Source organism: Nomia melanderi, chromosome 1 (assembly GCF_051020985.1).
Source record: "Nomia melanderi isolate GNS246 chromosome 1, iyNomMela1, whole genome shotgun sequence".
NCBI lineage: Eukaryota > Metazoa > Arthropoda > Insecta > Hymenoptera > Halictidae > Nomia > Nomia melanderi.
Genome location: NC_134999.1, coordinates 2,369,695 through 2,427,234, shown reverse-complemented (window position 1 = coordinate 2,427,234; position 57,540 = coordinate 2,369,695). Strand labels below are relative to the sequence as shown.

Below are 57,540 nucleotides of genomic sequence, written 5' to 3'. Positions count from 1 at the left end.
GGCCAAGGCGAATAAAAAAAAATAAGAATATTGGCTATATTCGTTACGTTGTTATAGAAATGAGCATATTGACCGTCCATATTCCTTCATACACTTTCTCTACACCTAATCCAATACATTTTCAATTGTTTCAAACCGTTGTAGCATTAAAATGGAAAGCTAAGCTGGGAATTCAAAGGTGTTTATTATTATTAGTCTCTGAGGTGTCTAAATTCAGTATCTAATGTACTTTAGATTAATATATTGTATTTTGTTTATGATTTATGATTATAAAGATCATGATTCTTTATATATAACGTACAAAAGAAGACAAATCAGGGATCACGGAGCCTAGAAAAATAAAACATACAATAATAAGAGTAAACCCCAAAGAACTAATTATACGTCAAGCTCCAGAAATGTATCGTATACCTTGTACAACCCTACAAAGAAAACTTACTTATTAAATAATTAAAAATGCAATTTTACACTTTACAAGACTAGGCCAAAGAAGGACATTATTAAAAGAAGGATGAAGACTAATAAGAACGAATGAATTAATAGCATAAATACAGGATCTTTCAGAGAATAATATTGCATTTATTGCAATGAAAAATTTATTACCTACCACCCACTATCAAAAGATTGGCTTCAGTACAATCTTTGCGAAGAGTCATGCCACGAAAATTGTGCTAATAGATGTAGTGCTAAAAGGTAATATATTTGCGACAAGTGTGTCAGTAATTGATTTTATTATCATTAAATTGTACAACTTTGGATCAAGCAAAAAATGTTTATAAAAAATTGAATTTCTTTTTAAATACCAGACTGATTAAAAAACTAATAATTAAAACTTAGAAACATGCTCCCAAATACCGGGGCGAATCGAATATTTCTCACTTTTCAGTTTTTTGCTTATAAAACCAAGATTTTTACGTTTCAAAATTTTTTTGCTGATATTGATTCTGAATGTTTATTAATAATGACACGAAGAAAATGTTGATTCTAAGTTTTAACTATTAGTTTTTCCTTGTTAAATCTAAACTGATCCGATTCATCTCGGTCTACCCTATATTAAATTAGGTAATTCCATATACAAACTTAAAAATGTCTGTGTTAAGGACTCGAAGTCTCTAAAAATATACTAGAGGAACCTAAAAAAGAAAAACCCTAAACTCTTTCTAAATCAACTCTGTTTGAATATGCTGACATTCTGAATAGAAGTGCTTTTAATCGTTGATTATTGACATCGTTATTGAGAGTGAAAATAGAACTGACTGTTTTATAATATCACGTATCCAAAAATTAAGAAATTTTTCTAATGCAAAAGCTGCAAATACAAAGAAAAAAATTAAGAAATTACAGTTGGGAAAATATTAAAATTAAAAACGTTCGATGAGATATGATAAGATATACCAATTTACTTTTCCTAGTAATTAAGTCCTAGTATATATAATAGGCATATTATTCACTGTAAATATGAAATGATGTAAAACATCGTCAGGGGTAATTAGCTATGGGCATTAAAGTGAGTCACATGGAAAAACTGGAAGCATTATAATCGATAATATAATCTATCGAATGATAGCAGTGTGGCCAATAAGAAACTAATTGTAAGTTATAAAGAAAGATTTAGATTTATCATCGGTTTAAGATAAATTAACCAGATTCACGATCAAATTTATAAATAGAATGACAACCCGTCTGAATCAAGTAGCCGAAGAAACACCAGTTATCGTATTCTTAAGCAATTCGCAGAAAATTCATTTCAATGGCCTACAATAAAACCGCCAGTATATAATTTTTTTGGTGAATAGGATTCCTCGATCAGTGGGAATTGCTGGTACACCGACTACCTATTTTTGTGAATAAATAGTGAGCAATAAAGAAATAATGGAAAAAAACGTACGCGGGAATTACGCTCGGCGTTACCGATAGTAACAGGTTAGAAAGCAGGAAACCTTTTTCTCGAAATGATATTCACGAAGAATTTAGCGGGCATGTTCGAATGACAAGCGGCGTGGCGATTAATGCTTATCATATTTTAATCAACCTACGCGTTTTGCCAGCAGGTTACGGTAGACGCGGCTAATTGCCTACCCCAGTGACTAAGCAATCAGCCATCATATCAATTGGTAGATTACTTTTTCGTTTATTTTTTTCTTCCACTTGGGTATGTTTCAAAGCGGTCAGTTGCGCCAGCAATGCAGTAAAGTATCGGCCAAGTAACGGAAGAACGAGGAAGCAATCGGCGATCGAACAAAATGAGCAATTATCTATCATTAGATAATTAACCACGTCATTTTATGATGAAACCTCTTCGTTCGATTATCCCAGAAGGTCGGACCATTGATCTCGCATTTCGATCGAGTCATGGCTGCTTCGATACACCTTCGAAACCGATTCTGCATTCTCACTGTCTGTTGCGAAGCTATCAACACTTTCCAATCGGTCGTCTTTGAACGTTAGCTAGAAATGTGCTCTGTTCACGGTGGACATTCTTGATTGGTGAAAACACTAGTGAACGTTTTTTATTATCAACGCAAATATCAGGTGATACAATCAATATCCCGTGTTCTTCTATGGAATGTTCATAGTTTTATGTAGCAATGCTGTTGTTATTATGCAGTAATATAATATTGAAGTACACTCAAGTACACATTGATAAGCAGTATGTAGAAAAAGGTGAATGCTATAATAAAAGCAAAGGGCGGAAACAGAAATTGTTAATAGTTATTTATGTAATATACAGGGTGAGACACTTAAAATCGGCCACCTGAATAACTTGGCTGCTATTGGTGATAGGAAAGAATGCATCAGCCCAAAATTATTTATTTAAATCGAGGGGCTGATCAACCGATGTTAGTAGTTTTGAAAAAATTTTATTCTCTTTTTTGACTCATTTTTACATGTAGAATGTCCTCCTAATCGGTTGACCATGAGTCACCATGAGTCAGTTAGAAGCGTAATCAAGTAAATTATAAATGTTCCAAGAAGCCATAAATGATACTCTTTTGTTTGTTCTTAATGTGATAAAAATAACATTCGAAGCCTGAAGGCGATCGTTAAATATTATCGATTATAATATTTAAGAATGATACTGTTCAATTATACTATATTCTAAGTATGTTATGGTATGTCTTTTCTTCAGCCACTGTGCATATTTTAATATAAAATTTAATCAATTTTTTTCGTAATTTTATGTTCATCCATTTTCCCTTTGATTTAATCTTATTAACACTAGGTTTACGGGCATTTATTGTACACTTCATTATATTATTCCTAAAAGAATTAATGCTCGTTTATTTAGACTGTGGAAACTGGAGATTTGATAGTAGGTAATTGGGGTACATGTCAGTGTAATCGTATCAATCAAAATCGGCGTAAACGTTTACAGAATAATATTTCTAAAATCCAATGTGCGTCAATTTGACGCGTTCCGTAAACCTAGTGTTAATATATTTAGCATTACAGTAGTTATCCAAAGAAAACATTAATATGTTATTCTATCAAAAAAAAAAGGATGGAAACACCCCTTGCTTTCTTAATTATCGAAAAATCAAGACAGCAAATATTACTGAGAATATTGAATGAATATTGATGAAAACAACCTGTAATGATTTATTCAGTCTACCCTGCATGTTATACATATTCCTACAAACTGGCGATTTCAAATTATTCAAAAGATATGAAAAATTATTTTTATTACACCACATACGATTTTTCATTTTATATTCTTGGTCTTACAGTTCCTTTTTAGTTTTAAACTTCTGAACACTAATCTCGAGCCATCAGACTTACGGCTTGCTTTGACGAGGAAAAGCATGTTTATTTTAAGGAGGCATCTTTAGTCAACCTATTTCTATAATATGTTCGTTATAATATTTTGAACCCTAATAAGCTTTTCTCTTTTATATCCTTTTACATCACATACCTTAAAAATAACGTTATAGGTGGATTCATCTTATTTGTCTAACCATAATAAATCTCAAAGACACAATGCCCAGACTGTGAATGGTTCAAGTAAAATAATATTTACCCACAATGTTCCACGGACTTGGTATCTGAAAAATGGCGGAGGGCATCGATAAGCAGGAAAATGCAGCGTCATCGCGTGCGACACCAACGCGAATGTTTCATACACGGCAATTTCCTCATTCCAAGAACTGCAGGAATCCTGTGTGAGTCGGGCCGTGAACAGCGATCCAATATTTCATCGCATCGGTAAATAAAAGCGGCACGTCCGCTTTCGCATGCCAACAACGCATTACGAACGCACTATTAATTGCTCTCGCTTCTCGTAGCGGTCCCCGCGCGAAGAATCCTTGATTTACACGGCCTGCTCGGAATAAGACACGCCGCTGTGTCCGTTAAATCATCGCTGTCCTTTTCTAGTCACACGGGTTTTTCGAGAGGCTGCTATTTTCTCCCAGGACCTGATACATATTTTGCATTTCAATGACTGTCCCGATGCTCGCGTTCGCGGCACGCCGAGAATCTCGCCGAGGATGGTATTTATGGGACGCTTAACTTTTGCGCACCGTTTTGGTCAATTTGATATTGAAACGCTGGTTTTGTCTTTAATCGTGTTGTTCGTTGTGAATCTGTGTTCGTTAATTTAATCGCGACTGCTTACACGCAATAGGTGTATTTACGTATATACTAATTATTATTACACAGGTACATATCATTACAATATACGTACAATCTGTTTGGCTAAATTAAACTGCATCGTCCCTACTCTTTTCTTTCTACTCACTCTCTCAAGCTCAATATAACGTTTTTAAATTTTTATTTGAATGAAAATCCGTTGTCTACATATTATACCCGTATAAGTACAAAAGCTCATCTTACATGAAAAATGTTATTCTTCGGACTCAAAATTGATAGTTTTTTTTATAATTTCTGACTTTTATAATTTCATACTTTCTTATATTTTTCTTCATCATCTCGTACAATTGTCGTATGAATCTCCAAATATAACAGAACGATTTTAACAGATTTTAACAGATCACAGGAAGTCTTATTAACAAGACCTAATATAGATAATACAAAATTGCCATGCAATTCATTAATAAAAAACTCACGTCTACGAAAATACGAAAAAATATACTATTTCAATAATGTATACTTGAAACATACAGTTATATGATTATCGGATTAGTAAAGACACGAATGAACAGATTCTAAGAACTTCAAGAAGATAATTGAGTTTTTTAAGAACATAAACTTATTAAATAAACTTCATCGTATAAAATAAGTAGCTAATTATCATTAGCAGTTTATACAACCATAAATACATACATAGGTGAGTCGTGAGTCGATTGCAACGATAATGGAGCCGGTTCTTACAGTTTGACAAAAAAATCTTTCAAATAAAGTCGTTGGAATGAAGTGAAAAGTTGAGGGTTTCATAATGAAAACGAGCCATGCCAATTTATATATAGATTACTTAGATTGAAAAACAGCCTCGAAATAGAATTAATTCATAAACATATAGTAGGCATGGCAAAGTGTATGCTCTGACCATAAACAAAAATTCTTCTCAAAAGACATTATCCTAAATATTCATGACTTTATCATTATAAAAATATTTTTAAAATAATAAAGTACTTGCGTACCATTATATATTAATAATTATTCCAATGTTTTCGGATTCCTCTGCTGGTCAGAAGAAAACATTTACATTGCTAGACAATTCTGAACAACACTGAGGCCCATAATTAACATAAATGCATTTTAGTACTTAATAAGTGAAATCTATAAAATGATTTTCTCACCATTGCAGTGAATGGTTATTAAGCTATGCTGGTTACGTTCTTGTTAGGCAAACCGTAATTGGAACCTCGTAAAACACTTTTTACCTGAATCACTTCTCGAGCCATTATTTCCGTTCAATCTATCAAGCTCGCGGAGCGCGACCTCTTTCTGCAGGTCGGATGATTCCAGCGTACAGCTAGATTCGACCGAAGATCCGTCAATCCGTGGCGATAACCATCCACTTTCCGGTTCTAAGTCATCGCGATTATCGCGACTAATAATCACCGCAACTGCCACACGTCACCGGTCGCATAAATCAAAACTGGCACAGGAGTAAACGTGCCGGCATGGATGGCCTGTTTCTCGGTAGAGAACGAGAGAAAAGGGCAGGAAAGGCAGAAGGTCGTAGAAGAGTTCGTAGCACGGTTCGTGCGAAGGTGTACGGATCGTGTCAACGATACCATGGATTTACGACGGTCACTGAGCGAATCCATTTGTTTCATCTGCATCTGCTTAGCACGCTAATGCTGGCTTCACTGTACGACTGCTCGTTCCCTGTTGTTCGACTGGGAATAGCTTCAAGATTAAGGTGGACCGTCCTCGAACTAAGAAAAGGCATTGCTAACGGAAAGGGCGACCGGTAATTTTGTAGTCGATGTCCTGTTACTACAAACTAAGTCCTAGACACAAGGGGTTTAATTACTTGACCGTAATCTTTGCAACTGGGTACCTGGGTAGCCATTCGTGCGTGCGCGCGCGCGTGCGTGTGTACAGAGAGATATGGGAGTGACATCTATTGAATGCGTGAATAGCTTTTTGTTTTGACGAAAGAGAACGCATACGAGAATTGGTGTGTGCGGCAGTATGAAAGTCCGGAATGCATCATGAATGCATATTTTAATTAAAGCCTAAAACAAAATGAAGAATTACATGTTCATTTGGAAAAATAAATAATTCATCGTGGAAAGAGTTAGTATTACTTCGAGTTACAAAGTGACTGTATACTCGTCAAACGCAATTAACTTGTTAAGTGACATGGAATGATGCTACAATACGTGGATACACCACAACTGCGTACCAGCCTTAAACCTTATTTATTCGCATTTTATAGCAAATAAGGTATCTCAATAGATTATGCACATGATAACAATAAAACAGTTCATTTAAAAATACGTCATATTCAACTTTGAATCCAATCGTGAAAGATACTAGCAAAATGATTTTACAAAATAGAAGCACAAGATTTTTGCGACAAATATTGAGATCTATCAGTAAATAGATGAAAATGGTTCGTCTGTTACAATAACATAAAATTCGCTATAACTTGAAAACAAGTTCGAATAAGATATACATTTGTATAAATCTTTTTCATGGTTTTCATGTGTAAAGTCCACTGCCACGATAAACTGCGACACTTTGTATAAGATAATTTTTTCGAATTATGGCCCCAGAGCATTTGTGATTTGTTATCGCTCGTGTTTATATTTTTTGCCTTCATAGAAGATGATGTAATAGAGCCTAACTTAGATATAAATCAAAATACTCAAATTTTCGTATGTCGTTCTATATTTGTAAGAAATCAGTAGAACGTTTCTCAACGTTCCTTTATTTTTATCTTTCATTCTTTCAACTCATTTGGAAATTGTTCCATGATTCAGAACAAATCGGACAATCGCATTCTTCTCAAACACAATTTTTGCTTTTCCAACTGATTAATGTACACTGGAACATCATGTATACTAATTTCAATTATCCGATTTTCCATTATGCAAATAAACTACGTATCTACGAATGTTTACTTTTTAAAAGATGCACCTTTTCTGCTTCAACTGTCTCATTTCAGTATCTTGTCCGAAGTTAATATTTACAATAAGATTTCATTCGCATTACAAGTACTAAAAGAAAAATAGTAACGGCGAAGTTGAAATATAAATGAAATATTACTGAACGTGCACAAAATGGCTGAAAATGCATCTAAAAACTGTTTTAGGTCTGACTGATTTATGGCATGTTCACAAATCTGGTCCTTCTGTATCGATGATCCAAAAAATCGTTAATCCGAACGAACTTGTCTCCTAATTAATTGGGATGATCGTGATTCTACTGCACTGATTCCCTCTTTCGGTAGGTAACACCTTTCTCACGTGCCGTGGATTGGTGAGTTGGCCAAGGGCAACGGGTAGAACAGCAAATGTATAAAATAAAGATAGAAAAGCATGGTATTTTCTTGGGAGTCGGTGTTCTAATACCCATGGACGGGTGTGCAATTTATAAGTGTTCTCCAATTTCTTTGCAAGCCGTGTACCCGGGCAACGTGCCGGGTCAAGGTGGAGTCCGCCGGTAACAAAGTCACGCCGTGGGGAACTAGGAAGAGCATCTGGCAGGACGGCAGCGAGAGTAACGTGATTGCACGTTCATTCGTACGTTATGGCCGCTATAAACAACACTGTTAATTTTCAGTCGCGTTCAGTCGAGACGTTAGACCCTTGCTACGGGGCCGATATGATATCTCAATGACGGCTGTTGAATTTGCATTGCATTAGGCTTGCCGCAGAAACTACGCGTACACAGCGACGTTAACAAGAGAGAGTGTTAACGAGAGGGTGTTAACGAGAAAATGACGCAGCAAACCGGGGAAAAGTGGGAGCAGTAACAGTAACACTCCTCGTAATTCAGCCGTTTCGCCCGCTTGTTAGACTTTTTACGCCGCCCTGCTCCGGGAAACGACGGCCAACAAAGGTTCATTCGGTTTGCTACGGCCTTTCTAGACCGCGATTGTTGCTGCTAAAGGTACCGTCCAGCTGACTCGAACTGCTCAGTATCGGACCAATTAGAAAGATTACGCCGGAGGCTTTCATTTCGGTCGTTGCGCGAATTCGTGATTGGTAGCAAGAGGTGTCGGCGGTTCGACCGTGGAGAATCGATTTTCTGTATTCCTACGTGTATCATTCTCAGGAGGTACTTGGAGATATTTGATATCTGGATATTTTCGCACAATGAGACTGAACGGAGTTGGTCGGCTTGAAAATGTTCTTCCTGGAACAGCTGCTAGGTTACATGCTTGCCTAAGTGAAAATGTAGAGGTTTGTTTAACACCATGTTTCCGTGAACAAGTTTATTCTAACTGAAAGTTACGTCGGCGAAATTCAGTTTTGATTCTTTGAAATCGAAAGATTCGAAAATCAAAATAGTCAAATTACTTTGATGCGATGGAATATTTATGGGTGACAATTTATCAATCAACGTGTGAAAAATCATTCGAAAAATTGAATCAACTCGAAGCGTATAGAGAAAACCTCAATGTCAGCACAAACAAGGACTCAATTTTTTCCACGATTGTATTTTCCGTCCCCTAACAAATAACAGGAAACGTCCTGGATGCAGGATAAATTCCATTCGTCGTTCCCCACGATTTGACAAGGATCCTCGTACACGGAAAGTGTCCTTAGTCACAGTGATCAACCGTGTAAGTTCTGCAGAAAATCGCCGATACTTGGAAACGTTGGAATCATAACTTTTTGCCGCACGACGATTACCTTAGCATCTTGCGATAAAGCCAGGTCCATTCTGGTGTATATACTCACCTTTCTCTTTTACGCTCTCAATCCTCCTCATTCGTTTCTTCCTGTCTCTTCGTCTTCTCTTTCTCTCTCTCTCTTTCTCCCTCTCTTCCTCTCCATCTCTTTCTCTACCTATCCTTTTCTTCCTGTCTCTTCGTCTTCTCTCTCACTCTTTTTCCCTCTCTTCTTCTCCATCTCTTTCTCTACCTATCCTTTTCTTCCTACCTTTCTCTCCCTTTCGCTGTGACCCTTCCTATGATCTCGTTCTTTTTCCACCATCGCTTTTCCTTTTTCGCTTTTTTCACTCCTTCCTTCTTCTTGTCGTCGTTGTTATCGTCCGAAGTAAAATCTCTTTGGACTAGCAAGCGGAGAAGGAGGTGGGCAACGTTCCGCCGATAACGAACTGGTTAACACGCGTTCATCACCCGCAGCCACGTAGGTATATTAACCAGGCTATCCCTCTTGAATTCTCTACCTACCAGCAGTCGCCCCGTAATCATTTCTTCTCGTTTCTCTTGTTACTGCTACACAGACAATTGGTCGCGCCGTGAATTATCAAATTCCTGTGAAATATCGGATGTAAGATCTGTAGCGATTCGGGCAATTAACCGGTTAATAGAATGATCTTCCGACAGAGAATACTTGAACACATACAAATAACGTGGAATTACGAAGATTCCAAGTGATTTACTTTGTAGTCATTGCAGTTTTAATTTAATTTATAGTTTTACATATGTTGTAACTAAAGAGCAGATCTTTATGCAGATTTAAATTTTTAACGCATTCGCGAACGCTGACGTGAATTCACGTTTTTGCAAATATTTTCGTTCAAAGTATTTTATTCTTCTGCTCTTTTCTACAAACAATAGATCGTCACAAGACTAATATTTCAAAAGAAATTTTCTAATTTTTATTCTTGTTTTAATGTCCAAAATTCGCGGCAATTAACTTAAAACTTCCTTCATTTTTACCAACAATCAGTATTAGAAAAGCGAAAAATTTGCCAGTCACGAATGTGTTAAGAAAGTAATTCTAAAAATAAAATTACGATGGAAAATAGTGTTTTTTAACAAATATTATAAAAAGCATTACACTTTGTATATTTTATATATTTTTTGGATTGTCTGCAATCCATGCACTGAATTTGCTTCTGAATTTTTTAATTATCCATAAACGCATAAAAATGCGTAGTCTAGCCGTAACAGTACAATAGAAGTATCCCTAAGTAAATGAACAAGAAAACTAAAAGTCAGTTAAACATAAGGAGGAATGAAAATGCCAAGTAGAAAAAAAGGTTTATATGAATACCTGGAGAACTAAGTAAATGCTCGTAATGCCCATGCATTAACCATGAAACTGATATTTGACAAAAACAAATGTTGCTATAGTATACATTTGGAAAATATATGTATTCGCTGTTATGCATAAATTAATTTGTGTGTTATTATAAATAAATTTATGTTCAGTTTAAACAGTACTCTGCTCATAACATGACAGCCATTCTTTCTATGGCACTAAAAGTAAAACAAACTTGGTTGTTACCAAGTCTTCACAATGTTTATGAACGTGAATATGAAGTGATCCTTTAATATGCTAAAATGTTACAATTTTATACATTTGGAAAAGTTATATTATATTTTATTATATTATATCAAGTTATAAGTTATATTAAATTTTAGATTTTAGAAATCCAGCTTTCTCTTAATTCATGCACATATTTATTCAAATGTAATACGATAATTCGTAGATCAGATCACAAGATCTGAAATATCCATTATGAATAATTCAGTGTAACTTCATACAATCTTAGCTTTCCATGTTGCTGTTACATGGCCAAAGGTTAATGTATGTACTTCATCGCTGTCACAAATAAAACTCTGTCGTTGATTAGAAATGAAAATTCTTTCAGCTACGGGTGCAACTTCAGTCTACCAAATTCACAAGTGTATCGTAACCTTCGAAAGAAAAGAAATTGTAACAGAAAGAAATAGGACGCTGTCATGTATGGTTTTTACGTTTTCGACGTTTATGTGTCACAATTAACGTTGAACAAAGAAATGTACGCTGACACCGGTGGGGCAACGCTCGTGGTAAAAGTAGTTTTCATTAATTTGCCAACTGCAGAAGTTACGGAGCGCAGCCGATCTCGGAAAAATGACATCTACGCGTACGAGTTTAAAGGTGGCCAGTCCTGCCACTTTTCAGCGTTATCTGAGGAATTAGTCAAAATGATGAAAAAAGCGCCGTTACACATCGGCGTTTTTAGAGTGGATGATAATTTTCCTGTTTGCGGCGTTCGCACTTACCTCACTGGTTGTGCTTGTGACTTGGTGAGATACAATTTCTTTCGATAATCCAATGTATTGCACAGGATGTTTCTAGATGCGTGGGCATAACTTCATTTATATATACGACACATTAAAATACAAAAATGTTTATATAAACATACATGTGCTCGATACGATCTTGTTTCCGAATTACAATTGTTTTTTAACACGTTGAATGCCGCACGATTTTATACAGTAAAATACACAGAATATTAGAAATATAATATTAAATCATTTGTACATAACAGTAAATACATATATTTTCCAAATGTATACTACAGCAACATTTGTTTTTGTCAGATAACAGTTTCATGGTTAATGTATGGGCATTACGAATATTTACTTAGTTCTCTAGGTATTCATATAAACCTTTTTTTCTACTTGCCATTTGATCGAATTGTATTTTTATTATTGCATGTTCATCTAGCCGAATGTTACCGTATTAGATAGCATTATTTATAATACAGAAATATTGGGGGTCATCGGTGATTCCCATGGCATTCAACGTGTTAATTGTACCGATTGTATACACCTGTCCACCGATTTGCGCGAGTTCGCTTTTACATGGTTTTCAAAATAACAGATTTAAAGAAAAATAAGCATTTCTATAGTAAATTTTTTATTTCATTCGATTAGTAACACTAGCATTTAAATAAAAAAAAGCGGATTCCCCTTTTTGTGAACACACAAGAACCATTCAGGTGAATTAGTGCAATAAAGCTTAGTAAATCTTAGAAAGGTGTGTGTCGTTATGGTTTTTCTAATCGAAATTTTTTAAAACGTCATATTTACTGGTTAATGATAAACAATTATTGTTTTTTGAGTACTTTTATAATTTACTTAAAATTGTATAGATTTGGTTTCTTCGTTCAACTTTTGGTTCCACTTATTATGTGTTGGATATTTTTCGTTTCTATAAAAAGAATTATGTAATTATAGCTTTATATATTTGTCATTTCATGAATAAACTGATATTATGTTTTTCATGGTATTTTTCTCATATTTTACGTTGAAATAAATGAATTTAATTCAATACGTAACTGATTAAATTATGCACGTTTTGGTTTGCTTTCGATTTACACGGTTTTATGTACAAAAATCCACGATTTCGAGGTACACGGTATTTTATTAAAGAATTCATGATATTGTTTTCTGTACAGAAGTTGATATAGTAACGGTCTACAATGAAATATGCAACGTTAATCACCAATTAGATGCATGCGTGCCAAATTGATTTTTAATGTCGAAAGTTGTCAATTTAAATTGTTTTTTTATATCTTTTCTGTTTACCTCTTGTGTTTGTGTTTTACGTGTGTAACTTCCTCTCTCTTGAATTAAAAATTATAGTAATTTATCGTTTATATTGAATAATATCTTAAATATTCGTTCATGATTCTGGAAAATTCTTCAACTCTTTTAATAATAAAATGAATTTCTTACTTGCAGAATACATTACTGGTACAAAATCCAGAATCTTTCATATTTAGGGGACCGTTTGATCTGGTAGATTCTGGTAATAGTTTTGCTGGTCAGTTAGGTGCTACGATTACCGTGACTAATATGGGAAGGTACTATAGATTGTGTTACATGTTTACTTATTAACCATAGGAAGACTATTAAATACTTTAGATATATTACGAACGAGAAAAGTAATGCAATTTTAATACTCTCTGGCCGTTAAGCTCGAGATATTTTCTACTAATTGTAAGTCTTTCTACAATTAATTTAAAATTATTAATCATTTTAACGAATTATTTGTTCTTATTCTTAACTGATTTATGATATCAGTTTTCTTAATTATTAATATTATTAATATTATTATATGAAATGTAGGTATCTTACACAGACTTAAACATTGATTCCTTATAATAAATTTTATGTTCGTTACTGATATAAATTGTAGTTGAGTATTAATTATTTTAACATCCCTTTATATTTATAATATTAATAATTTTAACATCAGATATACTATTTTCAATAGTATTAGTAAAAACGAATTGTTTGCACTGTTTTTCATCAACTAACTACCTTTCGAAATACATTTCAATTAAAACACTCAAAGTAGTATAAAATTGTCGAAAAGAAAATATAATGAATAAATCTTCGGATTTTAATATTTGACACTCGATAGCGAAAAAGCGTGTGTTTTATTAAATGCAGTATGAAAAAATATGGAAAATTGTTTGTCCTTTTTGCAGATGCATAATGCGACATTACGCTCTTGTGCCCAACTCCTTCCTTTTCAAAACCGAATCCGAGGAAAACGAGTATAAATGTAGTTTTAAGGAAAAGTCGAAATCGTCTGGCAGTCATCGTACGATGAATTTAGATGTCGATTCACCAGGTAGCTTACTCAGAGATATTATTGGAATATCTCCAATAGCTGGATATCTTGCTCATGGATGTCCACCACCTCAATTGTCACGAGAACCTTTAGTGGATCCAAGAGCGCCGCAGAGCAAGAAAGCGAAACGAAAGAGAGGCAAGAAGAAATAGGCGAATCCGACTGTTTCGCTTACACAATAATTTCATTGCTAGATTGCGAATGTATACAGCTGTAGTATTCGCCAAACTGTAAATTACAATAAAATAAATACGTCCACTGAAATTTGACATACTGTTTATATTACTATATAATTGTAACAACAAAATTTACCAGAAATTATATTTTCTTTTCTATATCACCTTCTCTAAATAAGTATACAAAAATATATATTTACATATTAATTCGTAGTCCGATTATTATTTGAATATTAATTGGCTCTCGAAATTCAGTAATACAGGAATAATTTGTTTGATTATGGAAAAACAAGATACACACTCGATAAAATGAATAATATTAAATATAATTAAATATTCTTCATTTGCAACAATTATTTTCCAACTCATGTATATATGTCTCCACAAATTCGTGTTAAAGCAAATAACATTTCTTTAAAAACGAAGAAACGAGTAAATCCTTTAATAACTAAGAAGAATATTATTGACTCGATTAAAATTTACAAAAAGTAGAAAATATCACAACAACGGACTTAACCGCATTGGCTTCTGAGCGGTTCATATTACTTTCCGCGCCTCGTGTGAGATATCGAAGATGAGAATAAGTATTGATCGGTTGAAACGCGTCGACTTAAGATGAAAAGCAGTTAACGGCGTATCATGAGAAGAGAGAGCGATTCAGCGTCGTGGAGGATCTTTCTCACGGAGCTCTATGCTGTAGGGCAAAGATGTCTGCATACGTCCGACGACACGATTATGATTTATGCCGAATCGAATCGAGGCTGATTTATGAGAACGTAATGTTCTTAACTCCGGGATATGTCTGGAAGGCGGCACGCGGAACGATTTCCGAAACGCATTCTATTCGTTCGGATTCAGCGAAAGGTTCAGTTGTCGCTGAGAGCGATAAAGACGTATTTACTTTAAAAAGACCAACAGAAACTAATAACAGGTATATAAGTGTAACGTCGTGGAACGTTTAACTAAGACGCTGGGAAAATTCTATTCTTCGCTGTTCAGATTTTCACCGACAATTTCTACATTATTTACTCACCTCTTTGCCGAGTACTAAAGAGATTGTTATTAGAGGTTTAGTGGATTTTACTCATTTAATCCTTCGCGATCGGTGCCGCCACAGTGGCGACATTTAATATTTGTTTTCGAAATCGGTGTCGCTAATATGGCGGCATGTTCTTTTTTTGTGAGTACAGTGTTATTTTACAATCGAGAGGTATTGTATTTATTACTCTTTACAGTATTTATATTCAACAAAACACATTAATTTCAACAAATTTTTAATATCCATATATTTATTATAAACTACCTATAGAAAAATAACTTTGAAAATATACATATTTGCTTTGACTAGTTGATACTGTCACCAGAAAAATGTGCCGATCGTAAAGAAAGTTGTACAGTAATTTAGGAAAAGGTTCGTATTTATGAACCAGTACTTACAGAATTTGTTGAAAAAATAGTATTTAAGGAGGATTTGTACTATAAAATGCTACTCTCTGCTTTGTAGTTTGAAGCAGGTACATAGATAAGAAGCTGCAGTACACTTGGTATTTTTTGGAGTTTTATTTTTGGCAAGAAAGTAACGTAATTTACACGGCACTTGCATTTTACTTTAACACTAAAACTACCGAGCAGTTAAATTGAGTTTTTGAAATTTCTATATAGAAACTCCAAGAGTGCATCTGTTGAGATTTTAATTGGTTTACATTTCAGTTTGCGTGGTGCTGAATCAATTTCTTTAATAATTTCTCAGAGAAACATTTATTATGTTTGTAATTATTGCGGGAAGAAGACACCAGGAATGGGTGATTTTGACCCATGGCAGTTATAGTGTCAACACGGCCAGCTCAGACAAATATAAAAAGTACATTAATTTTTGTTCGTTTCGTGAATTATATGTGCAATCTTGCTGGATTAATGAAATTTTATTTAAATGTATGTATATGATTTTTTATTTTACAAAAAGTAAATAATACTGTTTCCTATGGATTGGTTAAATTTATTCTGTGTATTTCATTTGAATGTGAATTGTGTACTCAGATTACACGATTTCAATTTGCGCGACATTTTCGGGGAACAATCTTTGTTTCCATTTATTTGATTGGTTTATAGACTCTATTTTTATTTTGACTATAAATTTTTACAATTTCTTCGTTTATTATACTTATTGGTAATGAATTAGATTTTTTATCGAAATTTTCCCATCCTGCGTTGGGAAAACATTCTTTTCGCTTAACCGTTTGAGTGTGAGACAGTTTTCCTTAATGTGTGAAAAGTGCAGAGCATATAACTTTATATACATATATACCTTACTTGTTATAAGTATTACTTACAACTTTGTAATGTTATAAGCGTAAACATTTTTTATTATTCAGTACAAGCATGTGTTGCAAAAGTTATTCCGATAACAGCGTGATGTCCGTACTGCCGACACAGTACGATCGCGCTCTTGCGCACTCGAACGGTTAAGAAAAGTGTCAGTACAAGTGCACGGAGGAAATTCAACGAAATAACAAATATTTTGAGATTGCAAGCAAAAAATGCAGCTTTCCTAATGAAATGGTAAAAATATACGATACATTTTTCTTGTAGTTTGTGGAATATGTAACATATTAACAAAGAAATGGTCGTTTGACACTAGAACTACCAAACATTCAATGCGATTGATATATAATCCTTGTGAAAATAGTAACAACGGATTTTTTTTCGGTTTCTTCAGATGTTCGTCATAGTATTCAAATAAAACTATTTATTTTCCAAATCATTTGGGATATTTAATATTTTTAAGATACCAATAATTGCGAAATAAGAAAACTGAAACCAGTCATCCTGACTGACGCGGTAGTTCAAGTGTTAATTGAAAAGGTGTGACCTCTTGGAAACTTTTGGAGGGTAATGTACTTATTTATGTTTGAATTGCTCACTATTGCGGATGATAATGATAATGAGAAAGAATGAATAAAAAGTCGAGGAACAACAGACATTATAGCTTGTAAAAAAGTTTAATGAATGTAATACTGCGAATTGCAAAAGTATTTCATATTTTATGACGCATTTCATAATACCATATAATCAATTGCACTAATTGTACCACTTAATTACCTTCACGCGTCATTAGGTGCCCAGCAGGTTTATAATTTGCAACTGTTGCTGGCTTATGCAATTTCAGATTCTCCCGTTAGAAAATAACTAGAATAAAACAATTAAAACAAAACTGAACCTGATTTCCTGTAATTTTCCTGCAGTGCAGGGTGACAAATGCTTAACAACGCCAGAAAACACTGCGAGAGATATGTAAAGTTTAATTAACATTACCTTATTCTCTAGGGTGATATGGAAAACATTTTGCAGCTAATGTTGACAACATGTTTAAAATTCTTCTTCACTTTTTAGAATAGAATTTGTCTGTTTACAACGACAAATTATTCTCTAAAGTTGGTGACATTACTTTAAACAAACGAAAAAAAAAATAAAATCGATTTAATATAATATTAAAATAATAATAAACCAAAATACTAAAAATTACAATCAAGAAGTATATAAACATAATTAATATAATTTGTCGAAGTTTAATTCTAACTTGTCTGAAAACAATAATTTTATTTTTTCTTACATCACTTTCTTCGTTTTTTAAGAAGTCACCAACAAAAGTAAAAATTTATAACATTACATGAATATTACTATGTAAAATCTTTATAGGAGTTATGACACATTGTATTATACAGTATAATATACAACTTAACAATACTTTATGTAAGTATAATATATACAGGGTGTTTTATAATTGGCGATTCAGCCAGAAAGGTGGAACGTATGGGATATTTGAATTGCAAAAATTTTGTTATATATTGTTCGTTTTTTGTAATTAAACAACCGTCGTGTCGGCACCATAGAATCCCTTATATAAATAAAATTTAATATATAAGACATACAATGATATAAATAAAATTATTCGACAGAAGAAGTTTATTGTTTCAGATATTGAATTAAAAATTTATATGATGTAGCACAATAATAGTAAACGATGTAAATTTATTTATCAAAATCTATAGAGAATATTATTGAAACTTTCATACGAAGAACACTCAACGTCAGGCACTTTCCTAAATATTCCCAGAAACCTTCTAAATATTTAAATTATCATAAACCATTATAACATCGCCATAGACCACTGTATGTATACTTAGCGAATTTTCCTCAAGCTTTAATATCATGACGTCTTACGTATTTACAGGAGCCTCAGAAATAACGGGGCAAATATATAGTGTGGAGAGTAAGGGTCAACAAAAATGAAATATTAGGATCATAAATAAAACGGTTTATTAGATAATAAAATTCAAAGAATTCGACTCCCACAACTCGCACCCCCAATCCTCTGGTTCTCGTTTTTCTGTAATCAATCTTCATTCGTAACAGTTTCTTGTATTGACACACACACACACACACACACACACACACACACACACACACACACACACACACACACACACACACAATACCTATGCTTATTAGCTATGCTTTATATTACAGGTTTAAAACCTTTGTCACAATTTTCAAAATAATATGATATTTTGAAAATACCATAATGTATAATATCAAAATAAAATACTTAAAAAAGATTTATTGCTGCAATTGACGTGGTGGCAGTATAAGGAGCATGTAAATAACTATTAAATATTAATGCAATTGTTAGCGCAACAGTTTCTTATTACTAATTTGATTCTGTGCGATTAATTAGCAATCCTTTATATTCAAACGTTTTTTCGCGTATATACGTATAGTTATGGGTTATAATATATATAATACCCATTGTTTTCTAATAAAATATTGATTAAAGTATTGATTATGTTAAACAGAAATGATAGAAGAATCAATGGATGGGAGAATTTAATTTCAATTTTATAGATATAAGATATCAGTTTAAAAAATTCGTCACATACATAATATTAAATTTGATATTATTAATTATCTGTAACATAAATGATAATGTCAGAAGATAGATAGATAACTTTTAATAGAATATTAAATATCATCTTTGTCTGATATATTTTCCAAATCTCATGTAAATATAGGGGAAAGTAAGGTAAAATGGGAAGCTTTTTTTGAACAGCAAAATAAAAGATTTTTTTAATACAAATGTTTAATTACGAAAAATAAAATATAATTTTTTAAAGTATTGAAATATCCGCTGCGCAAAAATGGTAGGGTAAAACGGAACACTCATGTAAACTTATATAAAAATACAAAATTATTATTTTTACTAAATCAAAATTGCTAGTTGAATATATGTAATTGCTAGCTGATATAAATAAACTATAAACATGATTGTATGAACAAAAATCACAAATAAATTTATCATCTTCTTTTTCTCCACTGGCGCAATCTAATTGATCAGTTTTTATCTTATCTTCAGATCAGTGCGAACCAAATCTCAGTTTGAGATCAACTGCAGACCACCGCAAACGACATCGATGATTTTATTAGAACCAGTCCATGCGACATTAACTCGAGATGAGCTCTTTATCTATTAAAAGATTACTGTTCCGTTTCGTTTGAGCTTTTCATTTTACGCTACTTTCCCCTATATAGGTATAAATCGCATAATGGATATGTTAATACTACGGCTCAACGTATATGTAGGCGTTCAACATGTACCTACTTGCATGTACAGCTTAAAAGATGGAAATTATAAGGGAACAGGTTATTATTTTTTAAACTGCGTTTGAAAATTATTTGTAACACTAGCAATTACTGATAATACGCTGCATTAATGTTTATTCGTCTGCAGTTGTAAAAAACCTTGCGTATTGTAGAAAAATCAAAATCTGTGAAGTAAGTTTTGAAAACGATTTAATTGTTTTTATTCTATAGCGTAGACGACCGTTCTTTACAATTTGTTTGAAAGCTATCCCTTTCACTGTTGATGTCAGAATCTGAAGAATTAAATGTCAATTCTAACCAGTATGACCATCATCACTTGTTGTTTTACTTCAACAAAGAACTCCTCACGTATCATTCAATTACCTTCATGGATTATTGACAATTATAACCTTAGATTAAGTAGTAAAATTATAGATGTTTACACAAGGCTATACATATTACATATGTACCATATAATGTATAAAATATTTCATCTAAAGGACATAGCCTATTCCCACATTAATCGTCGCAAATATCTAAATAGCACACATTACGGAAATCACCTGTACTCGTGAATTGCCGAAGATATTTTGTAAACAATTTTCACATTCTAGATTCACCATACTCGGCAGGATAAAAAGCGGATGAGTTAAAGTTATCTCCATATTACCAACTAGCGTCTTATTCACGTACAGTTTATGCCAGAAAAAGAGAATACCTGACTTCTCTGCCGCTAGAAGTTTCATAAACCAAGAAACTTTAAAAGTCTCGTAAAACTTTTTACCAAACGCGTACAACAGCACATAAATATCTAATAAAGCGGCGGTGCCTCGAACAATGACGCATCCTCACTTTCCTCACTGTTTTTACGTGAGAATGCACGAACATGGTAAGAATTACCCAGAAATGTTAATAAGAATGGAATGATACATTTATTCGGACGAGGTCGGGTTTTTCATTCGCGTTCGTGGTCGGTATGATGTCGTCGGTACGTTTCATTTTCTTTTAGATCTCACGTGTCGTGGCCGCGGCACGCAGCGCTGTTGTGCGAGCGCGTGGCATTAAAGGTTCACTGGCAATTCTCTTTGGTTTATGGTGTATTTAGTACTATGGCTACGATCGTTTCATAGGCCATACGTTGAAGTGACCGCTCGTCGAGGAAGCCGTAAACCAAGGAACACGATAGGCCATGCCAAGATTTCGCTCCGTTTTTAAGTGTAACAGGTACAGACCGTAAAAAAATCAATGGCCGTGGCCTCGGGGGGTGAATTTACATCATTGGACCGGCAGGTTCTGTGAAAAAGATTTGCGGCGAGCTTGTTTATAACATTGACGACTGATGTTACACTTTCTTCTTAGATACATTTTTTTCCTTCAGTCGACGAGAAGAGACATTTTTAACCTCTTAACTGCGGAATGTAGTTTGGAAAATCTCTCGTTTTGCGCTCAGTAAAAACAAACATGAAGTGTGCATTTGTCAAACGCAGTTAACCGGTTAAGCAACTATTTGCTTTGTAATTATAAAGAAGTAGTTTTTTAGATACAATTTCACAAAATTTTAGCAATTGTTTGTGTAGAGTGACCGATACATTGGATAATGGCGTGCGTAGTGTTGTGTGAAATATTATGCAAATGACGTTTAAAGAGACTTGGAAAAAGTTTGTAATATAAGTTCACAATTGCTAAAGATAGTGGGACTCAAAAATCTGCTTATAATATTTCTTATAATGATACAAATAACGATTATTTTGATATTGTATATAAGGAAAGTATAGTTAGTCGGTAATATGTATTCAGGTAGTATAATTTCTCGTACATTTTCAATTTACAGAATTTTCATTCATTTATACCACAGTTCTTGTATAATATTGATTGTTATATAATTTAGTATTGCTATATTATTTACATATAAATTAATAATAATTTCAATGTTCCTAGTGTTGGAATATATGTAATAACAATGTAATAATGATATCACATCTAACCAATTAACTGCGTTCGACGAGTATACACGTCCTAAAGCTCAAAATGGTATTAATTTGTTCAACGATGAATTATTTATTTTTTCAGTTACATATGTAATTTTCCGTTTTGTTTTAGTTTTCCGTTAGAATATATTATAGATATATTTTCCCTGTATTTTACGAGTGTATACATATTTCACTCTTTGATTTTATTGTGCGCACAATAAGTGATTTTTTAGTAACTCTTTTTATTAATTCCAGCAGGTAACAGGTTAATAACGATAAATGACAATTCTGAATCGTATTTTGAAAAATCTTGAAATAAGTTGTATCGAACAGTTTCAATCTTTAAAACATTACATATTTAAAAGTATACAAAGTTGTACCTTAAAAACAAATTTATATGTTTAAAAGTATACGAACTTATATTGTAAAAACAATTTCATATTTTTATTAACAAATTTATAGATATATTTAAAAGTGCCCGAAATTCGATTTATGGATTTGTTTAATGCGAGTTTGATGTTCAGTGTGAATTTGATTTCAGTGTGAAGTTTCGGTGTGATTGTGTGTTATGTTTTTATTATATGCCGGTACGACTTAATATTATGTTAAACGTTGATGTTTGTACTTTTAAATTAATTCTGTTCACGTATATTCCCCAATTAATTAATCCGACAAAAAGTTTACGAAATTACATTCTAATAACAATTTTATATTTTCGTTAGCAACAAGTATGTATATATACTTAAAAATATCTAAAGAAGCATGACTCCAAACAGTTATTGAAACAACCTGCACCTTTCTTATCCGGCCATTACCGTTCATGACGTAATGAATATCGACCGTTAAAACCTCTAACCTCATAGCCCATAATTTCCCAATGACGCGCATCGATTTTCATTTACCGACTTTCCGAATAAAGATGAGGGACCGAAGCTTTCAGCGCGAAGAAATATCGTTACGGACACAACGCATCTGCGTGGGACACCGGATAAAAAGAATTCTCCCGCTGTGAATGCGACTCAACACGTAGGCGTGGCCGTATGCTAATTGTGGCAAATCACAGCAGGCAATGATTTGTTCGTCTACGATCGTGTAAACGGAAGTTTTTCGCGTAGAAAGCAGGGGTAAGAAGCCAAACTAACTTGCGACAGCGGTCTGCCGAGTAACGGTGCTCGGACACGCAATCAATAGTACAGTGGATTAGGCACTGGGAGGAGAACACCTAAATATCTCTGTTAGGATTGCTGACAGTACAAAATGTCCAAGAGGAAAATTACACTGTTTAATGGGGCAAATATGGCAATACGAACGAATTTTCTTCTTTATGTTATTTTCAAAGTTATTTGAAGACCAATGGGGTTTTTCGCAAATAGCGGCACGCATTTTTCATTTCGCCAAGTTGTAGATGATGCTGAAATGAGTTTAACGACCTGACAGTTTATAGCTTTGAAATAACCTTGGTTCTTAAATCTCGTCACGAACGGCCTTGCGGGGGACGTTTCCCCGGGCCATTGCTCGCCTCGTGAATGCAGTTCGTCGCTGATGATCCCCCACGCGCTGCCTTTTGACGGAAAGCTGGTCAAAATTCATAATTCATAGGATTTTCATGGCAATTGGTATACTTATGTTTCTAAGGTTGCTAAATCCAAATATTTGATGAAAAATGCAAAAAACATAATCTTTAGGGACATTTTTTAAAGAGTCCATTATTTTTCGATATTTGACAAAAGTTATGTAATTAAAACATCGAATCTAATAGGATAATGTTAATTTCAAAACGTTCCCGAACGAGTTTTTTTACTTTTAAAACATTACTGAACTGACCGCTCTAAACTGTAGCTTGGTCAAATTATAATTCCTGGAAAAACTGTTAAACAAAATGCTATCAACGTTTTAGATAAATTTCTTTATTTTATATTAAACTTTTACTAATATATTAACCCTACTAATGTTGATTGTCTGTCGTGTGGTCTTTATCATCTTGCGACTGTGTGTTGTCGGTGTGTTTGCCAAACAGGGTGACTGTGTTTCAAAAATCTTGAGTGACTGAAGAAGTGCGAAAGAGGGGTGTTTGGGACTTAGCAACTGGACCGTGAGAATGAAGCGTGAAAATGCAGTGTGAACCGTCGGGAGATCATTCGACGACTAGACTGAAGAATGCGGGCTGTGTGGCCGAGGAGGACTGTCTTCATGCACTTTCGGCTCTAGCGTACGACTGGTCGACACGGTCGCACATACTTATAGTTCGCCTCTCACGTTAACTCCATCGGCCTTAGGTTTAATCCTCTGCACTCGTATGTCACGCTGGAAATGACAATGCAAATTTGTCACGGAACGTTGGAAATTGTTTTAAAAAGTACCATACTTTAGAAGATTATAAAAATTACACCTTACTATAATAATAACAAATAAAATAAATATAAAACGTTGAATTCTACTGCTGTAAATGACTTTAATTCATTTCCCTAAAAATAAATACAAGTGTACACCCATCAACATTGAAAATAAATCATAAAATGGATAGTCCTTTACGATCGACAGATTTTTCTGGCGGCAGTACCAACTAGTCGAAGTAAATATATATTTTTAAAGTAGTTCATAATAAATGTATGGATATTAAAAATATGGATTATTTTGTTAAGTTAATGTATTTTGTTGCATATTTATACTGTAGAGAATAATAAGTACTTATAATAGGTCCCGATCGTAAAATAACACTATACCCAGTAAAAAAGATAATGTCACCATACTGGCGACACCGGTTTGAAGACAAATGTTGAATGTCGCCACTGTGACGGCACCGATCGCAAAGGGTTAAAAGTGAACAGAGGCAAAGGGACTCTTTGACTTACGACGCTCGGCTTTCGACACATGGTCATTATTGGTGCACACTGAGGTCCGAGCATCGTTAGTGGAAGAGTTCCCGTGCCCCTGTGCACTTTTAAACCTGAGGCGGATGAAACTAACGTGAGAGGCGTATAGTACTAGCACAAGTCCGTCGCGTCACGCAACGCACATAGGCGACAAACCCCTCTGGCCCCTGTGCCGTTCCGCTAGACATCAAGTCATCTCCCAAGTACAGTGAACACTGGATAATTGCAACACTCAACGAGAACGGAAGGTTGCAATTATGCAGACGTAGAATCGAATCTACCCCGAGGAACGAAAATTTTAGCATGTTGGATGGAGAAAAGAACAACACGCGTGAAGGAAAAAGAAAGATTGAGAGTTGAAGCTTTCGGTAACATTAAAGATTCGCGATGAGCTTGACACCTTTAATTCAAAAATCATAGGAATACTATTTTATTTTTTACTTTTGAAGAATGCAACCTCCACCGTCATGTTTATTATGTTTTTCCGATTAAAATGACACCAAACACGATAGAATTACGACCATAAGGGTTTGTGTAATAAGAGATTGAAATTTCGGATATAGAAAAGGATCGCAAATAGAAAAGAGACGTTGAAATCATCGAGTTCGACAATAGTTGGATCACATTGCACTATTCTACTGCGGCTGGTCGTCGAGCGTTGATCCTTTGCGCTCCTATGTCGAGCGTGACTCAGCATCAGTTTTATTTACAGGTGTGCTTCTTCCTCAAGATATATTTAAAATAGATTATATTATTGTCTTAGTTTCAATATCATTAGTAAGAAGAATCGTTTACACTGCTCTCCACAAACTATCTATTTTCTTTTGTAATGCATTTCAAATATAATATCGTAATAACACAGAGTTATCGAGGAAAAAATACAAAAGAAATTCGGAATACAAAGGGTTAATATGGTTTATCGGGCAGACTATGTATATAATAGCGGTGCCCCGACGGGATGGCAGACTATCACCGAGCGGAAAAAGCGATTTGATCTCTATCGTTACATCTCACTCTGTAACATTCGGTCTTGTTTCCGCCTTTTGTTACTTCTGCGCGCTAGCAATGACCATTCCTCCTCTACGATCTGCCTTTTGAATTTTGTGTTTTTATCGTAAGTTGTGTATGCATGCGATTCTTGCACTTGTTACCAGAATAATTAAGGTAAATAGAAAATTGTGCAAGTTGTTATAACAGTAACACTTTTTGTGTTAGTTAGTGGTTGCAAAATTTTGTCAATTCAATTATGAAAATAGCAGTGGCACACATCAGGTTTTTTAATGAAATGGTCGGTCAACAGTATGTTATAAAGTGTACTTGCGTGTCACGATCACGTGCTGCATTAATAATTCATTTCCGTATGCTGTATGTTTCACGTATCACGCGACTAATCAATTAACCACCGTGGAAATAGATTTCAGCGCAGTGCCTCGTAAAATCCGACAACGCTTTGTAATTACACATTGCTCGCATGTGTTCCTTCTGTTTTAGTGCAGGTTCACTTGCCTAACAGAGACTTCCTTTTTTAAACTATTGCCATGCGGCTCATACAAGGAGTCTCTTGCCATTATGTATTTCATATGAACTCGAAAATAAAATTTTCAACTAGTTTTTTTACCATCCATAAGTTTGCACGAGACCTGTACGAAAATGTGGTACAAGGTTTCCTTTTACTATTCTGTAATTCTTCGGAATTGAAACGGTTCTTTGAAGACAGAATTTTTGCTGATATTGATACGGATGTTATGTTTTACCAATTATTCTAAAATACTACCACGATCGCTGATAGTTGTATTGTATTTTCATACAGAATCATTACTAATGTATTTACATTAAAATGGAGAATATTATATTAGTTGTGTTTGGCCTCTAGTACAATAGGATATGCACGTACTAATAATACCAGTGAACTGATATTTTAAAGTTATTAACATTGCGGGTATATAATTTATTGTATGAAAGGCCCTTGTTACTATTCATTGATTTCCGACACTATTCATTGATTTTAATAGACTGTGTTTTATTATACTCATATGTAAGAATTTCTTTTAGCGATTTACATTTTATTACTCTAAGGACTACTATTTGCTAAATAATAGTTGAAAGTGTTCAGCACCTTCATAGTTTTAATAAAAATTAATATCTTTTTAAAATTGTATGTATGTAGTACATTATATCAAACCGATGTATCAAATTTCAAGCGACTAGTGAAGTTGCAAATAATACCTAGGGAGACGTGTGTCGGGTACAAGGATCTTCGAAATCATATCTGAAACAGGAACATCTTAATTCAATCTTTCTGTTTTTCGTAAGAAACTAATTTCTTTTGGAAATTGTTTATAAACAACGTTAAAAGGTATCACGAAATTCGAAAATAGCTCCATTACATAACTAAGTCATTGATAACTTTGCTACACCATGTATACTTGAAAAGAAAGCTTTTCAAATGAACATTAGTAATTGTATATGTTTGTGAGCTAATGGAATCAGATTTTATTGATATTTATTATATTATGATATTATGATATTATTTGCCATACAAAAACATGTGATTTGAACATATGTTGATCCAATACGAACAAATATTTGATAAAATGTTAAAAGAATCTAAAATGAATTTCATGGGCACTTACTTTGACAATGGGGGTTCATAAATCTTATGAATGACTATAACAATATTTAATTTGACAGTTTATATCTTTTAATAATTTAAAATCAACTACGGAATATTATGTTACTACACGCGTTGATTAATTCAGAAATTAATTGCATAAAACTGATTAATCATATTAAAATTAACAGTGCCATTAGATTACCAAGTAGTTTCAAAATATTTCAAGTATTTTTTGACGTACATTTTAGTATGATGTAAAAATAGATTATGTCATAAAGAATTAATTTATTTCTCTAATAACGTAACATAAATAAAAAGGAATAGAAATTATATAGTAACGATAAGATTTATTATTATTCTTTTTCTTTGTATTTAAGTGTATTTGTGATTATTACTAAAGAATGTATTCCTTTAAAATTTTAATTTTCATTAAAATTTTCAATACGAAAAAAATGTGCGTATATAAATGATGGAACTGAGGACACGTGTATTCATAATTTTTACTGAAGCGTATAAGTTTTCTATTACATTTTGATACAATATGAATTCACTGTCAATTATTATTACAGTCAGCGGATATAATTATTGTTTATTAATTATGTATACATGTAATTATGCTATTAATTAAGAAGAGATTAATGGTACAATTTTAATTAACTCGTAATTATATATACAAAGTAAAAACAGCAAGTGATACAGAGAATTGAATTCAATATGCTTAATATGCTTTTTGATTGCACCCCACAAATGAACTATCACTCGCGTTGTTTTCTTAGAATTTTGTTTTTTTTTAAATCATGTTATGATCGCATTCCTTATTTTGGTTGTGTCTTCCAACATTTTTGTGTGTAGAATCACCCCCAGAATGACCAATTATAAAGGAAGTTACCTACAAATAAACTGCTCGATTAATAATATATGATTTTTATAAACCAATATACCATATGAATCATATAAATCAATTATAATACAAATTTCAAACAAACAGTCCAATAAATTGCACAATATTGTCCACGCTTATATAACAGTAACATTCGATATAATTGTCCACTAAGAGAACAATTTTTCTGCAGCAAGACATGAATTAGGAAGAAAACATGGAAGTCAGGTGACCAGATACTATCGAATAAATTGCTCGATTAGTTAAATGTACCTGACTACGTGTTTTCTCGAATTGTATATACATATGATCCTGACACTCAGTAGAACATCGGCAGTCAGATACGTTTGTGGTTATTCTATCGTAAATAGAGACCTATCACACCCATGAATTTCATTAAAATCGGCAAGAATCAGATCTGAAGCTCCCTTTGTGAATCATAGACAGCTGAGGAGTGGCTTTCCGTACATAGCAAGACGCTAGCGTACAGGTGGTTGTGGTTAGAAACTAGCAGTGGTTATGACAGGAAGTCGTTACAGGATACCGGTATCCGTACAGGCAAGTTAAATCGATGCACGCGAGGTGCTTTCGAAACTCACTCGCTCCTCCCACTACGGAGAATAAATAATAACGCGAAAGTAATGGTAGTTGTTCGCAGAGCCATAGGAAGGCAATTTCAGCGGTTTTCGCTTATGAAAGAGGAATTCATCCTTTCCTCGTTCATTCGTTGTACAGTGGCAGGAAAAAGTATTCTTTTAAACCTTCTGTATTGCTCGTTATCAATAGAGAAATTGATTGGTTGTCTAAAAGAACAGCATTTCTTACAAATTTTTCATAAGTTACTTATTGTGAGAAAGGAACTGTGTGCGATGTAAAGAACATTTGTAAAAGCTTTTGGTTCCTAATTTTAAATCACACACACACGCGTATATATAGATATCAGAAATTAATACTAAAACTACCAGATGGGTCAAAATGACCCGGTCCTGATTTCTTCTTTTACAGTTATTATAAAGATAACAGATGATTTTCTGAGAAATTATTACAGAAATTGATTTAGGAATATGCAAACTGAATTGCAAATTAATTAAAGTCTCATTAAATGCACTCTTGGAATTTCTATGAAGAAATTTTAAAAAATCAATTTAATTGCTTGGTAGTTTTAGCGTTAAGCATAGAGGATAAACGAACATTGATGATTATCTGGACAACTAACCTATACATCAAGTTTCAGTCGACATACGTTTATCAATTCTGTACACAAATGTATTGCCCATTCGCAAAGAGACAAACGGAATTGCTTCAACTTTGCATTTTTAAGAAGCAATAAATTATGTTTTACTTGACGAATGATTATTTTCATTTTTTCATTTAGAAGAAGGGCCTATGTTACGCCAGTCGTCTGTCCAATCGTTTCAGTGAATGGTAATTTGCTTTCATGCCATACTTTAAAGTTTATGAAATATAACATAGATCCTTCTTCTTGACACCTACTCAATTAGAGTATTGTTTCTTAAGTACAATTGAAAAGATTTGAACACTAATAGTTCCGCGAACCGGTCAAATGACCGGATTTAAAATTCTGCGGTTTCTTTCGTTCATCTGACTTTCTATCAATTCCTATATTGTCCCATTAATCAATTTTTCAATTTTTATCTTTCCTTTTGTTTCTGTTTTCATTAAAGAAATCGTTTATCGTCTAACTTGTTTTCCTTTATTTTGTAGCCAGTTATTTGACTGGTTACTATAAGAAAAGCTAATGCTACCATTCCGAAAATCATAGTCAGGGACAAAGATAAAACATTACTACACCGCGAGTGATTTTCATTATGTATGTCATAATTATGATTCGAAGTAGTTACGACTTAATACCTATCATTAAATCAAATATACAATACTAAAAAAACGTGCGTCCTATCTTTCGTTCCCTAAAATATGCTGAAAATGTGTTTTTACAGTTACTTCACGTATATTTTTTTGAACGTCCTTTTCATACTTTCCTATAATTAAAGGAATGTTTCTTGAAATAATTAGTGCTATTTTCGTTCATACAATACGTTACTTTCATTAGTTGAAAACAGTGTTATTTTCTGTTAATTGAATATAGTCTACGAAATGATTTAATCGGTTACTCAATCTTCACTTCTAGATCTAAATTATTAGAATTTGATAGAAAAATGAATTATCTTCTTTCTGGTTTCAATGCTACGAAAATACTAGGATACTTTTATTACAGAAATATCAAAGTTAATTTTGGAATTCTTCACGGCTCTTGTTTACGATCTTCACTGTATTACTTATTCATTCGTTACTGTCTGTGGATTATTCCGGTACTGTAAATTCTAATTAAATATTGAGCGGAAGTCGAAAATAACAAACGTACGGTTCTTTCAATCACAAACAATTAAAGGTATGAATGTCTTGGCCGATTAACAGTGACGCGCGTGAAAAAGGTCAACACAAGTGCAGACGGTGATATACTACACGAAAGGCTTATGCATTGATACTTACTGTAAAGTTACATTATGAGATTGGCACGGTACCTCTTTTATTTGTTCATATGTCTTTATGCGAAATTACTCGTATTAACCCCTTGCTATACAATACCGTGCCAGGTTCGAGAAAAAGATCTCAAATTGAAATGAACAAAAATAAATAAATCTCGATTCTTCTGGGTTCAAATTAAATATTACATTTTTCCTATCAACTGTTACACTTTAAACTAAACGTGGATATAGATGAATACGGAATTCTTCTTTGTTTCTAGTAAACTATTTACGACAAAATATTTCTTGCTGAGGCAGTTATGAAATAAATCGTAGGTTAAGGGGTTAATCCATTGAAACATCAATGTTTGCAAAGTTTTATAATGTTTTTTAACGAATGCTGCAATTAAATCTGGAATTAACATTTTTGTTACAATTAAAACTATTATTATTCTAAGGTCTATAACAAAACTTGTGAATTTAGAACTAATGTTATTCGGTTACTTCAGTTTATTGATTACATAAACTTATCATTAAAAGTCCCTATTTCTCGTGTGTCTGTATGTTACGTTTTTCTTGTTTACAAGTGTCAATGCGAATCGCAAAGATTGTCCTATTAATGAATAATACTTTTACAGTTTCCAAGTGTAAAGGAAAATTGTATTTAACCATTTCATTATTGTTTAATGAAAATTTATGTAGTAGAATTTGTAGATGAATAGAATTTTAATTGTTTTGGACCATTGACGTTGATCTATAATGTAACACGAAACAAGCATCCAACTTTGTATTTTCGAATGAAATTGGTCGTATTTCGTTCTTAAGTTTTAATGCAATGCTATACGACTAAAATGATATCATTGACCAAAATAATTATGATCGCAGTTCAATAAATAATAGTATTTGAGATTGATATTTGTTTGAAAACATATAATTTAATCAAATTTACGATACGTAGAGTGTTGAACACACCTGGCTTGAAAATTTCAGTGGAAACTACGAAATCTAATGGTATTTTAAAGTTATCATTCAACATCAGTTACTAATAATTTACAATTTCAAAGCGACTTCAGTGCATAATGAATATTGATATTTGGCAATTAATTTTGAATGATTAGTTGAGTGAAGCAGGCTAAATGTAGTGAACCGATTTGTCTATGGAAGTTTTAAAAAATGCCGAACGTGCAAGGCCGCAGGCTATACATTTGAAGTAAGAGATTATAATTAGATAATTATCTTTCGCCTAGCATATCACTATTTACATGTTTATTTATAAATCAAAATTTTTAATTGCCAATAACAAAGAGAAAATTTCTAATCTAATTTTGTCACTTCTGATTCTTGTTTTATTCTGACATGCAGAAGCACTCCTTCAGAAGATGATTACATCTAATCGAACCGTCGGTATGCTGATAGCTTGAAAATCTATTACTGTAGTGGGAATACACTAATTGCACTCTATCAATTCTAGAAGTATAATTGGATCCAGTTGTCAGAAAAATAATTTAATTTGCTATTGTTCTATAAATGAAGTTCTCCTATCTGACTCTTAATAGAACTCGTAATATAGGTATTATCTTATCTAGTCATTTAGCTTTTATTAAACACTTTATAATCATATCTTCACGAAGTTTTAACTTCTTGTGTGTCATTAACAGGAGTTCATATCCATTTAATGGTACTAATACGTTCTTGGCATTCTTTTCTTCTATATGGGCTCATATTAGCATTATATTATGACTGTCTTATTATTTTTGTACATTATTATGAAACTCTATTCAAAGGTATTGATATAATTGAAGTAAAATACAAATATATTAAACACTGTTTGTAAGCAAAATATATAAAAATTAAATACATTGATATACTGCTCCGTATATAAAATTCTAAAGAATTGTATTCTGTATAGATCATTCAATTTTTTACATCGAATATTCGATAATGTTACGTAATGGTATTCATTTATCTACTTAGAGAAATTTTCCTCTTAACTTAATTTATGTGCCTATCTTATTAATACGAATAATATACCTAGTATCTATATTTAAATATCTTTTTAATAAATAATATACTACTTTTAAGTGGTCATCGGTTTTCAAAATGATTTATTACTAAATACGTGAAGTTTCAATTGTGAAAATAAATGTGCTGTCTTAAAAAATTTATTTATTTTACGAGGGAATATGTTATTATGATAAGGTTTGTTTTAAAAGTCAGTTTACTTTGATATTTTTAACTTCTAAGTATGCATGTGCGGTTGCATAGACCTCTATATAAAATTATCTTCAATTTTGAAATCAGTGAAAGTTTCGTTATGTAATTGATACTATTGCTATGAAGAGATATTTAAATAAGTAAAGACAAATAAATACAATACATTTTTTAATTAACTGCTACACACGAGAATATTTAATATTAATCGGCAATTTTCAGATTTCCATACGTAAAGATTAAATTCACGTTCATACTTAAAGGTTAAGTGTGTTTGCAAGAAGGTAAAAATCAACATTTTGCCAAACTAAAATGTACAGTTATGACTTCTTCGAATTATAACATTTATTATAACAATAAAAAGTTATTTTGCGGTATCTTTACAGTTATGTTTAACTTAAATCGAGAGCTTTGAATCCTCTGCTTTTTTAAGTCAGGCTGGTAGAGAAAGACTTATTAAATGGTGAAAGTAGAACAAGAAAATTTACGAAGTTCGTTTAAAAGCAATCATATTTCTGATGTTACGCAAAAGGGACTATTACAGGAACGCCGAGTGTATCGTTTGCATAATAATTGCCCCTCACCTTTTTGTAATAATGAAGTATGTATCGCCAGTGACGGTAATTTATTTTGGATACGTGCCGTGAAAACTCGAAAATGTATGACCTTTATTTATCAAGGAATACATTGGTATGCATGAGTTCGAGAACTATTTGTAAGGTGTCACAATGTAATAGAGATTAATATAAAGTGTTTCAAGGTGGGCGGGATATATAAAAGTAATGGTTGGATAAGTAATACGTGAGTTGCTGCAATAGTTTCGAGAAAGTATGAGAAAAGTCATAAATAAATTTGAACTAATGGTTTTACTGTTTCTCAAAATATTCTCCTCCAGCATTAATACACTTTCAATTATGTCGTGTTAGCACTCTGTAACCGTAAAAATTTAAAACTGTGCGTAAATGACATAAATTCCTGTTTTGAAAGATTCTCGAACCTTCTGCAGCAACCAATGTAAAAATATGTCGGAAAGTGAATAAAGCTGCTTCGTTTGCAGCATTATTTTTGAGATATATATCAGTTCTGATAAACAGTAGAAACGGTACGTAGTGAACAGACATTTTGCGTCCGTCGAATTTTCTACTTTCTCAGTAATGAAACCTAAAATGAAGAAGTTTTATTCCGTTTTTCCAAATTATACGTTTTTATGAACTGTATAACCTGTCTGGTTATAACATCCTGCACAAATATTATTTTAGGGATATTAAATTGTTACAACACTATCAAAAATATGTATTTATATACATTTAAATAAACAAAAATATATTGTTTTCAATATAACGTACGACTTTTTATGAATTTGAATAATTGTAAAAGTGATGATAGTTCGAAAAGGAAATTGCTTTTTCTCATTCCAGAAAGTTAACATTTACCGAATATCACTGAAAGAAACTAATTTTATAGTAATTTCAAAGATTTCGTTATAAGCAAAAAAATGTGGCTTTAAAAAATAGGCAAATAAGCTTCAAAGTGACAAATTTTTGTAACAAAATAATTCTGCCAATATTTCTACAACAGAAAGAAAATGATTAAGCTTTTTTAATGATATAATATTTTACCTTTTTCCTTGTTGCTTTATAAATATATAACTACTAAATCGGTCAAAACGATCCATTCAGATTCTCTTTTTTGTAATGATTAAAAAAATACAGCTGCTTTTCTGTAAAATTATTAATTATCACGATGTTAACGATTTTGATAAGAAATAGAAAACGTTTTCTTGGCATAATATGAAAATTTTTAACTAATTAACAACTCCAGTGTATTAAGTGCCTACCGTTAGTCATTTTGTATTTGGCAACTACCTGTTTAAAAGTCGTTATCCATGAAGCGTTGTAATAAAATAATTTTCGAATTTTTCTGCGGTTTCCATAGTTCACTGAACTGTCATCACAATAATTTCTATGAAACAATTTTCCAATTATTCGAATTTTGACTTGTCAATTTGATACAATTCTTTACAAAACTGTAACCAAACCTACAGTATTCATATTTTTGAACTGTAATGTTGTATCCTCTTAAAATTGTTACTTTACCCAATGTATCAGATAACAAAAAATGAAGTGGATTAGTCAATAATATCCATCTATCTAAATATTTTTGTAAACTTACACGCAACAATCGCCACGTTTCAGAAAACCATCACATAAAACAAGGAATGTTTCCAATTCTGAAACCCTCTTTCACTAGAAAATGTCATTAAACTGAACGTTCGCAATTAAAATAATAAAGATAGAAATCATAAAGATCAAATACAAATTGTGAGCTGCTTTCGAAGTACGCGGAGAAAGTGAAATAGGAGAAAAATTGAGCGCATACCGTGCGCGGTCAGTAAAAAATTGTAGAAAAAGAAACACTTCATCGGCACCACCTCATTAACTATGACAGATTGGATAATAAAGTTCCGTGTGCTTTAATTAATAATTTACTGTTAATTTGTTACTTTTAATTATGATATACGTTTCACTGCTGGACGTGAATATATCGGTTGAACTACCGGGTTTGATTTCAATATAAATCGCGAGGCTCCAGCAGCGCCGATTTTTGCACATCGACAATTCTTAATCACCCGTTACTCGACATCAAAGTAAATACATTCCGGTTCGTATGTACAGATGACGCTAACAGACCCCAAGGCTACCTCAGCCAATTATAGAGGCTAACAAATTACGTGGACATGTATAAACGTTAATTAAAATATCTCGAACAAAAAGAAGGTATCTTTAATGAGTCGATCCTGTTTGAAGAAATATTATACATTCTCGCCTTGCTAAATGTTCCTCCTTTGGAATCGCCGTAGCTTCCGCTGAATCAATATTTTTCTCTTAATGCAACGCTTTGATCGTTACAATTTCGATGGTAAATATTGAAAAAAACAGAACTTGAAGTTGAAACGAAATTTGGAGAAAAACATAACGTATTCGTTGCAATGCGAATTCTCTATATGCATTTCCAATTTATTTTGTCCATATCTCAAATGATCATTATTAATAACGACAATTAATTACTCAATAGAGAATTCCTTTGCTTTTAAATGATTGTATGTATTGTATTGTTAGCTAGTTGCGAACATTATCGAAACACTTTCGTTCAACATTGTTTATGTTATTGTGTTATTGAACTTCATTAAATGGAGCTTCGAAAAAATCATGTATGAATATTTATTAAATATACAACTTTATAAATACGGTCTATTAACTGTAAGGTTTAAACAAAGTTGAATTTATTAATTTTGTTAAATTTATAAATATGCATCATTGTGTTCGTACAATTTTTATTTATTATTAGTGAACTTTTATACATTTATAGCTTAAAAGATTTTCAAGAAAGAATAAACGAGATACTTTTATATAATTTCATTCTATCTTACATTATTTTTAACCTACTGAATCTATCGATATAAAAAATCAGTAAATACCGTTTTACCTAACTTTCATAATTCTTCTATTTCAGAATTGTGTTTTGAATGAACAGTTGAATAAAATATATTTTTACAAATTTGTTTTATTATTACTGAGATTGCTTATTGTTACAAACAATATGGGTATATCCTATAACCACTATTTATTAAATTTATATCGTAAATATACACTGTCAGTAAAAAATCTGAGACCGATACATCGATTAAAAGAGAAATTCTCATTTTTTTGTAAATAAAGTTTATTGGAGAATTTTTGCGCATGATAAATGAATATGGAAATGTGTGTATTAGTCAAATATAAGGATACATAATTTTTCTTATTTTATTTTATACATTTATGAGGTATGTAATAAAAATGATTTTAAATGAAATTAAAAAATTTGTGACATTACATATCAAGTGGTCCAAAACTTTTGACCGACAGTGTATATTTTATATCATAATTATCATGTTTTTGTTTGTTCTTGTTATCATTACACATCATCTCACACGTGTCCGAGAATTTTACGACTCCGACATAAATACATTTCTAGTGTCAATACAAATTGAAAGATGACTGTAGCTTAACGTGTGTATATTACCTATTCATACTTGCAATTAATATCGTTGACAGCGTGCAGGTTCAAGTTCTATCTGTTTCATTTTAATGATGAAACATTAATTCATTATAACAAAAGTACGAATAAATGGACGAACTTCCATCAGCGATTTATGCGGATTTCCAGATAGACAAAGATTTCGAAGTACAAGGTCCCAGAAAATCGATTAGAATTCTGTTTTCTATATTCCGAGGAGTATCTGCGCAGATTCCCGGAATCGTGATTTAATTACGAGGAACATGCTCGCAAGAAGCCACCGGTTATGCGTGCACACCACGGATTGAAGAATACAGAGAAAGCACGCGAAAAATGATGATGAATGGTCGTCTCTAGATTATCCGTCCAGTATTTTAATGATCAGCCAATGCATTTAAATGATCTTGAAAAAGACCAGTCGATATTTATGCGACCACCATCTGAAGTTCGTATGTATCTTCCTTGGGAGCCACTTCTCCAGATTGTTTTGCGAACAACAGATTCTTTGATTTCTCTTGTCAGATATACAACAGGCCCAAAAAATGTCTACGTATTCAGTTTACGGCAGAACGTCGATTATTTGAATTAACCATTTGCCTTATGATTTATTTTTCAACTTTGATCGATCTAATTATTTTGTTAGTGTTATTTATTGAAAAATTCTATGTATGTTCTGTGTCTACATTAGTGTTTATCACGCAACACATATTATTTACCAATAAAAGATACTTCATTTAATTCATTTGAGTTTAATAAAATATTGAAATATATTTACAACAGTTAAGTAATTATAAAATTACAGTAACAAAGTTGTAGAAACTCCTTCGGAATGAATTTCAAATATTTTTAAAAATGTAATTTTATAGTACGTAGATATTAAGTTATAAATTTACGTCAAAATTAATTACTTTTTTCTGGAAATAGATTAAACAGTAGAAATTAACATCAGTAAGATTTCTCTTGAGGTATTTAGCATTATGAATTACATAAATATATCTTAAAAAGCTTTGATTCATATGTGGAGTCCTAATCCGATTTGCAAGATATAAACATGCATTTTTCTAAATATTTTAGAAATCGAACAGCGTGGAACTAATTTGTTAAATGCCTTAAAAATACAAATCTTTCGCAAACGGTAACGTACGATTTTCTGTCTGAAATGCGTATAGAAACAGAGCATTATTTGTTGCTTCACCGATGATCCAGATCGAAACTCTCTTTCTTAATCAATACAGACCGACGCTGTCACCAGAGTTTTCACGGACTTTAGTCCACCGTAACGACTTCATTCACCGAGCAAGTGAAATCGTGCCGGCAGCTTGCTTCCAATTCAACGGCGACAAGAAGTCGGAGGATAATTCACCGAACGTTTCATAAGCGACAAAGTGGCTTCGGTAGCTGATTATTATCGGTGTCTCGAATCAAAGGAAACTTCTAATTTATCGATCGCTGCCGGGACAGCCGGTGCACAGCTAATTAATGTCCTCGCCAGTTTTCAGCGTTTTTTTCTTTCCGCGAGATCATTTTGCGCGGTTCGCGCGACTAGTTAGTGACTCAAATGGAAGCACTTTATAAGAACAATTAATAGGAGGCCGAATGGCATTAATTGTAATCAGGAAATTCGATTGAACTCACGACAGCTCGCCCACTTAGGGCATTCTGTTTTGCATACGTGCACTTTGCACTTAACGCTAGAACTACCGAGCATTTAACATAAATATTACTGAATTCTTCTCAATTTAGCACTAGATTTATGGAACCTGTCAATTTGATGGATATCGAATTTTTTAAACATTATTTAGTAACAGTTTAAGTCGATTTTCATTCGTGCGATTATGCGAATACGCATCGCGATAGTTGAGGAAGAAATCGTAGGCCAAGGGGTTAACCTGTTAATTGTGGAATTTATATCGAGATATCTCTCGTTTTGCGTGCAGTGAAATGAAAAAGTGAAATGTGTACTTATCAAACGCAGGACAAATGCAGGGTTTATTTAAATGGGAAACCAAAGCAAAGCAACGAAGAATAACATATTTATCTGAAAAAATAAATAATCCATAACGAATACATTATATTATTACATTATACATAAGAAATATGTACTATACATACTATACTATGCTATATGTATTGTATACGAAATATATATTATACATAAGAAATAACGAATATTTCCGGAAATGCTTCCAAATTACTTGAAAATAACTAGCGTAAATAACTGGATAACAGTGTAACGCAAAGATTGTGGTACCAAATAATTGATAACTGTTCCTTTTTATATTCGCTGCAAAAGAATAAGTGATACATAAGACGCAGAAGTATTTCGTCGCAGCCAACTTGTTGAAACGGGCACCGTGTATGTATGTAAATACATACACTCACATATTCATAACAATTTTCGAGTTGTGTACCATATTCGTCGTCACGAAGCAGCACGGGGAATTTTAGGGGGGTAGATCAGGGGTGACAAACTGGCGTCCCTTGGGTACGCAAGGCACGCGACCTCGCTCTCCTATTTTCCTGATCCGCTGAGGCGTAAGAGAACAGTCGATTCTATCGACTTATTTGTTTTTGTCATACTTTTTATCTCCCATTTGACCAACTGTCAATCATTGTTTGTACTGGTGTTAGCTGATACACAATTGAGGTAGTCAGTCAGCCGGCTGGCGAGAAAATTCGTTGCTACCGAGCAATAGGGGACATGCAATTTGCGATTGAAAAATTCATCGCTCTCAGCTCGTGTGAAGAATCTGCGGCCCAGGGTCACTGATGACGTCTTGGCAGGACCATATTTGAACATCCTGTATATATCGTTATCTGTTCATCCTGTAGCGACATAAAAAACGTACAGAATTCTAAAAGATTTTTAATATTACAGAATAAAAAAGGTTTAGATATGATTTTATGATGCGAATCTGATTCGTTGGTGATTTTTTAGATTAAGAATTTCAATGCGCGTTAATTTCCATTTATTGCCAGAAGAACTTCAAACTCCAAATGAGAAAACAGAGAATTTAGAGCTCCTTCCTGCTCCTTAATAGCAGTTCACGTATCATAAACCCTCGTAGACTCGAGTAACACAGATGCGAGCAACTCATCTGTAAGTTTGCCCTAAACGGAGAAATGTACATCGCTACTATATATTATCTGCATCATAAAGGCGGTGAATTTATATTGGGTGTCGTTGCAGTTCCAGAGACCACCCTGACATATTGCTAATTATTATGTTCTGTTTGCTACTAAAAATTCGTTGGCGAGGCATTCAAATATTCTATTTTCTGGAAAGAAAACCAAAAACTGTTACGTAATCAGGAGAAAATGAACTCAAAAGTTTGCAAATTTCAAACCGAGAAAGTTCGAAGAATATTATATCCTCTAATTAGATGAGTTTGATTTTACATAAAATTAAATCGAGACATATGAACTTATCTAACTGCCATAAAACATTTGGTCTAATTGTAAGTGACATCTTTTAACATCTTCAAGAGCATTGAAAGAGATTATTAAATGCAGTTTACCAAACCCTGTTTCATTAAAGATAAATATTCTTTTTTAATTGAGACGAGTAATTTATTCATATTAGTATTTCACATATAATTCATATTTCATGATTAAAAAAAATCAGAGGAGTGTAATTTCTGTAATTATTTTGAATTAGATAACCATCTGTCTAATTTTACGAAATATCTACTAAATCCACTGAAAGCCTATTAACTAATTCGTATATGAAAGAATGAATAGTTTTACTATCTAACTGTAAAGCTTCTAAAAAATTTTAAAGAGCTCTAAATAATGAAAGGGTCTATTACGTGTTTTCACTGTATTTTGAAGAACTAAATCTACGTAATGATACATTAAGAAAATAGACTGATAATGAACACTACAGATTACTAATTAATTAATTATCTAATAGTTTGTATTCGTCTTACAAATTATAGCCTACACCTTACATTTATGTATCGACAGATGTAAATGTAGTCATTAGTAACAGTAAAGTAAATGTGATCTTAAATAAAAACAACAGATCAGACTGGTGGATTGAAAGAGAAAGTAATCGATTTCGTCGTAAGTCTATATCATTTGTTTCTACGATTTCAACTTCAAAATAGCCTCAACTTTCCTAAATATATAATACACAAGAAATAAAATCCGGTACATCTAACCCTCAATTTACAAGGTAAATTGGTTTTTCGAAAATGCCGTGTAAATTGAAATCGAGCAATTCGAGTCCACAATGCACACTGAAAAGAAATACACATGTTATAAATTTAACAAATCGATATGGAACAGTATTATTTACTTTTTTAGAAAATAAAAAGTTACATACATTTTTTTACATAAAAGTTCATTTTCATCCAACAAGATTGCGCATGCAATTCACAAAGAAACAAAAAATTAATGTAATTTTTGCAGTTGTCTAACCTGTCCTTGTTGAAGTGAAATGCAAATGCCGTATAAATGGAAGTTCTTCCGCTCTTCAATCGTGTTAAACCGAAATCGTGCAATTCGAGGGCTAAGTCACAAATTTAACCGTCACAAAGGCACGAATGAGGGAGGCCCAAATAGAAATTGTTAAATTTCACGACACGCTAATTAACTGGTAGGACCATCAGGTTGTGTTCATAATTCCGAAAGTGCACGACTGAGGTCCACCTAGCCGGGTTCAAATTTTATAAGTTCCAAATTTACCTGAATGATATACTCATTTGAAAACCTTCGTGCCTGGCCAAATATAAATGTTAGAAATACGTATTTATTTCGAATAGCTCAGCAAAAAGAATAATGAAACATTAAAAGAAACATAAATTCACATCTCTAGTCTAGTCTTTACGTCCACGCGATTCAGTAAATAAAAGCTTCTAGGAGAATATATTTTCTGGTCGTGTAAATTAAGATCGAGCGTAAAAACTACCGCGTAAATAATGTTCCAATGTTCTAATTACACTGTATATGGATTATTAACCCCTTGCCTTATGATTTATTTCTTAATTACGATCGACTCTACTACTTTGTAGTTAATGATTTATTAAGAAAATAAATTTTCATTTACATTTAAAAAAGGAAACAACACTAAGTTTTTTCAAGCTCAGTTTAAAATTTTCGTCACATGTCAGACACGATATTGTAGCTCAAGGGATTAATTTCTGTTCTAATCATACAGTAAAACAGAGACTCGCGTAAAAAAAGTCCGCGAAAATCAAGGTTCAGGTATATGCTTTGCAAAATGACCAGTGCAAAATCTAACCTCTTCTTTCCCTTCGCCTTCCTACTGATTTCACAGTATAACCGTCGGCGAAATATTAAAGTTTCCTCATTGGCCGACAAACCGCTTTATTTTCGTCACTTCAGGCCCCCGACACGAGAGCCCGCCGGCGTTTTACTTCAGTCACGCAGCTGAGCCGTCGATGTTAATCGATTCAACAGAGCTTCCAGCAGGTCGCTATCATAATTTCATATCTACACGAAAAATACGTTCCACGGGCTCCGATCGGACTGGACGCGGCCAGATCGATCGACGAAAAATGCTCACATCCTCGCTGCCTCTCGCTTCGACTGACTGATACTCGTGTCTGTTCCACATTCCTCACGTACGACCATTAACACACTATAATTATACGCGCTGTGAGACAGGGATCGGCATAATCAGCCAATAACCTTGATTTGTCCGGCTTCTCTTAAGATCACACTCTTTTAATTGATCTTTACGCGGTGCTTCAGATCTAATTAAAATGTAGTGATAAAAGTTGAGGACACGTTATTTAATATGAAGGAAGTCGGGATAACTATGCTGATAACTGAGACGTGATATTTTTGCGACGGACGCTGGTGAACGTGTTCGGATAAAACCAACCAGTTAATATTGGAACTGGAATAGTATGAGATTATTTATTCCTGCGCGTGTGTGTTAGTAAGCGCTTTTAACGCTAGAACTACCGCGCTGGACAAAATTACTGGTTTCGATTTTCTGATTTCGCAATTATTGATACCTAAATAGCATTGAATATTTAAAATGATTTTAACATGTTGAATGTCGAGCGGTTTCACGAAGCAAGGTACATGAATTAGAAAAAAACATACAATATTAAAGTATTTTATTTAACTGCGTTACCATGCATGGTCTTGCGAAACGTCACCGTTTTAGGTTTCATTATTTCTAATATGGACACTTTTTCAAATAATCATCGTTTAATCGAGTGAATCATAGTAATTCGATTTGGTTGGGGGTCACCGGTGTTAAAAATAAATAGTTTCGTTTGAATACTATAATCTGAACAAACTGGAAATAATTTATTGATACAATTTTTACACGGTTAACATGTTGTCGATCATATTAAATGCTCGGTGGTTCTAGCGTTAAAGTAATCTTGATATCTTTATGAACCACTCCGTAGGTTTCTATGCGTAGCGCTGTAGGCTGCGATTCTCTGTACTTTCCTGTTCCTTTCACGCGTTGTTATGTATAGAACGTGACTACGTGTGATAATTTTGTGATCGTGTGATTTTCCGATATATAAGAGAGAAATTAAAAGTAACGAAAAGGCTGGGTAGAAAATAAGTATAAAACACTATAATATAATTGAAACTTAATACTAAATGAGGGAGTAGAAAATGTATACAGTGTATCTATAAATTAGTGAAATTAGACTCTGATGATTTTAAAATGTTTTGTCGAGATCATTCTGAATAACTTTTGTTTGTACACGTTATCGTTGATTTTAGTTTTCGAGATATACGCAAACGAAATATATATATATTTAATATTATACATTTTTTTTAGAATGAATTAAATATAAGTTGAATTGGTACGCGAATTGACTTAAATGTAATTTGATAATAAATAAAATAATAACTATAATTTGTGATTACAAATTAATAGTAACGGAGACCTGGTCCCTTAGTATGACCTATATTCAATAAGTTGAGTTATGAAAACTTATCTTCGAAGGAAACTTAACCCTTGCCCCATGATTTATTTCTTAACTATGATCGATACAACTTCATCATTAATAATTTATTAGAAAAAGAGAAAATTTTGATACTCATTCTATGTCTACGTTTACTCAAAACGATTGATAATAGAAAGGTAAGAAATAAATAACATTCAGATTTGTCAAATTTAGTTTACAATTTTCGTCACGCGTCTGACACGATATTCTAGGTCAAGGGGTTAAAAATTCTGAAATTCAGGAAATAAGCCTTTGTCCTATAATACCATATCAGCCTCGTGGTAAAATTTTGAACTGAATTTAGAAAGTCGAAGTGTTATTCATTTGTTTTAAATGTAAATTAAATACTACTTCTCTATTAACAATCGTTAACCTTTGGAGTAAACGTAAACTCAGAATAAGTATTAAATGTGTTCTATTCTTAGTAAATTAGTAATGATAAAATAGTTGTATCGATCATATTTAAGAAATAAGTTACAGGGCAAGGGGTTAATATTATCAGTATCACGGTAAGATTATGTTTTGTAAATCAATGAATAACCCAATTGCCTATAAGCTAACTGTAAGCTCGAAATAATATATGACGTGACTAGCAATTTTAAATTCCTTATCCAGAACGTGAATATTTCTTATGCAAATACAAGTTCAAAAGTTGTTCATTATTTTGCAAATGGCAGCTTCCACTCGAAGATATAGCCAAAAATGAAAGGCTAGCTTCCGGAGAGAACTGTTCAAACCTCAGTTCAACTAACAATACGTGCTCAGGCATATTGCAGGTACCCATATTCAATAAACATACGTCTGCTCAGTACTAAATTTTCCATTCGAGGAGGTGAGGGTGAGGAAAGGTCAGGCCAACCATTATACAAAAGGGATTAACTCCCCAGCAGTCATAAACCAACCTGCCAAGCATCTAGCTAGCGGTACCGTGTACCACAAAAACTCAAACTTTGAAAATGTACTTACACCCGAAGGTTACATGTTCCACTTTCACTTTTCTTTAGCTTGATCAAACTTACGATTATAAACATTTCCGAAGCTTGTATAACATACTCCCATTATGTCTAATATTTTATCAATTCGATCGTCGCGTCGATTTAGAACCACACTGTAACAAACCGCATCGACAAATATTTCATTAACTTCTTCCCCTGTAATATCGAGACAGACTCGTGGTGAAATCATAAGATAAGAGGTTAATAAAACAACCCTCAAATAACAGGACACTTGAATTATACGAAATTTCAAATAACACGGTTGAAAATTGTTCAATAGCATTATTTTTCGTTGTTAATTAAAATGTTGTATAGTTACAATAGGTACATAGATATATAAATATACAAGTACTTAGGGAGCAGTGTCTTTAAATTATGTTTTCTATATCATTCTTTTTTCTTTAAATAAAAATTTGGAAATGAATGTCCATTTATTTACCACTACATATCTTTATAGACGTTTATTGTCCACTCCATTGTATCGTTCCTAGAAAAATGGATGTTGAGTCACATAAATTTTTAAAATTAGATCTCTAAAATCTGAAATTTAGGATACGTATTCACATAGTTGAATCAATCAAAATCGACTTAAATTGTTAATAAATAGTGTTTATAAACTTTCATATCCGTCAAAATAACGGGTTTCGAAAAGTCTATTATTAACCCTTTGAGTGCCATTTGTAATCGTTAAAACTCTTTTGAAAATTGCCATGCAAATTTTCCGAGAAATGCTTACCTTATGGAAAATGTCTATAAAAATTGAACTATTTATATCAACTTTTGGGGGCCGTGTTAGTTGCAGAAATTAATAAAGTTTTCGAAAAGTATTTTCAGCAACGCTTATTTCGTTAATGGACTAGAGTGTCCAAGAACCCAGTTCTCAGTAACACAGTAAGTTTCATTTCAATTGATTATGTATAAATAAAGTATATTGAAGTTTATTCAGATTGTTTCACTTTCATATTTATGCGGAATAATAATATATTCACCGCAATGTTACTAAAATCCTCTCTGTTCCGTATATTGCTATGGTGTAAGGACTTTCCGCATTTGTGCGAACTAATAAACACCGGTTCTGGGAACAAAAATAATTACATGCATACAACTGTACATATACATTGAAATTTCGAACTGTCACTTTGTTTCTAGTATAACAATAAAAATGGAATGGCCTTGAGATATTTGAGACAGCAAACGCAGTTAAATTCTCTCGAAGACTCGGAAGTTCAAACGTATTCTGTCCTAATATTTATGTTACTACAGAATTCTTTAGCCATCTGGTTTTAATCATTTTTAAACTGTTTGGTGACAATTGTTATGTTAAATGATTCGTCGTTATTGTAAGTCCTGAATCTTCAATTTTTCAATTTCTGTTCGATTCCACAAACTGTTCCACAGTAAACGTGTTAAAAAGAAAAAATAAATGACACTAACGCATTCCAGGGTGTAGCAACTCCCCATAGGTATTATGTCTTTAGAATCACATAATCCTAATGCAAACTTAACACTATCGCTGCATTTAACTGCTAAGAAACCTATTTCATTCTGAAGTGACTCCGCCCAGAACATCCAATATCTGTGATGGCTGCAAAATGCTGTAATGTGTAAGAACAGAAGATCATAAGTGATATACAAATATATAGGATATTGAAAATCACTGTTGTGTATATACACTGTCTGATAAAATTATAAGCTTACTGTTTCTTTACAGTTACTTTAATCAATAAATAACTATTAAAAATAAAATGTTATAAATATTTATCATATAACATACTGTTAATGCTTATAGTTTCAAATTACAATAAAATTATTTTTACAATATCAAAGGTGAATATTAAATATATCAAAATATGTCGCACTTACTAAATTTTAAAGAACAAAATTGTGAGCACACTTACAAACTGTGTTATACCGTGAAATTAACAGCACGGTTAGTGACATCAGTCACGTGACTAACATCTGGAGTGTATATATGTTACGGTAAATGTGATTAATTCGGTGATTATGTATAATTGCCGGTTTTTACATATAATCACCACTAGGTCTGGTAAATGAGATGAATTTCTGAATATTTATCAAATTAACCGGTGAGTTTATATAATTCCCAACTCGTAATGGCGAATGTGATAAATATCTTGACCGATTAAGCCAGTAGAATACAATGCAGTTTTTTTAATAGTTCCTAATCAGAAGGATAGTTTTTCGTTGGACACTATGACGCAAGAAGCTGCGAATAACAATATTTTATAATTTACAATTAAAAATTCAATAAATTGTTATTTTAAGTCACATGGATGTAGCCTGAACGAAATTTGAATAAGGGACTGACATGTCTTGTCAAATGAAAGACCTAAGTAGAAAAAATAATTTTATTATTAGAACTCATACAAAACGATTACATATCAAAAATAAACTAAACCCATATTCTAGAGAAAAAAAAACATTTTTCCAAATAACGTTTATTACTACTATTACAAATTATTAAATATTTTAAGTTTACTTATTTAGACATATTAGACTGTTATGACATTTGGAATTACAAAGTTTGCCAGACTTTTTGACAAAGTCTGATCGCGACACGTGTGCGTTCGGTGCTCGCCAAAGGGACCGCGTAAGAAAAACAGAGTGCATCCGATATCGACAAAGACCGCCGATAACTAACAGTAACGGACTTTTATCACATTCGCCATTGCGAGTTGGGAATTATATAAACTCGCCGGTTAATTTGATAAATATTCAGAAATTCATCTCATTTACCAGACTTAATGGTGATTATATATAATAACCGGCAATTATACATAATCACCGAATTAATCACATTTACCGTAACATATATAAATCGTGTAATGTATGTTGCCCAGAAAGTAGGAAATATTCTCTTTTCCCTAAAAGTATGATATCAGTTGTGAAGTACCATCATCCACGAAAATTGAACTTCAAGAAGAAACGTTAAAAGTTCCACAAAAAAAAGAAGCTTTTACTTACAGGATTAAGATCTCAGCACTCTTATATCTACGATTTAATTATTTACTTTTAATCGTAATCAGTAAATGTATTAACTTTAATTATTTTTAATGCGAGGAAAATCGAAATTCTATTTGAGTTTTTTGATTCTACTAATTTCTTCAAACAGCTGTACTATTTCTTATTATTAATACGTTTTGAGTCAGTCGACGAGAGATGACGCAATTTTGTTAAAAAGAACTTTTACATCATAAATATCATTAACACCTAACAAAAACATATATATTTATGATAACGAATACGTATAAGGAGGATAGTTAAATAGGTTTCTCTGTAAGATCAAATGTACCACTAAAAACAATTGAAAATATGTATATTTGACAATGAAAATAAGATCGGGCCATCTTACTTGCGAAACCACCTTGCCCGAAATTACCCTATATTATCACTGCATATAAACATATACACGTATTGTATATTATATTGTATATTGATTATTATATTATATTGAGTATAATTTCGTATACAATTGTATGAATATCTGAATATTTGCAGTGCTGTGTATGCTTGATTGAATCAGAAATGTTATTCATGAAAAGTACAAACCATTGTCCGAAAAAGGAATGTTAACTATAGGACAGCTAGGCTGTATTCTACGCCCAAAATTCGGTTTAAAATTTACAGAGCCACTGTCAAATATTTGACCGTAATCTTCTGCATCAGTGTGTATTACATCGACGAACAGGGCATCTTTGACATTTAAATGGTCTCTGAGGAATAAGGGGTCAGCGAAATCCAAACCTGTAAAAAGTAATTTAACATGGTAAAAAAATATTAACATATGATTAAGAGACGTATGAATATCTACGTGTAACACATGTTTTACATTCAATTATGTTTGTCTTAAATGATTAAAAACTACTTTTCGAGAATCGTAATTTAATGTTATTGCCATCATTGTATTAACACTCTACAATTTTTAATATTATAATCTACAATCGTTTTCGTTTAAAATATCATGTAAATGAAACATATCGTTTTCTTAATGGTACTATAATACACGATTCTATTGGACATATAATCAATTTAACACGTTCTTTGTCACGTCTACCATTTGTGGTACACGCATAATCTTTGTAAGGAAAGCTTTTTTGTGAAACATGTGTCAAAGAATAGCAGTACACGTCGCGAAGCAGCGAAAATGTACAAAAATCATATTAAAACATATATAAAAGTCACCAAGAACTTGAATGTAACTTAATATTTCACTTAAAAAGTCAGTGCACTTTATAAGGAAGATACAACCGAAATTTCCAGTGGCACAGAATGTGTTAAATAATACATTTATTACCCATGCCACTGTAAAATTTTGGTTAAGTATTGTTTGTTGCTTCCTCCTTGAAAATTTTGAATTATTAATGTCCGATAACAGTTATAATGAACGTTGGATAAACGTGTCTGTCATATTGTACTTAATCGTAGAATCAGTTAATAAACTTTCAAACTTGTTGTTCTAAAAAACGAAACTTCATTAACACTAAAATTACCAAACGGGTCAAAATGACCCATTCCTGATTTCTCCTTTTTGCAAATATTCAAAAGATAACAGATGTTTTTTTGAGAAATTATTAAAGAAATTGATTTATCAATACGCAAACTGAATTGTAAGTCAATTAAAGCTTCAATAGATGCATTCTCGGAGTTATAATAGAAGAATTTTAAAAAGTCAATTTAACTGTTCGATAGTTGTAATGTCAAAGGGAATCACTTCATCGAACAATTTGCTCTGTTGACAGTTATGCGGAAAAATCGTATTTAATAATTACATATAAATTCATACGTACCTGTTATCTTGTAAGCAAGAAAGACCAAATGCTCTCCTACACGTGCAACAAGTTGTCCACTCAAAGAATGCCCAATAAGATGCATGCATTTCGGTTGGTTGACACCAGCATCATACAATTTATTGAAAGTACTAGCTTCAGAGATATTGTTAACCTTTATCACACTGATCAAATAATTAAAATCTATGAGCTTGCTATAATCAATTGCGAAGACTGTTGTATTCGTATAGTTCATATAAGCTGTAACAATTGTTATTAAGGATATTACACCTTTTGCACTCGAGAGGTGATGCTCAGTCTCTACTTGATTCGACATAGGAAAATTACAAAGTATTACATATAATATTAAGCTTCATATAACGCATCAATACGTGAATTATTGTAATAATATGTAATGTCAGCTACACACTCTGTACACAATATCATTTTTAAATTTCATTTATAAAATTTGTTGGATGACTTGCTATATTATTAACATTCATATGCGACGAAGAAACCGTCATTGTGCATTTCAGGTTGAGAGCAATTGTTAGAAAAGTATAGCACGTATATATAATATATACATAGATATCGACGTATGTTTTGTTGTTCTGGGTAACGATTTTGTTATTAGTGGTTTGTTTGTTTTATCCTTCGTGTTAATAGTCCTGTTGTAATAAGATTTGTATTCTATTTAATAAATAAAGAAGTGTCATTATTTAATAAACCCAACAGTAATGTTCTATTTTGAAATATTATTTACCTTCGCATACTTTACAATTACATTATCGTACAGTTCCAAACACGTGTCGTACAACGTGCGTCGTAAAAGTTTGTATCATTTACTAAACTATTGTGTTTTATTTCGTTACGCCAATATTTAAGTAAACAAAAACACTTTATCGGAAACTTTTGTCATTCTATCTGCCCATGCTTCAATGACAAAATGAAAAAATTTTCTACGAAGTATCAACGAAATATCGCAAAGGTAATATATGATAATGCAAAATAATAAACATTTTATTCGAAATAACTGTTTTGTAGACACACTAATGTTAATTGTTTAATTCCTGTGATAATAAAATATATTCGTACATTTCGTATACTGAAAGCAGAAATTGGAAAAGTTCCAAAAATAACTGTTTGAAACTGTTATATGAATGGCTGACTTGCCAAATAGAGTGACTCCATAAAACAAAAAATGGAGAAAAGTGATGCAATAACAATCCAATAATTTTCAAAATTTCCCTTTAAATAGAAAATTAAATAATCAATATAGAACGTATTTTACTTCATTATTATAGGTGTAGCTTTAATCTAAAGAATGTGTAAAATTTATAAAATAGTGTAACTCCGAAGTAATTTTTATTATTACTGCAAGTTTTGCGTAGGCAATAAAATTTTTGTTATTTCATGGTATCACACTCAATAATAAAAGAATTTATTTTTAATATGAAAAGTCGAGAGACAATGAAGTGTTTTAACGATAAAATCTTAAAAAATTCTAAAAGTGAAGTTAATTGACTTGACAAGTGAATCATTCATAATGTATCGCTTTCGATTCTTAAAACAGTTATAAAGAACCGAAATAAGTAGGTATATTGATTTCAGTTCCTGTTCTGAAACGGTTCTATAACTATTATTTTTCGGTTCTTCATAACTGTTCCAAGAACCAAAAAATATACAATACGGTACTGTACGGCCATGTACTCGTGACTAGTTGCTTTAGTAAATCGAAACCGCGATGACCGGTATGCTCGGCAGAAAATTAATGTCGCGAGGACTAGTTAGAGGAATTGGTGGTATGACAGATGGATGGAACTAATAACAATACTTGTGACACCGTGAATAAGTTCTTATATGTTTTAATGTAGTCGGCTCAATATTTACAGAATGACTGAGATTTTCAGGAAGCTCCAGCTTCCTCGAAGTCATGTAGCTATTCGGAGGAGGATCTGCTACTGGGGGTAGGAAAATACATGCTTATTGATAAAAATCTTGATAGAGATGGAAGAGTACACCTTTGCTGGTAAAATTAAGGGTAAAGGTCCCCACACACGATGCAGCCAGCGACGATGAAGGTATCGCTACAAGCGGTGGGTTTGAGTCTTCAAAAGTTTCATGACACATGTTGCACTCAAACAAAAAGTGAAAAAGCCTAAAACTCATCGCTTGTCGCCGCATGTTTCAACATGTATGGGGGCCTAAACCTGTTAACCCTTTGCACTCAAGAGGCGACTCTTATTCGCCATTTGATGTGATACACCAGAATGATGAACATTAAAATTCAATATTCAATTTTGTATTAGGTATCGACATATGAAGCTTAGAAATAAATTACTTCCAACCCTTAACTTATGTAAGATTTACTTTATGTTACTTACTAACAGTATTATCAATATTTCAAATATTGTGAAGTGTATACTCGTCAAACGCAGTCAATTGGTTAACTTCTTAAGTACTGCTCTAACTGTCGCGCGTGGCCGTCGGACGGATAACGGTTTCCAAAGTCTTAATGGTCGTAGGTAATAAACTTAGAAGGCCATCATACACGCCGAAATTATTTACTTTACCGTATTCTGTATCAACTTTCAATAGCTGCTTACCAAATTTTTACTGGGCACTTTCGGGAAATTTTAGCTTGTTTATTGCAACCTAGCAAGCTTTCCGATTCATTGCTAAAATGGTTGTACGGTGCGTCAGGCGAACGTACAATATAGTTTAACTTTTTGCACTCCACAAGTTTTTCACTAGAAATACTCAATATTTGCTATTGAGATGTAGATGACATTTTCTGAAATTGACTTGTCGAGAAATCGCACATACATCGAGGAAGAAAACTATTTTTTTTCAATATCTTACATATTGATACATTATACAAAGTTTCATATTAAATATCAAATTTTACAATTTTGTTATGTCAAACCGACTGAGAAGCGCCTCCGGAGTGCAAATGATTAATATCGATATCACATCAGTTCTGAAGAACCAGAACCAAAACCGATATAGCTCAGAACCAATATAGTGGAACCACAGAACTTACGTCCTAATTGGCTCCGAAGTCGGCGACGTAAGTCGAGAAGAACATAAATCGGAATACATAGATGAGACATGTATGCATATATGAGAACATACATATTTGTACATGAATTTATCAGATTAGGAGATAGATTTTCTTTTAAATGTGTAAAAATGATAGAAAAGATTACACTTAACGAATGTCTACGAAGAACCGAAAACTTTAAGAAACGAATTCACAATTGCTTCTGGGCAAATTTATTTTTTAGTTAATCTCGAAATCTTGTATTTCACTATCAGAAGGTTATACTATTTCTAATTTAGTTTTTAAACTTACAGTATTTCTTTTTTCAACGATATAATTTAAAGACACCTGACGCTGTGGTGCCGTTACACATACATAAATAAATTTTCGATTAATTGCACTTGTCTACTTAAATTTACTGTAGATATATTTCTATATGCTTTTAAACTGTGTATAAACTATATGCAGGCAATGATTGAAATTATGAAATTACTTACCGATTAAAGCTCTTTATTCAAATAAGTTTCAGACTGATTCAGTCGAAACTAAACACGTAGAGCGAGAAACATTGGTTAAGAACAATTGACTACCGAGTTACGTAGAGACAATGTAATTGCGAAACGATGTAAATCGGGAGGATGTAATTCGGTGCTCCACTGTATACCGAATAACAGTTATGACTTATTTCGGTTCTTCACAACTGTTTCAAGAACCGAAGTCGGTATCATAACCGATTTCAATTTCTGATTAAAAGAATAAGTGTCATATTTCATATTCTCACATTAACATTTAGGTATTGCACGGATAATTAAAAGCTACTATTTCAAATGCGATTCGAAACTGTTAGACAAATACTCACTTGACAGCGTGAGACTTAGGAAAGTAAGCAAACGAAAGTTCTTCATATTAGAGAAGACCTAACGAATGGAGTTCGCACAATCTCATCGTAAGTACTGCCATTTCTGTTCTTCGTCAATGATATATACATGTAAGACCATTGAATAATTTATGCCGCGTCTAATTTATGGAATGTAGTACTATCTGTTTTCACGGGAATCGTGTATTTACATTTATTTCAGAAAAAAAGGAGTCACGTGGTTTTATTTTCATAACGTAACGGACTGTTGATCTTTTGGTTAAATGCTAGACGAGACTCTTTCACAATACGTTTCTTAATTTGAATAAATAATGCAACCGAGGTAAAAGAAATAATAATAAGAATGTATTAATACATTCTTCTTTTATTATATATGGTGACACCTCGTGGCAGTGATCGGTTTGTATAATTTATAAATTACACGGTTCCATTCTATTGTGTCGTATAAAAATTTCATTGAAATGTTATATTTTGTTCTCGTAATCTTTTGCCTTATTGATTACTTTTGTAACTACCATCTTGCAATTTATATTATCTTGAATAATTCACTAGAAAAAGAAAGAATTCTACGTTTATTTGTAAATCTTTGTTTACAGTAAAAGTTAAATGATCAAAAGTGGAAGATCAATTTAATTTCGACTTTAAATAAATAAAATGAAACTTATATTTGTTAGAACCAGTTTTAAAACTTCATCACGAGTCCCTGTTACTGTCTGTACTGTTCTATGGTTGAAATTTGCTTTGTCAAATGCAATCGAAACTCTTAAAATACTTACGTATTGGCGCAAAAGAGATCCATCCAATAAAAACAAGCAAGCAAAAATGTTGCATGTCAGAGGGAATTCAAGAAATAATGTTCACAAAACGTTACTACAACTACTGCTATTTCTATTGACTGTCGGTGAATGTATATATCAATTCAGTAATTTATGCTATATGTCTTTTATCAAACATACATAAATACATTTGATTGACGAAAATCGCACATTAGCATCCGCTTAAAAAGTGTAACGCTGCACTTTTTAGTAGTGATATACTGACTCTTGTATAGAGACCTATTACAATATATCTATAAATAGAAGAATATTTAAATACGTTAAAAAATAGTTTAATACTGGAATAGTTGAATAGTCGAACAGTCGAATGGTTGAATAGTTGAATAGTTGAATATTTAAATAGTATTATTATAAATATGTGGGAATGGATGTATTTGAGTCTGTGCAATAGATGAATGACGCGACTGTGTGTGTGACCGCGTTCTGAATGAATGTTCAAAGCGTTGGAATATTCTAGATTATATTGATTTTCTCTGTATGTTAATAATGTTCGTTTTTTTTATGAATCTAGAATATTCCAAATATATGTGAAGTTAATGCATGGCAATGAAAGAATGTTCTAAAAAGTGTGTGAGCGAGACAAGAGCATCTGAGTATATAAATAGTGTATGCGTTGTTTCATTTAGTTAGTGTTTTATTGTGAGTTGTCAAGAAATAATCATACTGTTTCTAATAAAATTCTCTTCCTCCTACAAATATATAGTAGTAACACTGTTATTATTTACTAGTAATAAATAGTTAAAATTAAAATATATTTATGAACATGAATGTATCTACAGGTGTATATAAGAAGGATAGTTAATCTTTCGTTAGATATCAATAATATTTATGTTGGAACAGTTCTTTTAAAAAAGTGACCATCTCTCTTCGACTTGTCCTATGTAAATTCCTTCGCAATTCTCGAAGACGACATCCATTGCTGTGACTAATTGTTTGCAATTATTAATGTATATCTGAGCGGTTTGGCCAATGAACTTGTGCGGCAAGTCAATATCCATGAACATTTTATGTTAACATCCGTATTAAATCACACGCTGCTGGAATAACGTGATCACTCACGGGACTGGTTAATTCTAGGATAAGCTTCGATCGATTAAAGGTTGCGAAATGGATTTCTGGGATCGCATAACGAGTCATGAACGTAAAACGGGATGTTGCCTACGTTCGGTATCTCTATAAATTTATAAGCGTCAATGTACAGGGTGTCTCCTAGAACAAGTGCATAAATTGTTTTAATACGTGTTTCCTGTATCATACATTTTATCTGCATTGTAATTTTTATTTTAAATGTGACTGCTGAGATTAATTGAAAACTAGATTATTACAAGTGTTTAACAACACTTCCGAATGATTACAAGTCTTATTTGGATTTATTTGATACTCTTCATTTTGTAGAGTTACACGTTTTGGAAAATGTACAAATTAATATTATAATATATTATTATGTTATATTATTATATTATATACATCTTTTTTCTTTTGTAGCATTTTTACCACAATTTGCTTCTAGGTCCTGCGTCCTCTGTCAGTTCACTAATAGCCCAAAAAGCCAGCAGTTTGTCTGTAAGGTCTCACGCATAACGAGTTCCAACATGCCACAAATCTACTTTTACCAGAAGTAAAAGGCCTAATGGTTTGATTCTATCAATATCTTCAAAATCCTCGAAATCCTTATAATCATTCTCACCATATATGGAACTGACGCATCGGCGGAAGGCAAATGGAGCCATGTTTTAATTTTATCGATAATGAAGAAGAGTTAGCGTGGAACGTGCAACAGGATGCAGGGCATAAGCGTTCAATCAACTAATGAAACGATGGCAAACTTGTGTTCAGTGCTCCTCCACGGTTGCGTTTATTCCCGAGCGGCGCGTTTCTAAGCAAGTAATTTTATAAATGTCATCTTATTATAATTTCATAATTGCTCTGTGCAAAAAAGCCTGCGCAAAAAATAATTAGTAAGCTTGTAATACTGATTTTATTAACGCGTGGAGGTGATTCCGACTGGAAGAACTCCCGCTGTTAATTTTATGAATGTGATGAAAATTTAATACCACACAAGAAAAGAAACGATTAACAGTTATGCTATTATTAATATCGTTGCGGGAGCAAGATGTTACTGTTCCGTACATGATGCGTGCTGCCCATAAATTATCCGCGTTTAATATATAATTATGATCACGCAAAAAACAGTCGTACCACGTAGGTATTCCGATATGCGAGAACCTTTATGTAAATATCGGGCTTAGAAGTTGAATTCTATCTGCTCAGAGCTATGCCTGTCGGTTCTGTTGGCATTGTTTGAAGTACTGATCATTTCTCCCGCGTTTCGTGCGCTGGAAAATACCTAAAAGCGTTCGCATCCTTCAATCGCGGCATGTGAGAACCTGTGATTATGTTTCTAGCAGAACTTATTATGCTGTACACGCTGTGTGCGGTAAGAATAGATAAGTATTCACTTCTGCACATCTAAAGGTTGCATTTAAATGTTTAAATGCAAATAAATTTGAAATCGTGATAAACTGTTGATTCGCTTCTGGATTATTTGATATAGGAATTCTTTTTACACAGGGTGGACCACGAAGAGTGATCAGCGTAACTCTTCGTGGTCTACCCTGTGATATATCGACAACACTTGCAAGAAGTGCCAACGGCGATATATCGTTGCGTATATGATGGCACCTTACTATTTGTACCGCGAGAGAACTCAGTCTCAAAATAAATTTATAAAACGTTATGAATGGTTCAATTTCTCGTCAGAAACTTGATATGAAATGTTCCACGAATTGTTTACGAGTTCAACTTTTCGTTATATTCCGTGATGATTGGTACCGAGATTGTATATACCATATAGCGATAAGGTAGAAATTCGACATGTAGGATTTGCTACAGATAATTTTGTAGTTACTTTTTATAAGTAGTTTTGTAGCAATTAATTGAAAATGTAATATTTATGCTTTATACTACGTGTCCTATATCAAACTAAGATCAAACCATGGTTTTTATGATACACATATTATATCTGTTTTGCGTCAAAGCAAATGAAAGTTACTCGCATGGAAAAGTATCAGAAACCAAGTATAATTGTTAACACTAACCGTACCGCGAACCGGTCAAATGACCGATTTTATAATTGTAAGGGAATTAAAAATTCTGTGTTTTCTTTCGGTTATGTAACTTTA

The 57,540-nt window shown here is 32.7% G+C and overlaps 2 protein-coding genes across 2 annotated transcripts; one reads left to right on the top strand and one right to left on the bottom strand.

The window, feature by feature from the left end:
* Positions 1-11,299: 11,299 nt before the first annotated feature.
* Positions 11,300-14,122, top strand: LOC116430036 (uncharacterized). The gene is made up of 3 exons (XM_031983704.1): positions 11,300-11,629; positions 13,073-13,194; positions 13,825-14,122. The coding sequence occupies exons 1-3, from the start codon at positions 11,300-11,302 to the stop codon at positions 14,120-14,122; spliced, it is 750 nt and encodes a 249-aa protein (XP_031839564.1).
* A 31,678-nt stretch (positions 14,123-45,800) lies between these two features.
* LOC116429968 (pancreatic lipase-related protein 3-like) lies at positions 45,801-56,088 on the bottom strand. The gene is made up of 5 exons (XM_031983580.2): positions 55,934-56,088; positions 49,624-49,817; positions 48,386-48,580; positions 46,250-46,410; positions 45,801-45,890 (listed from the first exon to the last, which is right to left on the bottom strand). The coding sequence occupies exons 1-5, from the start codon at positions 56,086-56,088 to the stop codon at positions 45,801-45,803; spliced, it is 795 nt and encodes a 264-aa protein (XP_031839440.2).
* Positions 56,089-57,540: the final 1,452 nt, after the last annotated feature.

What these genes read in the sequence shown, in the direction of transcription:
- LOC116430036 (XM_031983704.1), top strand. Translation starts at nt 11,300, where the DNA reads ATGTATGGTTTTTACGTTTTCGACGTTTATGTGTCACAATTAACGTTG. An exon ending in CTGGTTGTGCTTGTGACTTG is followed by an intron (nt 11,630 to 13,072) that starts GTGAGATACAAT and finishes TCTTACTTGCAG; the next exon opens with AATACATTACTGGTACAAAA. An exon ending in ACCGTGACTAATATGGGAAG is followed by an intron (nt 13,195 to 13,824) that starts GTACTATAGATT and finishes TCCTTTTTGCAG; the next exon opens with ATGCATAATGCGACATTACG.
- LOC116429968 (XM_031983580.2), bottom strand. Translation starts at nt 56,088, where the DNA reads ATGGCTCCATTTGCCTTCCGCCGATGCGTCAGTTCCATATATGGTGAG. An exon ending in CATGTTGGAACTCGTTATGC is followed by an intron (nt 49,818 to 55,933) that starts GTGAGACCTTAC and finishes AATTGATTATAG; the next exon opens with CAAGCTCATAGATTTTAATT. An exon ending in CATTCCTTTTTCGGACAATG is followed by an intron (nt 46,411 to 48,385) that starts GTTTGTACTTTT and finishes TACACATTACAG; the next exon opens with CATTTTGCAGCCATCACAGA.